Source organism: Cryptomeria japonica, chromosome 8, assembly GCF_030272615.1.
Source record: "Cryptomeria japonica chromosome 8, Sugi_1.0, whole genome shotgun sequence".
NCBI lineage: Eukaryota > Viridiplantae > Streptophyta > Pinopsida > Cupressales > Cupressaceae > Cryptomeria > Cryptomeria japonica.
This window is the reverse complement of record NC_081412.1, coordinates 137,018,943-137,091,031: the sequence shown is the minus strand read 5'-3', so window position 1 is coordinate 137,091,031 and position 72,089 is coordinate 137,018,943. Positions and strand designations below refer to the sequence as shown.

At 34.7% G+C, this 72,089-nt stretch overlaps 2 protein-coding genes across 2 annotated transcripts; one reads left to right on the top strand and one right to left on the bottom strand.

Moving 5' to 3' along the window:
• Positions 1-16,364: 16,364 nt before the first annotated feature.
• Positions 16,365-17,483, bottom strand: LOC131032286 (RING-H2 finger protein ATL32-like). The gene has a single exon (XM_057963219.1). It carries the CDS (start codon positions 17,481-17,483, stop codon positions 16,365-16,367), a length of 1,119 nt encoding a protein of 372 aa, XP_057819202.1.
• Positions 17,484-24,612: 7,129 nt separating this feature from the next.
• On the top strand, positions 24,613-25,800 carry LOC131032314 (RING-H2 finger protein ATL40). The gene has a single exon (XM_057963255.2). It carries the CDS (start codon positions 24,697-24,699, stop codon positions 25,630-25,632), a length of 936 nt encoding a protein of 311 aa, XP_057819238.2. The 5' UTR covers positions 24,613-24,696; the 3' UTR covers positions 25,633-25,800.
• Positions 25,801-72,089: the final 46,289 nt, after the last annotated feature.

Here is a 72,089-nt window from a genome sequence, read left to right as displayed (position 1 = left end):
TCTATCAAATGTGCTTGGTTTTGGACTCCCCCCAAACCTCTCATGGTTTTTACATATTTTTGGCCTTCAAAGCTCAAATGGACGAATTTTGAAAAAACCAATTGCATGATGGTAGTACTCAAAGCAATATTTCTAATGACTATTATTTTAATATATAAAGAGTTTATTATGATTTTGTTTTTTTAGATTAACTAAACATAGGTTTCATATTGAATATCAACTTCTAAGTTCAACGATTTTGGAAAACTAGTAAACAAGTGAAATTTTTTTTTGAAAATTATCTATGCACTAGGCATTGAAGTCCTCTTTCCAACAAAAAAAAAATTGAATTTGGATACATACACAACAAGTTATGATCAACCAAATGAACATATGTCAAAATTACAGTTAACTTGACTTAAAAACTTAATAAAATATGAAATATTGAAGATAATGTTATGAAACCAATTGGAAACATTAGATATGGATGTCACAAAACTAAATTCGAAAGAATCAAATTCATGTCTATTTTAGAAAAGAATTTATGCCATACCAAATGAGTATCACTCTTTAAAAATGTTGTTTTTTGTACAAAACTAGTTTTTGAGGGAGATAGAAAAATGAAAACAATTTGATTCAAAATTTTTTTTTAAAATATATTTAGAATCTATACATAAAATGTCACAAATCACTAGTTCACATCATCTATAAATTCCTTATGGTTTAGTACTAATAAGTGTCCAAATGTGAGGTTTTTTCTGAAAATGAAAATTCATGAAGTGTCAAAATTGGCAAAAAAGTGTAGCCCACTATTGTGGGTTCACCCTCTGAATATGAGAGAGTAGGTATGAAGGAGTGTCTAATCAGATGTAGGCCCAGACCAAAAGATGTGCAAATCTAATTGGAGGATTACAATAAGATCGTGGCTAGATTTCTTGTTCAAGAATGAATTAAGGAGGAGTCGTTTGATAATATGCATGCAAAATTCAAATGGCGATGAGTTGAATTGCACGCATATAAATTTTTTGGAGTTTACAGTTGGCAAAAAGAAATAGGATTTCAAAGCAAAAATCATAAAGAATAGATTGCATGAGAAGCTATTACAAGGATATTTTTAGTAGCCATATTGTCTCTATATAATTAGCAGAGTTGAAATTTGATAGAAAGAGATGATGGAAGTTGTTTTGTAGATGGAATTCATGATTGTGCAAAGAATGGAGCAACAACGTTATGCATTTAATAAGTGTATATTTTGTAATACTGGCTAGATATCATGTTGTTGAGCTATGGTATGGCCAGGGGTTTTTTGAAATGATGCCTAATGGCCACGAGGATTTTGAAAGGCCTTTTTAGTCTGAATGAACCTTTCAAGGGTCATTAGATTTTTTCCTCGCACTACCAAATGGAACAGAGGTAGCGGAAGAGGAGATTAAAAGGACAATAAGGGAAGGTGGATTGTTAAGATGTAGTTTGTATGATGTTGCAAGCCCATGGAAGTTGTGACCCCTTCTCTATTCACAATATTCGTGTGAAAGCTCCTCTTTCCACTTTCATTGCTGCCAGTCCAGGACTATGAGCTTCCCATTTAGGTCATGGGATGCTCCCTTCTATGGTATCAAATGGAGCCAAGTGTGCAATTGCAATGTGATGGTGGCACAACTCAAAGGCGATTAAGCTGCAACTTAATTTTTTGGATGCACCTTATTATTATTTTCTTTGTGGAAGTTTCATTTTTCTGTTATAGGTAGAATGGTGAGTCATGATAAAAATTCCAAGTGTAAACAGTCGGTACCTTGTGCATTCCTTATTTTCTATAAAAGGAATACCATGTCTATTGAAAGTGGTTCCAAAATTTTTCTCCCTCATAGGTAGGATAGTTGCAGGTTAGCCCCTTGTCCTAGGTTTTTGAGTTTTATTTACAGACAGGAAGTGTGTTCTTTATGTTGTAAATTTCAGTTAGTAATGAAAAGAAATTCTTCCATTAATGCATACTCTATCTCCTAACTTGTTTCCTGATTTCATATAAGATAATATATTAAGAATGTATTAGTTTGTTATGGTATGATTATATCATTGTGTAACAACATTCATGGGTTGTTCTCAAGGAGGACATTAAAAATTTTGTGCATGGGTTGTAGTGAATTCAATAAATTTTGAAGGATAAACAAGAATGGATGCATGTAATAAAATAGTAGAATTGTGTTGATGCCAAGCATGAGCATATGAGAATTCACTAATTTGAGTTCTTTTGCATCATGGGGTTTGGTTTTTGTTTTCTGGTTTTTTGACTCTGTCCCAATGGATAAGGCAATGGACTTACTGTCTGATAAAGGGGTTTTTTCTGAATCTCATTTGAAATTATTTTAATTTTTATTTAGTTTTTTTTGTTTTAGGTGGTTGAGGGGTTTTTTTTCCTTGGTGTATGTTTGAGGTTCCCTGATTTCTTTGGGACATCACCATTACTATCTCTTGCCTCAGAATGCTTCAAAATGTTGTGGGATCAAGGAATTGTTTGTGTTAATTGCATATAGTATCCCCTATTTTTTCTGAGAAGAATCTACCAATTGCAACTCGTATATCCATAAGAGTTTTAGGATATTTGGAAATTGCTTATTTCAAATAGGAATATTCTCTTGAGTTTGGGTAGGACATGAAGTGAAGAATGCATGTAAGGGCCTTGTTATTGTTGGTATTTTCCTGTCTTCAATTCGTAGGTCACTTTGAAGACAGATTGAAGGTTAACTTGCTAACCTAAAATATGTTGAGGTCCTTGGGACTATAGGTTATAAGAAAAAACACCAACAAACTCTAAAATGAGACACTGTAGGACTTCTTCCACTCCATGCCTCTTCTGGTGTTATGTTCAAAATTTCCTTAGTAGGTGTTCTATTCAAGATATATACAACAATATGAACTGCTTCAACCCAAATATTAGCTTCTATGTTTCTAGATTGAAGCAAACATCTAGCCATTTCTATTATAGTTCTATTTTTTCTTTTAGCAACCCCATTTTGTTGGGGTGAATAAGAAATTATTGTTTGCTTCTTTATGCCATGTTGTTTACAAAATTCTAAGAATGCTTTATTCATATATTCAGTTCCTCTATCTGTTCTTGTAATCTTTAAACATTTTCCACTTTGGTTTTTAGCCAAAGCTTTAAACTCTTTAAATCTGCTACAATATACAACCTTCCTTCAGCCACACACATCTCACTCTTGACTTTACCAAATCAAATAATAAAGCCACGATCATCATGCCGAAAGTGTTTGGTTTAATACTATGAGGGATCACAAAAATCCTTTAACAATGCATAAATCATCATGCCTTCAAGCTCCACGACATCACTTCGCACACACTTGCCATACTTGACCCACTTTTGACAATGACATAGCCTTCATATTAGAGACACAAATTTTCTCACCACCAATCATGAGTGCATTGTTTCAACTTTCCATCCATTAATTTTGTATCCAACTCTTCTCCATAGTCTTCTAAACTTTTAATATGTATCTTCCTATAAATTCAATGGAAAGGGCCTATGTTCAGCAAAGCTCAAATTTGAATTTCTCACCATGTTTTTAATCAATATCATAGTATGGGCTACTAGCCACAACTAAGGTGAAAGTTACATAGGTTCCAAATCCACTTGATGGCATCACCATTAGACATAATGAAGTGTATGGAATTAGTTTCTCTAGATATTATTGGGTACTCACAACCCTATAAGTATTCAACTTCATTGGGTAGATATGAGTGCTAAAAGATATAGACAATACATAGTGGGGTGACAATACGAGCATCCTTGTTAATTTTTTGACCCAATTCTATTAGTTCTCACATTTACAATTGAATTTAAATAGAGAAATGCAGGCATCAATGGTGAGTGACTATTATTCATGAATACCATATTTAGAGCTTCCCATCAATGATGTTTTAATAAACATCAACTTAGGAATACATCAATAATGATAAAACAGTATTCTAACACGGTATTAATTTGATCACTTTGCTTTTAATATATCAGGTATACTTTGGAATACCATTTAAATTTATAATCTCATAAAATATATTAGGTATACTAATATTTATATATTATAGTGACTATGGTATTCTAATTCATGAACTAAATTATTAGTCTAGTAGAGCTCACCAGAGAATAATCACCAAATCTTCAATGTGATCAAATTCTCTGGTGAGCTCTACTAAACTAATCATGACCATAGTGACTATCACAACCCTTCTAGATCCATCAATTAAAAATCACTAAATATTATTGACCATAGACCAACATACATTGTCAGCACAAACCTTCCATCGACCAAGCTCCGTTCATGAATTTCACATGCAACCATTCAAGAAACTTCTTTCACGTTTCCACCATTATTATTGTTCCTAACTCTAGTCTATAGTCTCCACAACATTTGTTATGTATCTGTGTATATATTGCTATACATTTTATTAATACATCAAGAGCATATTCTATAATATATAAAAATTCTCAATAATATACAATAAGATACTTCAACACATTATATAGCATTCTCATAATAAGAATATTATATATATATATATATATATATATATATATATATATATATATATATATATATATATATATATATATATATATATATATATATATATATATATATATATATATATATATATATATATATATATATATATATATATATATATATATATATATATATATATATATATATATATATATATATATATATATATATACACTTTGCAGCATTAAATATAATACTATTATGAGACATATAGCTCAATAATATTTAGTAAGATACTTTATAATATATAAACACTTATCTTTCTGTATAGTTATAACCGATAAATTTTGTAAGATACTTTATATTTTCTAACGTCTTAAAATTGCACCCCTTACAATTTTCGACAACATTTGGATCTTCGTCTTAGTGTTTGCACCCCTTGGCCTGATCGGAGACCTGAATATGCTCATGCACATCAAAAACATATTGAAATTCAACCTTGTGCTATGCCCACACCTTGATCATGCCCCAAAATAGGGCAGGACCGGGGCGTGGCGCCCTGGGATCATCTATTTGGGACCTCCCTTGATCTTCTCCCCTTGGACCTAACTCAAATTTGAAGTGGGAATTACCTCCTATGTCAGCTCAAGTCAGAAAATCAATCAATTAAACGAACTAGAAAGTATATAAGAGGGATTTCCCCTCTCATTTGATAGAACAACAAGAAATCCTATCGAATCTATCATCAAGTATCAAGCATTCAAGAGAAATTGAGCATTTTTAGTCTTCCTTCAAGCTTTGGAGCAAAAATAGAGACAATATTTCAAGCATTGAAGAGGAGATCAATATTCTACTTCATGAAACCCTAATTCCATGTGGAGGCAAGAAAAACACTTCACAAAGATGTATAAGCATTTCAATTTTATATCCCCTCAAAGAGGAGGATTTCTACTTTTAGTCCTTCCATTTACATTATTTCAACCACTAGGTTAATTCCAAAACCAAGGTTTGATCTAAAGACAAACCCCTATTCCCAACACATTTCTCTTTCTTTCTGTGTGTAGGAAATATGTGCGTAGCTATACTTCTATAATTAAGGTTTATTCACAGAGATGAAAAAATCCTTTTCAATGTGCAGAAAATTTGGAGGACCGATAGGAGGGCGCCCCTGTCCGAACACACGCTCCCTGCAACTTTTTTCGGATTTCACTTAGCAGCTCCCAATCATCTCAAACTTCTCAGATCCAGGTGCACGGCTGAATCCCAAATTTGTAGCTCACTATTTTCACATACTTTGTCTCCATTTTCAGCACTTTTTTCTTAATTCAATTAATCAACTTATAAAAGAGGGTCAATTACATTTTAATCCATACCGATCTACTTAGTATTCAAGCCCTACATCAGCTGAGATTGAATCTAGTTGATTCATCCCCCTCTTTTGAATGTAAAGTCCCTCTCAAGTGAAAATTGGAGCCTAGTGAATTTCCTCTTCTTCCAAGTGGTGAATTGGCTAAGGTTCCCAATTTTCCACTTTACATATTTATACAATAATATTCAGTATAATGAGAATTATATTGATAAATTCTCATAATATGAATATATATATTTTTATATATACACTTTGCAGCATTATATATAATACTATTATGAGACATGTAATATTCATTAAGATACTTTATAATATATAAACACTAATATTTTTTTATTATTTATAACCGAGACAATGCAACAAAGAATTATCTAATTTATCTTGTAACAAAATATGCTCTTGATGTATTAAGGAGATTTAATATGATTGATTGTAAACCATCTAATACACCATATGAAGTAGGATTAAAAGTGAATATACTGGTAAATTCTCATAATAAGAATGTATATTTTTAATATTAACACTTATGGTATGCAACATGAATTAATTCAATAATATATATAAACACTTGACAATTTGGTGTTCAATATATATAATTCATGGTGGATAATTCAGTATACAAGTAATATAAATATGCAAACAAATAATTAATTTATCTTCTAACAAAAGTATTTGCCTTCTAACAAAAGTATGAAATTGATGTTTGTGACATGGTATTAATTCCCAAGTTTATGCACAGAAGAATACTACAACACAACAATAGCTCAATAATAAGGAACAATTTGAATTAATAAGTGAAAGTAGTACATAAAAAATATATTTGGGAAATAACAGTTCTTTGGAAGTTAAAGGGTCTAGAAATATCGAAGTTGATAATGATGTGTTAAAAAATGTGAAGTTAGTTCTTGAATTGAAAACAAATCTTCTTTTTGTATCTCAAATTGCAAATCAAGGGTGTAAAATAGAGTTATACAATGACAAATGTTTAATCAAAGATGTGAATGATAATTATAGAGTGACTGCAATTGGTAAAATGGAGAATGGATTATATAAGTTTAAGGAATTTACTTCTACATGTGGAGATGATCATATGTGTGCTATTGCCCAATATGATGATATAAGAAAGTTATGGTATGAGCGATAGGGACATGTCAACTATCAAAGCCTCAAGCTTATGGAGAAACTACATATGGTGCATGGGCTTCCAAAAAACTCACCAAGACGTAAGGTATGTGAAGGATGTGCAATGGGAAAGAAACATGTCGAAAGTTTCCAACAAGGAAAATCATGGAGGAAAAAAACTCCTTTATATTTGGTTCATAGTGATGTAATGGGTCCTTTTAGAATACCTTCACTTGGAGGATCAAGGCATGTTCTCACATTTATAGATGATTATAGAAAAAAATGGGTATAATTTTAATAAAAGAAGGATGAAGTGTTTCATAAGTTTAAAGAGTTCAAAGCTTTGGTTGAAAAACAAAGTGGAAAATGTTGAAAGATAATAAGAACATATAGAGGGATTGAATATATGAATAAAGCATTCTTAGAATTTTGTAAACAACATGTCATAAAGAAAGAATCAACAGTTTCTTATTCACCCCAACAAAATGGGGTTGCTAAAAGAAAAAATAGAGCTATAATAGAAATGGTTAGATGTTTGCTTCACTCTAGAAACATAGAAGCTAAATTTTAGGCTGAAGTAGTTCATACTACTATATATATCTTGAATAGAACACCTACTAAGGCAGTTTTGAACATAACACCAGAAGAGGCATGGAGTGGAAGAAAGCCTATAGTGTCTCATTTTAGAGTCTTTGGTTGTAATGCATATGCCCACATTCCTAATGAAAGAAGGAACGAACTTGAAAGGAAAAGTGAGAAGTGCATAATGGTAGGGTATAGTGAGGAGTCAAAAGGATATAGGTTATACAGTCCTCAAACAAATGAAATTCATATCAAAATGAATGTATGGTTTGATGAAGATATTGAAAGTAATCATTCTGCTAAATTATCTTACTTTCCAATTTTGATTGAAGAAGATAAATCTACTCATAATTCAAATGAAAGTGTGTCATCTTCTGCAGGAGAGGAAGAAACACAAGCTGATGAATCAAGTGAAAGTGATGGTGAAAACACAAGGAAGTCTAGAAGCATTCAAGAAATTTATCAAAGAGGGTCCCAAAAATATGTTTGCTAACTATGCTCTAATGACTATGGTGATGCAAGTTGATACTTCAAATACATATGAAGAAGCAAAAGGAAAAGATGAATGTGAAACAACTATGCAAGATGAGTACAAATATTTGATGAAAAATGGAACATGGGAATTAACAACACTTCCAAAAGGGAAAAAGGTGATTGGTTGCAAGTGGACCTACAGAGAAAAGTTCACATCAGATGGAGCTATTGAAAAACACAAATTAAGGCTAGTGGCTAAAGGTTTCTCACAAGCAGAAGGTATTAACTATACTGAAACCTTTGCTCCAGTTGCCAAAATGACTTCTATTCGTACAATAGTTGCTTTATCTACAAAGTTTGTTTGGATTTTTTTTCAAATGGATGTAAAAAGTGCATTTCTACATGGTGATTTAAAAGAAGAAATTTATATGCAACAACCACTAGGATTTGTTAAATTTGGTGAAGAACATTTAGTGTGTAGATTTAAAAAATTATTATATGGTCTTAAACAAGCTCCAAGGGCATGATACTCCAAAATAAATGAATACTTTACAGGAGCAGAATTTAAAAGAAGGAAAGCTGATCCAGATGTGTATGTAAAGCATATTGATGGAAAAATTGTTATTATTATATTATACGTAGATGATTTGATCATTACAAGAGATCACACAAAATGTATTGAAAATACCAAGGAACTACTTAAACAATCTTTTGAAATAACTGATCTAGGATTAATCCACTATTTATTGGGCATTCAAGCTGGGCGAGAAGAAGGAAGAATCATTCTTTCTCAAACAAAATAGTATATATAGCATTATACTATATATTATACTGTATATTATTATGTCTCAGTTATAAATAAAAAAAAGATAAGTGTTTATATATTATAAAGTATCTTACTGAATACTATTGAGCTATATGTCTCATAATAGTATTATCTATAATGCTACAAAGTGAATATATAAACAAATATATATTCTTATTATGAGAATTTATTAGTATAATGATAAATTTAATAATATATACTATTAATTTAAATATAACTCAATATATTCAGTAATATATAGAAAAGATAAATATTTATATAAACAAAAATTAAAGATTTCTTCAATATATTTAGTACTATACGTCTTGTACATAGCACTAGAGTCGATTCAGTTCCAAGACAATGATGGTGTTAAAGATGGTGACCGTGTTTTTCTTTTTTGCGGTTTGATTTAATGAGAAATTAATTCAAGGTATATAATATACACTTGATAATTTATATATTTTGAATATATTGAGCTATATATTAATTAATTATCTATCAATGGGTGTATTACTTGACAATTTACATTATCTAAGTATTAATTCAATCGCATTTAACATTGAACACATGCCCTTTCCATTGAATTTATAAGAAGAAACATATTAAATGTTTAGAAGACTCTAGAGAAGAGTTGGATACAAAATTAATGGATGGACAGTTGAAATAGTGCACTCGTGATTCATGTGAAGTGTTGAAGTCTCTATAAGTCAATCATTGCTTGTTTGTGCTGATAGATAATTAATTTATCTTCTAGCATCCCCCATAAAATAATTATCTAATTATTTTTTATATCCCCGCATAAATTAAAATGGATGGGTCCTGACCTAAAGCCTTCTTAGGAACCCATTTACAATCACTTCACAACTCCTGTCTAAGTGGGATTTTGTGTGCTATGGTCTTCCCCTTAAAAATTACTTTCCTCTCATCAAAATTAATTTAGTTTTTCTTTTTTTACGGCTCACCCCTACCTGAGACAAGTGGTTTCAAGATCACCACAAAATTTCACTTAAGTGGTTTAGGCTTACCAGAAACATATTACTCAAAGATCTCAAATGATTATATACAACATGCACAAACTATTTGTCATCACTAAAAGCTTATATATAGATTGATTATTGAGTCCATATAAAAAGAAATCCATCTACTAAGACATATGGGTAACCAGCTGTTGTGCTCGCTAGTTCTATAAGAAATATTTTCAGATACATTGTTCATCAATATATTAAACCAAACACTTTCGAGGTGTCGGGTACCACCGATCATGCACCCCTTACAACAACTTAGGTAGAATCCATACTTTAGATTTGTCTTTTAACAAAGGTGACTCACACACAAACATGTTCCCAAAAAATAAACAAACTCATCAACTATGCCCATTCACAAATAATACTATGGGGGATCAAAACAATGCTTTGACGATGCACAATTCATCACGCCTTCAAGTTCCACTGTTTCACTTTGCACAGACTTGCCACACTTGAACCATCGTTGATAACGACATAGCCTTCAGATTTAGAGACACAAATTTTCTCATCTTCAACCCAAACACTTTGTACTTTAAGCATCTGCAACTATCATAGATAACTTTATATTTAATATTTACAAACAATTAATCCACAAACACAACCTAGATGCCACACCTAAGACAAAACACTTACAAATTTCCTATATTTGAAACATCATCTATGACAATATAGATCTTGAACCAATATTCTGACACTCCATTTGGTAAATAGTTCCAATATACAAAACTTGAGAACTATGGTCATGATTCCTGAGTTTAAGCTTAATAGTCACATTATCTAGAAACATAAAAGATACTCTTTTTCTATCACTACCTGCAACCTCTAATCTCTTCCTTCATAGACTCAAACACATATCTATATGATAGACTTAAGCAACTTTTTCATCCCACCATTGATAACTCCTTCCACGACATTGAAGGTCTCCTCTTTTATATCTCCGCTACCTTATTTTTTCACTTTTGTGATAGTCACAAGCTCCAGAAAAAAAGACAGGGAAAATAAAAAATAGATCCTCCGACAACACACAATCTTGTTGCATATGAATCCACAAGTGTTGGCATAGTCTCAGAACACTCTTTAAATCTGCTACAATATACAACCTTCCTTCAACCATGCACATCTCACTGCATACTTTACCAAATCAAATAAGAAATCCACGATCTGCTGAGAATAGAATTTGGAACATACAAACTCTTCAATTTTCAATCCATGAGAGCCAACATCAGGCAGATATTGCAAAAATTAGAGAATGAGGCAGAGAAGGGCATGATAGGGAGTCCCAAAAAAATTGAAAGGACTGGAAGGACACTTGAGCTTCTTTCTTTTCTGATCCTTCAGATTGTTCTGGTTCTAGGAAGCTCATGAAACATAGGATTGGGTACCATCATTAAAAATATGGTGAGAAACTCAAATTTGACCTCTGCTGAACACAAGACCTTTCCATTGAATTTATAAGAAGATATATATTAAATGTTTAGAAGACTCTGGAGAATAGTTGGATACAAAATTAATGGATGGACGATTGAAATAGGGCACTCATGATTCATGTCAAGTGTTGAAGTCTCTAGAAGTCAATCATTGCTTGTTTGTTCTGAGAGATAATTATTTTATCTTCTAACATGGTATTAGAGCTCTACTGAATCATGAGTGAACTATATCCAACTCTTCATCATGAGCTTATGATCTGAGTTTGATAATTTTATATTATATAATTTTGTTGTAAGAGATAGGATCCATACATCACCTGAATTTTGCTATAGGTTTTTCAAAATATCCCATACTTTGACTCCACTTCTTTCATTGCAAACTTTTGGAAAAACTTCCTTTGAAAGTGTAAGCTTGATTAGTGTTTCTTCCTTTTTATCCCTTTTATCCCAATTTCTTGGTCTTTTCAAGGATTTGTTAGTCTTTGTTCACTGCTAGTAACAATTTCATAATAATTTTGAAGAGTTAGAGTGATTTCATTATGAGATACCCAGTCATAATAATTTTTTTCATTTAATTTAATTATAGGCAAAGAGATACCAAGAGAATCCTTTATTAACTTCCCTCCTTTTTGGATGAGAATGAAGCACACTTCTTGATCTTAAATACCCAAATGAAAATTTCTCATCAATTTTTCTATGTTGATGTTCTTTCCTTTGTTGTAGTTTAGTTCACTTGCCTCTAATAATTACAAGTGCTTCTCATAGTCAACATGCAACCTACAGAATAAAAAAATTCACACTACAAAATTCATATATCACTATTCGAGGTCAAAATACGATCAGATAGCATATTGAAATAAGTAAAACAGAGAAAATTTGCACAATAAAGAAAGAGTATATTTTTTACAGTAGAAATAAAGCAAGAGAAAAGAACACTTGCACATAAAAACAAAGCAACATAATATTAAGTTATATGCATACAATTACAACAGTATGTTGTTTGCACTCACATGTACAGGCTGAAGGTATATTGTTATATTTTTAGATCTCTAGAACTACCATATACAATGAATTGGGAAGTCGGTACAAGAATTTTCTGGAAGAGAAAAGTTTCCAGGAAAATCTGGAGGATAACATGCTAGAGAGTTCTGTAGTTAATAAAATGCCTACTCCATACTGCAGTTAATATAAACATTATTTCCAACACCCCCCATAATGTTTATTTGGAGAGAATAGAAACCTCCTTGAGATGTAACATGTCTCTTAGTTTGATAAATTTTACAATAGGCAATGCTTTTGTAAATATGTCAACAATTTGTTTTTTCATGCCACAAAATTGTAGCTCCACCACTTGACTTTCAATTAGATCTCAAACAAAATTATGATGCTCTTCTATATGCTTAGACCTAGCATGATATACAAGATTTTTTGCTAGGTTAATAGTGCTTTGATTATCATAAATTATTATAGTGGGAGAATCTTGTGGATGATATGTTTCTTGAAGTAGTCTTCTAAGCCACAATGCTTCTAGAGATGCCTTTGATGAACCAATATATTCAGCCTCCATTGATGATAGTGACGTTGTTGATTTCTTTTTGTTGCTCCAAGAAATTGGTCCTGATCCAAGATGAAAGATGTAGCCCGAAGTTGATTTTATATCGTCAATGTCACCTACATAATCAAAATCTGTATATCCAATTAAAGTAGGCTCTCCTCCATATTTGTATTCAATACAAAGCTGATAAGTACCCTTATTGTATTTTATTATTCTTTTAACCGCTTTCCAATGTTCAATGTGTGGATTTGCCATGTACCTGGAAACAATACCAACTGCATATGCAATATCTAGTCTAGTTATAGTAACATACAAAATACTGGCGAAGAATGAGCCAGAGAAGGGCATGGTAGGGAGTCCCAAACAAATTGAAAGGACTGACAGGACATAGGCTCTGATACCATGACTAAAAATATGGTGAGAAACTCAATTTGAGCTTTGCTAATCACAGGCCCTTTCCATTGAATTTATAAGAAGATACATATTAAATGTTTAGAAGACTCTAGAGAATAGTTGGATATAGAATTAATGGATGGATGGTTGAAATAGTGCACTCATGATTCACATGAAGTGTTGAAGTCTCTATAAGTCAATCGTTGCTCATCTGTACAGACAGATAATTAATTTATCTTCTAACATCCCCCCATAAATTAAAATGGATGGGTCCCGACCTAAAGCCTTCTTAGGTACCCATTTACAAACACATCACAACTCATGTCTAAATGGACTTTTGTGTCCTATGGTCTTCCCCTTGAAAATCACCTTCCTCTTTTCAAAATCACTTTGGTTTTTTTTTTATGGCTCACCCCTAACTAAGACAAGTGGTTTCAAGCTCACCACAAAATTTCACTTAAGTGGTTTAGACTTACCACAAACCTATTACTCAAAGTCTCAAATGACCATGAACCATAACGGGGAAACCAATATACAACACACACTATTTGTCATCACTGCAAGCTTATTGAGTCCATATAAAAAGAAATCCATCTACCGAGACACATGGGTAACTAGTCGTTGTGCTCGCTAGTTCTATATGAAATCTTTTCGGATACATGGTTCATCAATAATGATAAAACAAAATACTTTGGGATGTCGGGTACCACCGATCATTCACCCCTTACAACAATATAGGTACAATCCATACTTTAGATTCGCCTTTTAACAAAAGTGACTCACACACAAACATTTTCCCAAAAATGCCCATTAACATCTCAATACTATGGGGGATCACAATAATTCTTTAACGATTTTTGACAGATAAGGAACAGTCCATCATGCTTTCAAGCTCCACGGTTTCACTTTGCACATACTTGCTACACTTGATCAATCTTTGACAATGACATAGCCTTCAAATTTAGAGACATAATTTTTCTCATCTTCAATCCAAACACTTTGCACTCTCTGCATCTGCAACTGCAACTATCATAGCTAAATTTGCATTTAATATTTACACACAATTAATCTACAAACACAACCTATATGCCACACCTAAGACAAAACACTTACAAATTTCCTATGTTTGAAACACCATCTATTACAATATAGATCTTGAACCAATATTTTGACACTCCATTTGTTAAATAGTTCCAGTATACAAAACCTGAGAACTATGGTCATGATTCCTAAGTTTAAGCTCAATAGTCACATTATCTAAAAACATAAAAGATACTCTTTTTCTATCACTGCCCCCAACCTCTAATCTATTTCTTCAGACTCAAACACAGATCTACATGATAGACTTAAGCAACTTTTTTGTCCCACCATTGATAACTCCTTCCACGGCATTGAAGGTCTCCTCTTTGCTATCTCCGCTACCTTCTTTGTTCACTTCTGTGATAGTCACAAGCTCCAGAAAAAAAGAGAACATCAGAAATATATCATCTGCCAACACACAATCTTACTTCATACAAATCCTCAAGTGTTGGCATAGTCTCATAAAACTCTTTAAATCTGCTACAATATACAACCTTCCTTCAACCACACTCATCTCACTTCAGACTTTACCAAATAAAATAAGAAAGCCATGATCTGTTGAGAATAGAACTTGGAACATACAAATCCTTCAATTTTCTATCCATGAGAGCCAACATCAGCAGACGTTGCAGAAATTAGAGAATGAGGCAGAGAAGGGCATATTAGGGAGTCCCAAAAAAATTGAAAGGACTTGCAGGACACTTGAGTTTCTTGTTTTTCTGATCCTTCAGATTGTTCTGGTTCTAGGAAGCTCATGAACCATAGGCTCTGATACCATGATTTAAAACATGGTGAGAAACTCAAATTTGACCTCTGCTGAACACAGGCCCTTTCCATTAAATTTATAAGAAGATACATATTAAATATTTAGAAGACTCTAGAAGACTCTAGAGAAGGGTTGGATACACAATTAATGGATGGACAGTTGAAATAGTGCACTCATGATTCACGTGAAGTGTTGAAGTCTCTAGAAGTCGATCGTTGCTCGTTTGTGCCGACAGATAATTAATTTATCTCCTAACAGATATCCTCATAGAGTCGCGAGTGCATGAAGTCACCTCATCGTGCAGCCAAGTTGGCCATACAACACATAATTCGGCCTATCAAATCGACAATAGAAGCGTTGCTTAAAGACTTAAAAGTAAATAAATGCATTGAGTTATTTTTTCTTGGACAACCAATCATTCAAGTGTGCATCGAGTGCAGAGAGTCATGTATAAAGAATTGCAAGCATTTCAATAAATTGAGTGTTGCAATCTATACTCTCGTCCAAGATTTCTTGCATTGGAAGAGGCAGCATAACATCTAGGGAGACTTCAAGAGGGGAATACAAGAATTCTTGCACAGGGGAATTCTTATTGAGATTTAAAACCAAGGGGAGCAAAGCCTCCTCACACACTGTCTTTGGAGAATCCACCACCTTAGCCTCCTCACTCCTAGACTTTCGAGCCGACTCCATGGCTTAGAGCTAGAACCAAATTACACCCCATCTGTCGAGGACGAAACCAACAAACCCTTGCCTTTCATCTTGTTAGACAAAGCTCTATGTCCACCTTTTGGACAATTATTGCAGAGGAACAGAGCTGGCAGAAAGGAGTCGAGTTCTCAAATTCAATCGGTAGATTTCAATTCTATTGATAGAGGTAAAGATGAACTAGGCACAATACTAGCAGAAAACTGCACAAGCACCAAGCAGGACCTTTGTTTAATGATGGCATCCAGAGAAATGAACTGCCCAAAGGAGTTGGCGATACCTGCAAAGACCCGGGAGCCAGACCCAAGTCAAAATGGCGCCCACGAGACGAACCTTTGGATTAAAGCCCGAAGGCCATTTGCAGAGAAGTTGTTGTTGCTTCCCAAAAAACTAGGTCCTGAAGAAAGAATATGAATGAAGTCTTCTTGAAAAGAGAAAGAGAAATAGATAATACCTTTCAGAAGCGGAGAGATTGATAGGCTACCTTTCACCAGCCACCTAAGTGCCGCCCATTTACAAACCGCATAAATAAACCTAGTACCATGCGGCATAGTTATCCTCACTTTGACCCCCATGGGACACCGATCCGTCCTCCGAACGGTCCGTCCCGTCTCCTCGTATGTCTCTTCCCATCGACCAACTCAACATCCTCTTCAAACGAGCTATCCTGCTGCTCGGACCCGATTTGATCGCTACCCTGAGATAAAAATCGCTCAGAAAAACTTCTTTCCAACGATGGCGGACGCACAGAAACGCTCTCCCATCTTTCCGATGTGGATCTGCGCCCCGTGTCTACCAAAGAGTTGCCCAGTCTAGACCATGTTGGCGGCGCACTAGAACTAGCCGACTCCTGCGAAATTTTACGGTTTGCAACAAAGCTGCAGCTCCAGTGCAACCCGGGCGTGAGGCCCTCACCCGAAGCGATGAACCACTGCGTGCCCTGATCCAATTCCTTACGCACCCTTAATAACGAGTACCCTGTTGAATCGTTGCCAGATGCCTCAATCGTTGCTTGGTTGTTCGCAAAATCCGCAGGATTGCTCGATCGGTGTCCGTTGTCTATAACAACCATATTCTCCTCGGGAGGCGCCAGCCGCGTCTGCGGTTGGAGGATATCGAAGTCCGTTACGGTGGGTTCGGAGTCGTCGGCGGGCAGAAAGCTCGTTCGGCAAACGGGACAAGTTGTGTTGGAGGAGAGCCACAAATCGATGCACTCTGGATGGAACGCGTGGCTGCACTTGGGAAGCAACCGTAGCATCTCATGCTCCTTGAAGTCTGTGAGGCAGACGGCACAGTCAGAGAATTTGGGCTGGGCTTTGAGGCCCTTTAACCTGTTGTAGCTGAAAATGGGAAAACTCTCAATGACGGCTGGATCCAGACCCTGTGTCCCATCCCAGTAATTGGTATTATTACCCGCTTGCCCGAAAGCTCTCCTTGCTCGGCGGCGGGCATAGATGGACAAGATAGAAACGAAACAGAAAATGCAGATGAGAATGATGCCAATGATCATTACGGACCAATTCAAATTCGGGTTGTAAGGGTCTTGGTTATCCCCATCCGAAGCATCTCGGCTTTTGTTATCTGCCAGTCTCGCTACTTTGATAGGCGTAATGGGTCTCAGATTGTTGGGGGAGTAAAAGCTTCCGTCATCTGCTGGGGTCAGTGCAGTGAAATTCATCTTCTCTACAACTATTTGTCTGCTTTTCATTAATTAAAATTCCCCACAAACCAATTGCTTTATAAACACTACAGTCGTGTGCATTCCGTCGTATAATCTCGATGCCCCCTTTGGCTTTCCAGTTCAACTTTTCCTATGATTTTCTCTCTGCTTCTTGTCTTCAACCTATTAGGTAGGCGCATCGTGGAGGGTAGTAGTACAATGCCAATTAGAAAATTCAAATTAGAACAATCCATACAAGCTAAAACAAATTCATACCTGTTTCCATTCCGCCGGCTGAGGAAAATGCTAGCCCCAAGTTTCGATCCCACGACCTTCTGTTTTTATCGCAACGACATTGAATTTTACTGACTTTTTTGTCGATTATTTCGACGGAGTCGAAAACCGGTAACTCAAGTTCGTGTTATTAACGTCGACGAACTTTGGGCATATCTCCAAACATGGTTTACCGGCACCTGCCGTTACCGCGTCTGCTTGACTGCGAATAAACTGGAAAGAAGAGAAAATCTTATCAGATTTAGTTATAATCCACCCTACCAACAGCTTCCACTATTTAAACGTAATAATCAAGTAATTTCACACAAATTGCTACAATTGTTTTTTATTGTTTAGCCTTGTTTTTCACGTTGTCTCGATGTTTGGATATAATTGAACTTTAATGATTATATCGAATTAAACTTATCATTTGATGCACCTTGGAGATAAAATAAATTTTAATGTAATAATTTGTAATACTACTTTGTCAAGAAAATTCTCCTTGTCCTTTTCCTTTGTCTATTTAGTAGGTATTGTTATTCCTCCAATTCTCCCTTGTAAGATTAATTAGTATTAAAAATCTTAAAAAAAACCATATACAAGATGTTTTTGAATTAAAACAATTGGTCAGGGGTTAAAAGCTTGATATATTTGGAGAAATAAACACACTATTTATAATTTAAAAAAAAAGCACATTTTTTATAAAATACATATGATTAAATTAAAGAATCTAAAGTTTAATAAATATGATTGAAATAATGATAATGAATAAATTATTTAATAGAATTAAAAATGTTTAATTAATAAGTAAAAGTATTAGAATTTTTTTTTTTAAATAATTAGATTGGATGTGTTGATATTAACATAGTTATGTAATATATGTAATGATTGGGTTCAAAACTTTGGAATTCAATCTTTCTACTCTATATTTTATTATAGATGTATCTTTGACCTCTAGCTTATGGCTAGATGTTATGACATGTGATTTAGTCTTGGTGTGGTGCAACTTGATGTTTGTACAACTACAAGTTTATCTTTTATTTCTACAAATTTTTCTAATATGTACACCAATGAAGATATATACTTTTGGGACTAATGTGGTGTTAATAGATTCCTTTAGGAGGTTTTTAATAAGAGGGTTATAGCATCAAGTTTTCTTTGATCCAAATCATTACGATCAATTTTACAAATTCAAAGACACAAGATGTTTGAGTAAGTATAGGATATCAACTAATTAATTATCCAATTAGGTCCTTTATTCCCTTTTTCACTTAACTTCAATTTACGAATTATTTTTCTTTTATTAGATTAGGCTAACAATACTTCATGTTGTCTTATTCAATATGATGTGGACACTTGTCATTAGTTGATTTAATCTTTCTCTGGATTTTAGATCTAGGATTTCATTATTTTTTCTATAAGGATTCATCATTCATTGTAATTCATTAATATTTTGTGCATTAATACAATTTTTAGGTTGTTAAGGAAATCTATATTGCTTGATCTCAATTTATGATAGGTCTTTTTTTTATGGCAAGTTCTAGGGTTCAATCCATATGAAAAATACTATCCATGTGATCAACTTAATATTCCATATAGATATCACCACCTCAACAGAGATTCCAACATCAAATTGGAATATTCTAGTAAGTTTGATATTTTTGGATGATCATAATATTTTCATAGAAAAAGGAATATTTTTTAAATTTGATGATGTGAGTATGATATCATGCTAACATCAATTGTACATATTGCAACCTTAGCCCCTTTCTTAGCTCGATGTGGCAATTTTGACCTATTTTAGCAAATTGGTTATAACTTCTGCATATGGTGTCTACTTTTCAAAAACAAAAAATTGCTTAAAAGCTGGTTTTGAGCTTGATTAAGTGATGTTGATATTGTTTTCTTCTGATTATACTCCCAACATTTTTTTTATAGGTTTTCAAAGTCAAAATCTTCTTGTTTTCATTTTTAGGGCCATATCTTTTGCATCTAAAGTTCGCCACAAATGAGTAGGCATTGCAATGACAGTTTAGTGTTGTACCTAGATATGCCACTTATCTTTCTATAGTTCTTACCAACTACATAGGGAACTCATTTAAATATCTTTTTTTCTTTTGTCATTTCTCAATTTTAAAAGTTGCCAAAGGGTTTACTTTTTTTGTTGCTAGGGGGATAAAATTTCATCAGATCTCCATATTGTTAAAGGACATTCTACTACTTTTATTCTTTGACGGTGTTAGTTTTATTTTGGTTAGTTGGAATTAGAGACATTTGTTGGGTTCTTGAAGGATTCACATATCTTAAAATTGTCAAGATAATTTTTGTCATCTTTGTTATTTTCATTTTTAATCTTTTCTATTGCTTTCATATATTTATATTTTTGACTTTTAATTTCTAGGGATTTTATTTCAATTTTCTCCCATTTATTTAGTTATTTTCTCTGTGATATTTTTTCATGTCTTCTTTTTTTCTTCATGAATTTTTATCTTCATAATTGTTTTTGGCTCATTGGAGCCTCTCCTTAGCCTTCTTTTAGTGTTTCTATTTTTGCCTTTTCTTTTATTTCTTCCTTGGATTTTTCTTTAGTGCAATTTCTATTTTTAGAATCCTTTTACTCTTATTTATATGTATATTATGTACATACATACATACATACATACATACATACATACATGTTCATATTCATAAACTTTTATTCTCTCTCTCTCACACACATATAGCTTTATTTTAGTTTTTTCTTTTGTATTTCTGTCTTAATTAAGCTTGTGACTAATTTTATCTTTGTTGTGATCTTTTTTTTAATTATTGTTGTGCTCTTTGTTCTCTTTACCTTGTTGTCTTCTTTCTTTCCTTTTTCTTTTTAAGTGGTCTATTTTATCTGGTTATTTTGGTTTGGTTGTTTTTTTAATTTTTGGTTCTTTTTTAACTCTTTTTATTTTTGTTGAATTTTATTGGTGTTGTGATCTTTGTTCTTTTCACCTTGTTGTTTTCTTTTTTGTTATCAAGAACCTTTTTCACTTATTTTGATCTATTTCATCTCCCTATCTTTAGATGTCACTTGCCCTAACCTGGTATCCTCTCTCTCCACCTCTCTTTTTATGTGTTTGGGTCCGCAAAATTATAATCCATTTTCTCCTTGTGCTTTCTTCAATCATCTTGATAATGGATCACAAATTGTGATCCAAAAAAATTGATGCAAAAAAGTTCACACAATCAAATCCAAAAGCTCATACTCGGATAGACTAATGGATTGTGAAAATCTATCGACATGGATAATTTTTCTAGTTCACTTGTAATTTGTTGTTGCTTGCACACATACCCCAATTTTGTCATGAAAAATTTTGCACTCCCTTTTCTTTTTTATTTTTTCTTAGATTTGATTTTGATGCTCTGCAAAAAGGGAAGATTAGTGAATGATAACAAAACACAAACAAGAAGAAAAGCCAAGTTGTTAGTGTTAGAAATCATAAACAAAATACTTTCCTACACAAGCATATCAAAAGAGATACCAAAAGCATGATAGAATGTCTAACTAGGAAGGTAAATATGATGAGGCATCTCCAAATGCCTCCTAACATGCTCTTGGCTTCTTCTCCCTTGTTCCTCTCCTCTCCAAGTTCCAAAATAGTGTAGCTCTCAGTAGCTTTTTGCACTATGGATGCTTATGGAGGATTGAGATTGTAGTATTGTGCTCCAAATATGTTAATAAAGAAGCAAATATTAAGCTATTGATACTAAAATGATTTATTTTAACCAAAATGACAATATCAGAATTTGCTATGCTAAATGCTCTCTAAAAATGCCTATAGGTTAAATGCATACAAGTTTTTAGGATCTGGATTATGAAGAAATGGGCTCTATTTATAGGAAAAATGGAGCAATGGATGGTTGAGATTGAGTAATCTCAACAAGGGTCAAGATTGAATGATTTCAAATCCATGTGAGGGCTTTCAACCCAATCCTAGGATGACAAGTGTCAATGTGAGATAGGTTGAGAGGGGAGGGAATAAGCATTAAATGCTTGATATGACCTTGGGAGTTAAAGTCAAGGTTGGTTGAATGAATAAACTCTTTATTCAAAGAATAAAGCTTTTATCCAATGGATAAACTCTTGTGCAAATGTGAAATGGATGAATATGGTCAAAACAATAAATGTTTGGGGGGACAAGTTTGAAATAACCATAAATGGTTATTTAAGAGCCATAAATGGTCATGTAAGAGCCATTAGTGGTCTTGGAAAACTTTGGGGGTTAATTTGTTGAACAGACAAAGCATTAAATGCTTTTCAAAGACTTTGGAGTCTTTGAGAAGTGACTCGATTTTGCTTAGGAATGTGACAATAATTAGGAGATGGATTAGGCTAATTAGGAAGGGGTTAGAAGAATCTAGAAGGGGATTAGATTTTTGCAAGTGGATTTGGTGGGTGAGGGAAAATAGGATTTTATTAAAATAAAAATTCATTTATTTCAATAAATGTGTGCAAGTTGCATTTGTAGGAAAATGCAAGTGGGGTGGGGATAATGATTTAAATAAATGTTTTACTTAATTTATTTAAAAGAGGAAAAGGGGATTTTAATTAAATAAATATATTTTATTTATTTAATTGATTTGTATTTGGTATAATGAATTGATTAAAATAAATTGAATATTTTATTTAATTAATAGAAGAATGTTTGGAGATGAATTAATTAAATATTTATTTAATTAACTGATGGCTAGTGGATTTTTAATCAAATAAATAGAGAATATTTATTTAATTAAGCTGGACAGATTTGTGTGACTATAGATTTTGTCCAATTGGATCAACATTTCTCTCTCCTTAGTGTTGGTTAGGGGAAGGTGTACTAGGTTTGTATTCACTAATTATTATGATTGTTAAGAGGTATTCAATGAAATACATTTTTATAAATAACCATTTTAAAAATTGAATAACAATTGCATATTGAACACTTAACCTCTTATAGCCCTTATTTGTCTCATAGAAGTTATTTTATATGATTGAGATTTTATTTCTTTAGAATGTAATTTCATATAATTTTACTATAGAAATAGCTACTAGATATAGAACAATTTGAATATCCTTATATCTATGAACTATTCCTACATCATTTTCCCACAAATGAGTAAAAAGGTCAACATGTTCATAAAATTAAGCTTGTGAGAACCTTGCCTACTATTAAACATGATTTGCACTACCCATTTTATGTACAACCATCCTCATACTTTTTTTTTTGCAAACCCTTTTAGATGGTTAAAATGTTCTTTTCCTTAGAGGGACTCTTTTAGTGTTTTCATGTGAAAAAGGATATTAGATGTGAATAAGACCAATAAATCCAAAATAATGTTTAATTCCGCTCCCTTTTCTTACAAATTGGTAAATGTATTAAAATGGCGAATTTCTAGTGATAAGTTTAGTAAAATTGTAGAGATATGAATGACTAGATCAATTTCCACTTCCCCATCAGATTCTCATAAAGAAAGTTTATGCATTTATTACTATTTACCAACTTTACTACAATACTAATGCTAAACGTATTAGGATAATGAATCGTTATAAGAAAAAGTTTTATTGATTAGTTGAGTACTTTTCTTATTCACAATGTCAAGAATAAGAAATCGGTAGTGACTTTAAAACATGAGAAAGAAAAAATCCAATACCACTACAACATACAAAATAATTATAATGACCATTTGAATGAGTTATGTAGTGCATCTTTGGAGCTAATGAATTTGAAGAATTAAAGGATTTACATTCCAAAAAATCTAGTTTCCTTGAGTTCTTATGGAACTAATAACTAGAAATTTCTCCCAAATCTAGTCATTAAACTGATAAGTTTGGAACATTTCGAATTCCTCTACAATTTTGAATTCCACTAGATATTAATTGAGGCTATCTATTTGATAAAAAATACTTAGGCATAAGCTTTTATTACCAAACTAAACCTTAGTTTACAAGTAAATTAATATGAATTTATGATTAAGATAATGTTATCAAAGCCTATAGAAGTAATTGATGATTAGACAAAATATTAATGTTAGTTTAAAAAAATGGTAACATAAAATTTTACGAAGTTGATGGGAAACAACAAAGTCCATATCCAATTCACATCCACATAAATGAAAATTATTGAGAAATAAATGTTAAATTGATTAATTTGTAAGATTTATTTATTTATTGATTAGTTAAGGTAGAATAATGATAACCATTTGAGTTACACTTTTTTGAATTTTTTATATTTGCGTATTTTAAAATTTGGTTCAAAGAGCGAGGCCTTACTAGACATAGATCCAAATTTTCTTTTATTGGAATAGTATTTTCTTCAAAGATCCTTGCAAGACATACTTAATATGGGTATCATTTTTTTTAAGTTCACCTTTGAAAGCCTAAACTTGGAACATTTTTTTAAAGTATGATATTGCTATCAGGATTCAAGTGTGTAGTTTTTTGAGTCAAACTCATTGACCCATGATTCGTGAGTAGTGGTTCACAAGAACCCATTTCTCATGAGAATGAATGGTACACTTAGCACTCATTGCATCTAGATGATGCTCACAAAAAGAAATCACCAATCCTAATAATACTCCAATTTTTTTAAATTCACCTTCGAAAGTCTAAACGTAGAACAATCAACATTTGGGTGATGGTGAGGGTGACCGGGGCGGTGTAAGCTAATAATATTAGCTATAAAAGCTATACACAAAATTCCGCTAAGCTCTGTTCTGACTTGAACACGTCAGACGAAATTAATTTCTACAGTTCCTTAGCCATCTGTCGTCTACGAGAAGTGGGTGTTGTATAACTCGTCAGCATGATTGATTTGCCCGGCTATCTGGCATTGAAGACGGCGTATTGATCATGAAAACCATGCAATCCGTCGGGTTCATAGGACTCGCTTGCAGTGATTCTTTCATATCATGCATAGAATTCAATTGTGCTTCACGGTAGCCTTCGGCTATGAAGAGCAGAAGACTGGTTACGGGGAAGATGGACAATATTACCGCATGTCAGGGAAGCAATGCCAGCTCCATTACCCTGTTGAAAGGAGCGAGATTGGCAGATAATAACAGTAGCAACAATTCAACGGAGGATAACAACGAAACCTTTGATTTCATCTTGAACATCGATTCCCCCCAAACGATCGTGACCCTAGTGCTACTCAGCTGCTTCTTGTGCATTGTTTTCTTCTACACATGCCGCAGACGCCGAAGACATAGGGTTTCCAGACCAACGGGCATCGTTGGTTTGTGGCAGCCCATCAGTTGGGAGACGGCCCAGGGTCTGGAGCCAAAGGTCATTGAGAGCTTTCCCATTTTCAGCTACAGTGTGGTGAAGGGCCTCAAAGCACAGACGACATGCACGGCGTGTGCAATATGCCTCGCCCACTTCAAAAATTACGAGATGCTGCGGTTGCTTCCTAATTGCAGCCACGCTTTCCATCGAAAGTGCATCGACAGGTGGCTCAGCATGCACACAACGTGTCCTCTCTGCCGAGAAATACTTGTGTTCACGGGTCACTCCATTCCCACAGACACCGATTTTGATTTAGTCGAATCGCAGGCTCCTCCGCCGGCGGACACCATTGTTATTGACAACGGATCTGGAGTTATCCTCCGCAAAGATATTTCAAATGATGATTCTACGAAGGAGATGGAGCAGCCGATGGAGTGGTACATGGCCACGGGTGAAGATGTTATGATCAGATCGCAGAGGAGCTGCAGCTCTGTAGATCTCCATCATTCAGAGCAGCCGTCTTGTTCCAATGTCCCACCCGCGTGCTTTGCGTCGGGTGATGCAGAACACAGGTCGAAATCGGAAAAATGTGGGCGCATTTCTGTGAATTCGGCCTCTGTGATGAGGACTTGTTCTGAGCGTTTTTCTCCTCGATCTTGAGGTCAAGTGGGGATTGCGTAGCAGGATTGCACGGTTTTCTTTAACGGGACGAGTGTTCGCAGAGCAGATCGGTGAGATAAAAGCGCTCAATAGTCGTGATAAAAGGAAAAGTTTAGAGCTTTATTGAAAATTATGTATGCAATTTTAATCAAGATTTATTATTATACTTTATGGTGATCTGAGCAATATTCTTTATATTCTATAAATTATTTTTTGGTTAATAGGCTATTTTTAGTATGCTTTTTAAATATTTTGGATTGTCATAGATAGATGGTCATCATCAGAGGCAGAAATATATTTTTATTTATTTATATGCCTTGGAACTATAGTAGAGGAGGGCAGTTTTAAATAGTCATTAATTTTTAACCGTATCAATCAATTAATAATAGATCTGATTTCTATTAGTTTTTTATTAACATTATGTTGGAGCAGAGAAAGGTGCATGTTTAGAGATCATTATTCTCATTCAGATATTTTTTGGTTATTTGGAAGCAATATGAATAGTATCATCTTGATGTAAAAATATGTTAAAATGATGTTTAAGTTATTTAAAAGTTGTTACTTATGCCTTCTTACAATCTTCATATTTTATCCTAATTTTTGTCTTCCAGTAAGAAATTAAGTTACACTTCTTTATTCATCTCAGCCCTATCTAATTTGTATCAAGGGTTTCTCGTGCATTTTCCTACAAAAAACAAAAACAAAACCATCCTTGCACTCTTTGGTAGGAACTTCGCTACGTTGCAGCCCTTGTTTTCTAATGGAGTCAACTTGTTTTTATTTTTGTTGACATGTAATTTTTCAATTCAATAACTTAATCAGTAGCGATTGTAATTATAAAAATGTCATGCAAACGTAATCTAAAATTTAAATTAGAAAATGAACTGTGTGAAAAAGAAAAAAATTATAGTCAATTTCATAAAAAGATTAATCATAGGTTAGATGCAAACAATAATTTGTGTGATATATTTTTATTGTTAACGATTTATACAATATTTATGTAATGTATTTAATTGGTCTTACATTATTGAGTAAGTTTTTATTAACATCTTGTTGATTAAAATGATAAATATGATTCTTTTTTTTCAAATATACATTCTTTGTTGGAACATGTTTGTTGTTACGCTAAAATATCAACCTTTTAAGACTTGATACAAACCCCTTAGATAAATGGATTCAAGGGAGGTGGTTAGTCCATGTCCCGAATCCAAAGGGGGATGTTGGGAATTAGCCCAACAATGCCCTCTTTAGCATCAATCGAAGGGGATATGAACCCATGACTCAACTCTGATACCATTTGTTGGAACATGTTTTCTATTACAACAAAAGATTGACCTTTTAATGTTTGATAAAAACACTAATGATAAATGAATCTAGGGGAGGCAATTAGTCTATGTCTTGAATCCAAAGGGAGATGTGGAAAATAGTCCAACATTCTTATCTCTATTTTCTTTAGATATCAAATATTTTAAGTGATATTAGAGCCCTAACCTAGATTTTGTAGAGTAATCAAGCTAGACTTTCTTACACATCACCTACTAATAAGCAATAGATAGTCAACTATTGAAAAATAAATATTTGATATGTGTTCTTTCTAGATGTTTTCACGTTGATACCACATTCCTTCTTTTTGTTATACAATTGCTATTGCATAGGAAATTCATTTTTTTTCAAGATAATGAATCCAACTATTTTCTCCTATTTATCCTATCAATTTAACTTGGATTTAACTTTAATTTTTATGCAATGTATCTCTTCAAGTCTCATGTAGGATGAGGCTAGCATAGCTTCCCTTATTCTAAAAGAGCCTAGTTTTTTTTATTATGAAGCCAAATGAAAATAATATTCATAAAGTCTAAGATTTCATTAAGAGTTGATAATTTTGAAAGGGATTTATATTTCTCATAAGTTCATTTATTTGAGTTATATTATCTAAATTTATTTTCTAGTATTTATTAAGGTTAATAAGCATTTGATTTTAGTGTAAGATGTATTTAAAATATGGAAGCATGCACAAAATAATTGAACTATTTGACAATATTCATCAAAGAGATGTGGTTTCAAAGACTACAATGTTAGTAGGATATGAATAAAATGGGTGTATTGAAGAGGAAATGGAAATTTTTGAATAATAGCAAGTGACAAGTGTAAATTCGAATTCCATAATATTTACTAATGTCATCCAATCTTGAGAAAAAATGAGACCTAAGTTAGAACAAGGTATGTAGAAGTTCATAAAATTCATTTGGTAATTTTATCCTTATTTCATTCCATCGTTAACCTCAATATTAGTTAAATAATAATTTATAGCTATTTGCACCATCATCATAATATATGTCTTCTATCCTCACTAAGTAATAACCTAAGGTACATAATTAATGTAAATATTTAATCTTATGCCTTATCTCCTTTCCTCTTATGAACTTTTTTATAATTTGTTAAGTTCTCCTCACATGTCACATACACCATATTTTTCTATCAACCCTTAATCTTCACTTAATATTTTGATATGCATTTGCACACACATAATCCTTGATTAATTAAGTGGGTTCAAACCCTCACATCTAATCATCTATGTACCAAATTATGTATAAATGTGTGAAGCCTTATATATATGTGGCATGACCTTGATACTCTGTCAAATGCATCTTGTCTCTTCAAAAGTACATAAAAGGAATTTTTAATTCCTTTATTTTTCTCATTCTCATTCCTTTGGAATTTGAAGACAAGTCTTTCTTTTATGACAAGATTTCCTCCCACATCCATTCTATTCTAGGCTAGCAATCTCATTTATTTTATAGAAATAGAGATGGAACACAACCATTTCTTAATGGTAGGATGACCACCCTCATCTTTGGCCATTAAACTTGCATGCAAATTTATGCACCTAAGATGGACATTGATTTTTTAGGTGAGATACATCTTAATATGGAATAGTTGTAAGGTAAAAAATAGTTATTGATGGTATTATAGGAGGATTTAGATAGTAGTTAAAGTTAATAGTTAAAATTCATACATTTGATGGAGGATGAGAGATGATAATGGAGATGTGAGGTTTAATTATACAATGAAAATCCAAGAGTAGATATTGTAATGGAAGTTTGGTATTCTATGAATTTTTATAAATTAGTGAAGAGAGTAAAGGATGTAATATAAAGAAATGTGAGAGAAAGAGAAGTAGAACTTGAGTTCAAGATGGGATATCTAGGTGGAAAACTACAACTTTAGAGGTTACCTTAAACTACACATAAGACTTGAAATAAATTACAAATACACCAGGAACCTTTAAGGGAGTTCAATATTGAGATAGACACCAAGATAGGAAATTGGAATCAAACTCTTAAAATGTAAGTGTGAAATCTATGCACAAGATTTTTTTTAAAGGAGTGCTAGAAAATGTAGTTGATTAAGAGGTGCATTTTTTGTTCTATGACTAGAGGTAATAGAATTAGAACCCATTTCCTTGAACTCAAGAAATATAAGAAACATATTTTTTTATACAATTTATTAATCATTTCCAATTTTTTTAGTGCTTGGGGAAGAAATTACTCTATGCAACATTGCACTACATGGTAAGGAGAAAATAAATCTGATATCTGTTTACAACAAATTGAGAAGTTAGGTGTTATATATTCCAAGAGGGTCCTATATGAAAGCAGTTCTACAAAGAAAACTAAACCATGATTGCAGAACAAAAAACTTGATCATTTCATAGGATATAATTTGATATTTTGATATTCATTCAGGATGCCTTTAAATAGGCAATACCAAACTAAAATTGTTACATAATTGCATCATAGAAACCAATTGGGTATGTGCAGGATCATGGTGTTGCAAAAACAAGCCCTTAAGTGGCAATGAAATTTCAGAAAATCGGAGTTATGCAACTTGACATGAAAATTTGAATAAGTTGTGAACATTATTTTTAAAACATATAAGAAGAGAATCTATAGAAAATTGAATGTAGTTTCTAAGCTACTAGTTGGTTTTTGAAAAAAAAAATCCTATTTGATGAAAATTTCAAATTTCAATGCAGTGATACTAAAATTTCAGGAAAAAGATAAGAAGAAGACGTATGTCTGACCACCCTAATCACAATCAAATAATAATAACTTTTTTGATAATATTTATAATATAAGTATTAGACTCATGTCCGGATGTGACACATATTTTTTTATAATTTTTAATAAAGGAAATCATTATTTGTGATTTTTTTACTACTACTTTTTAGAAATTCAGAAACTCCTGCATCTAACCACCTTAACTTGGCCAAAACCTTATGATTTTTTTTTTTTTTAATTTTTCCCTATAGTAGATGAAGAATAGGATGTGATGCGTGTTTCAGATTCAAAAAATGTTATACCGTATGAAATTTATGAGTGTTTTTCAACCAGTCTATCAATTAGGGCGTTTATCAGAATTCAATTAGAAAATAAATAATAATTATTTATTAAAGTCGAAATAAGACAAGCCTTATATTGTTGGAAAGTTGAGAACGTCCTTAAAAAACTCTTTTCGTTTTATCAATTTTGGCTATTAAACAAGTCATCAGCCACCAGTATAAAGTTTGGAAAATCAAGGAATACTAAAAAACACATTTTTTCAGTTGAGTTTCTAGGCTTGTCACTTTCAAGCCAAATCCCAAAGCATTCTTGAGCCAAAATTTCAAATTTGAAATTTGCACAACAAAAATCGGATATCCGGTACAATTGGATATCCAATTTTAATAGGTAAATTGACTAACTAAATTTGCACATAATTAATCTATTGTTTATTAATATATTCATATATAATATATGAATATACAATATATTAATATATAATATATGAATATACAATATATTAATTTATAAATAAATTAGTATATGATATTAGAGAGAGAGAGAGAGATGGGGAGGGGGAAGAGAGAGAGATAGAGAGATTAGGGGATATATATATATATATATATATATATAGAGAGAGAGAGAGAGAGAGAGATGGGGAGGGGGAAGAGAGAGAGATAGAGAGATTAGGGGATATATATATAATAGGTCCTATGGTGTCCTAAGGGGTCATGGGACACCATATGACCCCTAAGGACAACACAGGACCCCTTATGACACCATATTGGGTTGTTATGGGTCCTATGGTGTCCTAAGGGATCATATTGTGTCCTACAACCCCTTAGGACACCATATGACTGCTTAAGACACCAAATTGGGTCGTCATGGGTCATATTGTGTCCTAAGGGAGCATGAGACACCATATGACCTCTAAGGACAACATATGACCTCTTATGACACCATATTGGGTCGTTATGGGTCATATGGTGTCCTAAGGGGTCATATTGTGGCTTACGACCCCTTAGGACACCATATGACCCCTTAAGACACCAAATTGTGTCGTTATGGGCCTTATTGTGTCCTAAGGGTTCATATTGTTTCATATGACCCCTTTAAGACACCATATGACCCCTTAGGACACAAGATGACCCTTTACGACTCTATACGATGTTGTTATGGGTCATGTGACCTCTTATGACACCATATGGTGTCGTTAGGGGTGATATGGTGTCCTAAGGGATCATGGAACACCATATGACCCCTAAAGACAATATATGACCCCTCATGACACCATATTGGGTCATTATGGGTCTTATCTTGTTCTAAAGGGTCATATTGGGTCCTACAACACCTTAGGACATGATATGACCCCTTAAGACACCAAATTGAGTCATTATGGGTCATCTTATGTCCTAAGGGGTCATATTATGTCATATGACCCCTTTAAGACACCATATGACCCCTTAAGACATAATATGACCCTTTATGGCTCTATACGGTGTCGTTATGGGACATATGACCTCTTATGACACCATATGGTGTCCCTATGGGTCGTTATGGGTCATATGACCCCTTATGACACCATATGGTGTCGCTAGGGGTAATATAGTGTCCTATGGGATCATGGAACACCATATGACCCCTAAGCACAACATAGGACCCCTTATGACACCATATTAGGTTGTTATGGGTCCTATGGTCTCCTAAGGGATCATGATGTGTACTACGAACCCTTAGGACACCATATGACCCCTTAAAACACCAAATTGTGGTTTTATGGGTCATATTGTGTCTTAAGGGGTCATATTGTGTCATATGACCCCTTTAAGAGACCATATGACCACTTAGGATACAATATGACCGTTGGTGTAAATAATTATTCATCATGGATATTATTACACTTTACTTAAGTTTACTTAGGAAATGTATTTCTAGTAGTTTGGGTATGAGACACTTGGGTGTTTGTGCCATATTGGGATAGTGTGTGTAGGAGAATTTCCACCTTTTATGGTGTTGATCTTGTTGTTACACTCCACATTCAGTGGGTGATCCACCTCATGTGGACTATTATATTGTTTCTCCTACCTACCCACACCTATTTCCTACCTACCCTTGTTCCTTATTGAGCCACATGTCATGTTTGTGTGCTCACATATCCCTAGCCTTGCCTATATAAGCAGGCTCATCTACATTGTATGTAATGGAAGGATTGATCATTTATCTATTGATGAGAATACAGTTTATTCTTATCTTATATTTTGTCTCTCTATTGTACTTTTCATTGAGCTCTTGATCTTGGCAAAATCTCACAATGACCCTTTACGACTCTATATGGTGTTGTTATAGCTCATATGACCCCTTATGATACAATATGGTGTTGTTAGGGGTAATATGGTGTCTTAAGTGGTCATGGGACACCATATGACCCCTTATGACACCACATTAGGTTGTTATGGGTCCTATGGTGTTCTAACGGGTCATGTGGTGTCCTACGACCCCTTAGGACACCATACGACCCCTTAAGACACCAAATTGTGTTGTTATGAGTCATATTGTGTCCTAAGGGGTTATGGGACACCATATTACCCCTTATAACACCATATTGGGTTGTTATGGGTCCTATGGTGTCCTAAGGGGTCATATTGTCTCCTACGACCCCTTAGGACACCATATGACCCCTTACGACACCAAATTATGTTGTTATGGATCATATTATCTCCTAAGGGGTCATATTGTGTCATATAACCCCTTTAAGACATCATATGACCCCTTAGGACACAATATGACCCTTTACAACTCTATACGGTATCGTTATGGGTCATATGACCCCTTATGACACCAAATAGTATTGTTAGGGGTCATATGGTGTCCTATGGTGTCCTAAGGGGTCATATTGTGTCCTACGACCCCTTATGACACCATATGACCCCTTAAGACACCAAATTGTGTCCTAAGGGGTCATGGGACACCGTAGACCCCTAAAGACAACATATGACCTGTTATGACACCATATTGGGTCGTTATGGGTCCTATGGTGTCCTAAGGGGTCATATTGTGTCCTACAACCCCTTAGGACACCATATGACCCCTTAAGACACTAAATTGTGTCGTTATGGATCATATTGTGTCCTAAGGGGTCATGGTACACCATATGACCCCTAAGTACAACATAGGACCCCTTATGACACCATATTGGGTCAGTATGGCTCCTATGGTGTCCTAAGGGGTCATATTATGTCCTATGACCCCTTAGGACACCATATGACCCCTTAAGATACCAAATTTTGTCATTATGGGTCATATTGTGTCCTACGGGGTCATGGGACATCATATGACCCCTAAGAAAAACATAGGACCCCTTATGACACCATATTGGGTTGTTATGGGTCCTATGGTAAAATTAGGGGTCATATTGTGTCCTACGACCCCTTAGGACACCATATGACCCCTTAAGACACCAAATTGTTTCTTTATGGGTTATATTATGTCCTAAGGGGTCATGGGACACCATATAACCCCTAAGGACAACTTATGACCCCTTGTGAAAAATTATTAAGTCATTATGGGTCATATGGTGTCCTAAGGGGTTATGGGACACCATAGTACCCCTAATGACAACATAGAACCCCTTGTGACACCATATTGGTTCGTTATGGGTCCTATCATGTCCTAAAGGTTCATATTGTATCCTATGACCCCTTAGGAAACCATATGACCCCTTAAGACACCAAATTGTGTTGTTATGGGTCATATTGTGTCCTAAGGGGTCATGAGACACCAAATGACCCATAAGGACAACATATGGCCCATTATGACACCATATTAGGTTTTTATGGGTACTATGGTGTCCTAAGGGGTCATATTATGTCCTACAATCCCTTAGGATACCATATGACCCCTTAAGACACCAAATTGTGTCGTTATGGGTCATATTGTGTCCTAAGGGGTCATATTGTTTCATATGACCCTTGTAAGACACCATATGACCCCTTAGGACACAATATTACCCTTCACAACTCTATACGATGTCGTTATGGGTCATATGACCCCTTATGACACCATATGGTGTCATTGGGGGTTATTGTAATGCCACTTATCAACCAAACATAATTAATTGTTTGCAATGGAATTAATAGATTAAATTTTAATGTGAAGTTCATTAATTAAAGGTAAATATCATTAAATTATATGTAAATGATAATAATTACAAAGTAAATTAATAAAACAATAAATGGAAAAACATAGCCACTTAATTCAACCATATTATTGGCAATCATATATAAAGAATTATCAATATCTTATACAATCGAGGTTTTCCAATACATATCTTAATCTTGAGCACTTGGAATAGTCATTCTCACTCCAAGAAGATTCAGTGGCCTTGGGTCCTTTATGGCTATGGCACCCCATGGAGGAAACCAGTTCTTACACAGAACCAACCATATTATCTAGAATTCAAAGGAATAGTCACAGGTCTATGATGTTTTACAGCAAGTAAGCACTCCAGGAGGACAGTTTCTTACACAGAACCCCACATGCCTTCACGACATGAAATAAACATGGTTCTTACATAGAACCACACATGCCTTCATGAAATAAAATAAACAAGGTTCTTACATAGAACCCCACATGCCTTCACGACATGAAATAAACACAGCCCTGGCCAAGACACTCCCGAGTGTACACGGTACCCCGAGTTGGACACACGTTGTGTGCCCCTTCTCTAATGCCCATGCCAACCAATGACCTTAACCTTCATTCCTTTGTGCCCTCTACATTCCTATATTTCCTCCCATTCCCATAGCCCACAAAGCCACCTTCTTCTTCTTCTTCTTCTTCCTTGATTGATCTCCATGTCCCCTCCCAAGTCTCACATAAATGACTTATATAACCTTTTCAAGGGTAGTTTCCAAACCATCACACCCTTTTGAAAAGGTCACTTTAGTTGTCCTTTAAGAATTATAATTATTCCTCTCTCTTAAGAGAGTTTGTCATAAACATTATTTATTAATATTTATTTAAACCAAAGGATTATAATATCCTTTATTTTTATCTCTCTTTTTAATTCTAAAAGGGTTATTACTTTATCTTCTCTTGGAGAAATAGTCACATAACAATTATCCCCTTGTAATTTAGTTGTTGTCCTCAGTAGCATGAAATATATCTACATCACAACTCAAACAAATACATAATCAATAATTAAAAATACCAACATTGAGTATTTATACTTCATAATATTTCTATTTTATTTTAGTTCATCTACATTCTTTTCTTATTTTAATTCATAAATCTATTTACCATTTATTTATTTATTTTATATTAACGAATAATTTCAAGAGAAACATTTTGCCAATCAAAATTATGATGAGAACTCTATATACACATATTTATTATAATTATATCCCATACAATGTAATCACTCAAATTATCTATTCAACATATATTCCAAGATGATAATCATGCATTCCGGACTACATGAGTATCCTCTTTTAGTATAAAATAAAGCACATGTACAAGGTTATTAGGTTGATCAAGTCCAATAACAAAGTACAGTAGATAAAGGTATTACTAAAAAGTTACTAGCGTCTTAAAAGAAAACAATAATGCATCATGATCACCCCACAAAGTGCTTCATAGAAAATAGTTTTATCCTTTCTTTTGTTTAAGTAACTATGGTATTTGAATTTTGAACGGTAATTCAATGATACTAATTTTAAACATTAAAATAAAAGAAAAACAAATAAATTTCAAGTTCATTTCTCCCCTTGTAAAGTCCAACATGTCCACATGTTTCCTCCTAAAATATTTTAACTCATTTAGATATCTAATTTTCTAGTTATGAAAATGATTTTGGGATATGTGGGTTATGGGCCCACAAAATAAATTGTATTGAACAAATTTATAAAAATACTTTTTTCTATAAAGTAATAAAAATTGACATACATACACAAAATTAATCATTATAAAGACCAACTTACTAACTCAATATTCTAAGACACCTTTTATTTTCATTTTTATTTTTTTAATTTTTTTAATTTTTAAGAAGAGAGTACTAGAAAAGTATAGACAAGACTTAAACTTAACATCCCTAAAGTTGTCATCTTCTAAAGACCAAATAGTTCTACATCTAGTCAAGCCTCTCAATAGAAAACATCCAAGGAAGTGAGATATAGAATCTATTCCACACTACTATTTGTGGTGAATAAAAACGTTTGAGATTGAGATAAAGGTTTCAAAATATGCATTTGGAGAAATCTTTATTCATAATAGTTATGTACTTTACCAAAGTGAGAAATTTCTTGCCTCAATAAGAATATATCATGAATAAAAGATTTATGTCACAGTCTTGGTCTAGAAGAGTGGCATTAATATCCCATCTCTAACACATTTTATGCCTTAATATTATCTTCATATTTAGACATACAATATATCTAATGTATATTAAAGCTCTCAACTTAATTACTTTCTAAAAAATAACATATTATAATAAAAAAACTAATCTCATTCATATATCTTTACTATTAAAAATATTAACTATATATTCTATTATAAATGGACATAATTATTTTCTCACGAAATTAATACCACACTCTCATAGAAGAGATACCATTTATAGCATAGAGACTAGATGCTTTCAATGTGAAAGTCTTAAACAAGGCTTCTCAAAGATGTTTTAGTATGAATATTAAAATGGGGAACAAAATTAAATGCAATGGAATGACTAGCAATCCCTATGTGGTGTTTTTTCCTTATGTCATTCAAATGCATCTTATTCCATTTGTGGAGTACATTAAAATTTTGGCCTTCTAAGCTCACAATTTCTTAAATAAGGACAGTGGGAAATGTTGCAGGTTTGTAGCTTGAGTAGAGCATTTAATTGCTCCAAACAAAATATTTTCCCTTGAACAAGCACATTATAATGATTAACAAATATATATATATATATATAGAGAGAGAGATAGAAAACTATGACCAAGTTTTGTATTTCTTTATACAATGTATAAAGCACTAGCATTCTTCAGATGGTGCAAAAGGAGAGGATAATTGTAAGCTTGCATAGCTGGAAAAAAGGATTAAGTTTGGAAATAAATCTTACTCATGCCTGTGGTCTCAGATGAACAACACCATAAAGATATGTTATTCATTCAAGCAATTATCTTTAAGATTCCCTCAAAAAAGTATAAAGTAAAAGAAGATATTTAATAAGAAAGACATTGTTTTCTGTTAGAGCATATTAGAGGCTACTAGTGGAAGACACACATCACAATTTTTCTCTCATATCCTAAGTCAATCCTAATAGAGTATCATTCGATTCTTCTTTTCTCAACATTATTTGTATCCTGACTAACCTTTCTTCTTCTTAGTATTGATATTTGTTATTGTAACTGATGTATGTTTTTACACCATGTGCTTTTGTTAATTTGATATATAGTTCAAATATTTTTGAGGCATCTTCTCACCTGTTATAGTGCTTATTGAGAATTCTATCATATTGACATTTATTTTTCAATATTTTTACACTCATTATTACCATAGGGAATGTCATGGTATTAATAGGAATTTGCAACTCTGTAAGTATTCCCTAAGTGGGTTTTTGAACAACATGCTTGGAATGATTGGTGGCATCTTGAGATAGAGTGATTGTTGTTATATTATATTGGAGAAAATTTTCAGAACTTATTAGTTATTACTATTAACTACATTTCAATGAAGGCGATGATCAAAGCTTAAAGGGCTAAGAATATTTTTAGTTGGAGAATTTTCTGATCTATGCTCATATGAGAAGTCTTGTCGAGAATATGTTGATAAGAGCATAGGGTAGTAGACTAGAAACATACATCAGTATAGGTAATGTGCATGACTCGGTTAGATATACATAAATAGATGTCCCCATTTAGAGACATGATGTCTAATGGAAGAGGTCTCGACCTTTCGAAACGATGTGTGTGTTCCTTTGGTGAATGAGCTTGTAGATGGTATACAATTGCTCAAATATTGGAACCTTAAGCACTAACAACTTGAAGGTAAAGTTCAGAGTGGTCTAGGACATGTCATCCAAATCATTAAATTCCAAGTGTATATGGTTGTGGTTATCAAGTTTGAAGAAGTTAAAGCACATAACATCGTTTTAACAATTTAGTGTAGATTATTTACTTAGCAATTTTCAACAATATTTATCTAACAACGATTCAACACTCGGCCTTAATTGTGTACCCTATAAATCATAGAAAATGTATATTATATGTAAAGAGTATATAATTACTTTTAGAAATGTAGAAATTCAAATTTTGATTATTTCAAGTATAAATTAAGTTATTTTTTTTATAAAGAATAATTAGATATGGAATGTAACTTTTTTCAATATTTTGATCATAAATGTGATCTACATATTAGGTGGAAATGAATGACTATACTCATGTAAACCACAAAATCCACATTATCTAGAGAGATTAGAAAATGATACTAAGTAGTTAAAAGAACATGTATAATGTAAAGAGTGTATAAGCTACACTACAATGAATAATAGGATTAAAGCTTTATAATTGGGGTATAGTTAAATATATGTATATATATGATATAAGATATTCAAAAATACCTATAGTTAATGTTAATGGATAATTAAAAATAAATAAAAAAGATAAAACAATAATTAGTATATGGGAAAAGGTCTTATAGAATCAGGTATCATGACACAAAGGTTATAAATAATGCATAATGTTAGACATATAAAAGGAAGGTTTCTAAGACTAGTTTTGATTAAGTAAAAGCGGGTATTTGAAAGGTACCCAAACCTTGTACAAACTAGGAGAACAGATCTACTAGAAAAAAGTGCCTGATCACTTCAAAAAGGCAAAATGAACCCACCGAAAGGGATCAGCTAACATAACATAACATTAAAAACCCGGAACAGACAATGAAAGGAAAGCACAAAGACAACAAAAAGATAGGACCTAGGAAACCAACAAAAAACTAAATACTATTCATAATTTTTTCAACGTGAACAACCATTTGTTTCATGTTGTTCATTGAGGTCTTTAGTTCCTCCAGCTCACGACCTTTGATGTTGCCCTTAATCTTTGTGTTAGCTCTGGTCCTCCTTTCATGACCCTTCTTGTCCAGCTGCTCTTTATCACCATCCTTCTCGGCATTGTTCTCGAACTCGTTGATAAGGATGTTCATGTTGTCCACCGCCGATTTGAGGATTTGGAAATTTTGGTCAGCAATCTTCTTGACGTTGAGTTCCAAGACTAGTTAATTTTCAAAACGTAAATGAAATTTCTTGATCATTAGGCTCTAATACCAAATGTAATGCCACTTTTAAATCAAACATAATTAATTGTTTGCAGTGGAATTAATAGATTAAATTTTAATGTGAAGTTCATTAATTAAAGGTAAATATCATTAAATTATATGTAAATGATAATAATTACAAAGTAAATTAATAACACAATAAATGGAATAACATAGCCACTTAATTCAACCATATTATTGGCAATCATATATAAATAATTCTCAATATCTTATACAATCAAAGTTTTCCAATACTTATCTTAATCTTGAGCACTTGGAATAGTCATTCTCCCTTGAAGAAGATTCAGTGGCCTTGGGTCCTTTATGACTATGGCACCCCATCGAGGAAACTGGTTCTTACACAGAACCAACCATATTATCTAGAACTCAAGGGAATAGTCACAGGTCTAGGATCTTTTATGGCAAGTAAGCACTCCAGGAGGACAGGTTCTTACATAGAACCCCACGTGCCTTCACGACATGAAATAAACACGGTTCTTACATAGAACCCCACATGCCTTCACGACATGAAATAAACATGGTTCTTACCTAGAACCCCACATGCCTTCACGACATGAAATAAACACAGCCCTGGCCAGGACACTCCCGAGTGTACACTATACCCCGAGTTGGACACACGTTGTGTGCCCCTTCTCCAATGCCCATGCCAACCAATGACCTTAACCTTCATTCATTTGTGCCCTCTACATTCCTATATTTCCTCCCATGCCCATAGCCCACCAAGCCACCTTCTTCTTCTTCTTCTTCCTTGATTGATCTCCATGTCCCCTCCCAAGTCTCACATAAATGACTTATATAACCTTTTCAAGGGTAGTTTCCAAACCATCACACCCTTTCGAAAAGGTCACTTTAGTTGTCCTTTAATAATTATAATTATTCCTCTCTCAAGAAAGCTTGTCATAAACATTATTTATTAATATTTATTTAAACCAAAGGATTATAATATCCTTTATTTTTATCTCTCCTTTTAATTCTAAAAGGGTTATTACTTTATCTTCTCTTGGAGAAATAGTCACATAATAGTAATATGGTGTCCTAAGGGGTCACGGGACACCATATGACCCGTAAGGGCAACATATGACCCCTTATGACACCATATTGGGTCGTTATGGGTCCTATGGTGTCCTAAAGGGTCATATTGTGTCCTACGACCCCTTGGGACACCATATGACCCCTTAAGACACCTAATTATGTTGCGATAGGTCATATGACCTCTTATGACACCATATGGGGTTGTTAGGGATAATATTGTGTCCTAAGGGGTCATGGGACACCATATGACCCCTAAGGACAACATAGGACCCCTTACGACACCATATTGGGTCGTTATGGCTCCTATGGTGTCCTAAGGGGTCATATTGTGTCCTACACCCCCTTAGGACATAATATGACATAATATGACCCCTTAAGACACCAAATTGTGTCATTATGGGTCATATTGTGTCCTAAGGGGTAATATTGTATCATATGACCCCTTTAAGACACCATATGACCCCTTAGGACATAATATGACCCTTTACGACTCTATGCAGTGTTGTTATGGGTCATATTACCCCTTATGACACCATATGGTGTCGTTAGGGGTCACATGGTGTCCTAAGGGGTCATGGGACACCATATTACCCCTAAGGACAACATATGACCCCTTATGACACCATACTGGGTCGTTATGGGTCGTATGGTGTCCTAAGGGGTTATATTGTGTCCTACGACCACTTATGACACCATATGACCCCTTAAGACACCAAATTGTGTTGTTATGGGTCATATTGTGTCCTAAGGGATCGTGGGACACCATATGATCCCTAAGGACAACATATTGTTGGCATTACAATAAGTAGGGAAGATTGTTGGCATTACAATAAGTTTGTTGGTTGATGATATTGAGAAGGTTGTTGGAGATGTATGATATAATTGATAAAGGATGATTACTGTCTTAATATTATTATTTTGTCATTGATGTCAAGCAATTGATTTTCTGATTCAGTATGATGTTGCCATATCTTAAAGATTATGTTTTGATGAGTATAAAGATGTTGGTAAGTGACATAGAAAGAATGTGAAAATGAAGGGGAGTAATAAGTTATTCAATGGGCACTATTACCAAGTTAGACAGTGATGAGATTATGATGTTTTGATTGTTTTGATATCCTATATATGTGTATTCGAAGACTGAACAAGAAGGAGAAAAGATTCCATGCAAAGGTTTGATATTACTCTATTTTACCGATCAAGGAGCTAGTCGGTAAACTTCAAGTTTATCAGTCACCGAGCAGAAACAACTGAGACGAGAATGTCTACCAAGTAAAGTTCAGTATTAACCGAGCAGTAACAAAATGCATTAAATGAATGAATACAATATTAAATGAAGGATGCCAATGAGTTGGAGATTTATAGAAGATTGGAATGTCGTGCAAGAAGTTTGTTAAGGATCAATGATAATGGAAATTTAAGAGTTAGATCTATAGCACAGATTGAATGGTCCTAACCGAGCACAAGTACCTAGGAAGGAATACAAGTTTCAAGGCAAGATAAAATGGAGGGTTCAATGAGCCTAGTAAAGTTTGAAGAACTGATGGTTAAGATTAATCATGGGAAATGTGATTAAGGAGATTAAGCAGTAAGGAATTGCTTATAAATAATGTAAAGATGAAGAACAGTTATGCTGGCAAATTAGAAGCACAATGATGTTGCTGAAGTAATTACTGAGTATAGAAGATTGAAAATCTGTTTGAAGAATAGAGTGAGAAGCCCAATAAGGAGAAAGATAAGTCTTATGACAAGATTATCTTGAGCACATAGAATCTTCTTTAGCATTTCAGATGTGAAGTTGCAGATATATATTTTATTAGTGTTATTTATTTTTGTAAGTGACAGGAAATCTCTTAACCGTGTGGACCTAACAGTCTTATTTGTATAACCTCTAGGAAGGTAACATTCTGAATGAGTGTTTGAAATCCTTTGACAAGGTCACTTCTAACAAAGTGAAGATTCTAATAGATCTGAGGGAAATCCCTTAACCGGGTCACATCTAGCAATGTGTTTGTAATCTTTAACAGTATTTGCTTTTAACCGAGCATACTTTAGAAGAGTATATTTTCTTGTGGGTCCGAAATCCCATAGTGGTTTTTCCCTATTTGGGTTTCCACGTTAAATCTGGTGTCAAATGTGTTTTAATGTTTTATGTTTATTTGTTTATGAGTTTGAATGATTTATAGCCATAGTTGCATATCAAGAACAATGCTATCGAGGTTGAATCTGATTAGAATACTACATTGCGAGTTTATCTGACTCACCTCCCCCCTCTCATCTAACTAACAATTGGTATCGGAGCTTGGAATCCGAAAGAAATGTTTAAAGGAACTTGAGGCAAGATCCGAAGATGTATAAAAGGGATGCACCAAAGTTGAATAAGTCAAGTTTCTCCACATGGCAGAAAAGGATGAAGCTGCACTTATCAGAAATTGGAGAATATACAACATATTATCTGGAGAATGATTATATTGCACCTAGCACCTACCCTATGACGATGGAAGAAATAAAGGCAAAAGAAATAACATATTCAAGCAATGATTGAGATAACATCAGCTTTAACTGACTCAGAGTTTAATGATCTAGAAGGTTGTAATGATGCCAAAGCAATGTGGAATAAGCTTATATCTATGTATGGAGGAGATGAACATGTTCAAAGAGCAAAAGTAGATAGTTTGAGAGGACAACTTGAATCCATGAGAATGAATGAAGGTGAGAACATAATCCAATACAGTACAAGGTTAAAGGAAACTGTCAATCAAATCAAAGGAGCAGGAGGAACTATTGAAGAAAAGGATGTAACAAGTAAGTTGCCGACAACACTTCTACCTACTTATGCCATTAGAGTCTCTGTAATTAATGAATTTAGGTCTGTACCAAACATGCCAGTCTCTTTGGATGCTACTATCGGTAAGCTACATGCTTTTGAGTTAAGTAATTTTGATAACAGTGGGTCTTTGGTAAACAAAGTTGAATCTTCATTCAGTTCTTTTCATCTCAGTGAATCTGATGATTACAATGATAGAATGTATAAGTATGCTAAAGGAAATCACAGTGGAGCAAGTGAGAGATTTCACAAAAACATGGAATAAGTACACAAAATATATGAGGAAATCAGAAAGCAAGAAGAGTTTGAAGCATTATTGGCCAGAAGGTTACCGAGAGGCAAAGGTAAGTATAAAGTTACCTTTAAAATGTTTTAACTATGATAAAATTGGGCATATGGCTTCTAACTGTCGTGACAAAGATGATGAAAAGAAAGAATATCGAGATGACAGACAAAAAGACAACTATTATAGAGGACACCAAGACTTCAGAAGCAGAGATAGAAAGACATGCCTAGTAGCTGATGAGGAATCCAATGATGATAAATTTGATGGGACTGACACAGGGGAAGTTGTATATGTGGCTATCAAAGATGGATCAGATGAAGAAAGGTATGAAGAAAAAGCCTTAATATCACACATAAATAATAATGATTCTTGGATCATAGATAGTGGATGCTCACATCACATGACAGGTGATAAACACAAGTTTGTTAAATTAGAAGATTATGATGGAGGTTATGTAAGATTTGGTAATGATGCACCATGTCCTGTGAAAGGTAAAGGATCTATCACACTTCTTGACAATGCAAAATGTGATGATGTATATTGGGTTGAAGGTCTAAAATACAATTTGTTGAGTGTAGCGTAGCTAAACAATACAGGATACCAAATAGAATTTCAGAAAGGAATTGTCAAAGTTCATGACAAACATGGAAAGTTGGCTGCTACCGGTACTCAAACAAGAGGTAATACATTTCACGTTGACTCAACTCAGAACAATTGTCTATATGCAAAAATAGAAGATACCTGGTTATGGCATAAAAGGTTTTGTCATGTAAATTTTGATAACCTGATCAAAATAAGCAAGAAGCATCGTGTAAGAGGTTTACCGAGCTTGGAAAAACCTGAGAATGCTATATACCGAGGATGCCAGATGGGTAAGATGACAAAATCAAGCTTTACAAGTAAGTCTTACACTTCTAAAGGAATTTTAGATCTTGTGCACACTGATCTTTGTGGTCCTATGAAAGTTCAAAGTTATTATGGTGATAAATACTTCATATTATTTGTGGATGATTACTCAAGGATGATGTCAGTTATGTTTCTAAAAGAGAAATCAGAAGCTTTTCAAATGTTCAAATGGTATAAGGAAAGAGTTGAAAAAGAAACATGAAGACAGTTGAAATGTCTTAGATCTGATAGAGGAGGAGAATTCATTTATGATGAATTTAACTTATTCTACAATGATCATGGTATAAAGAGACAAGTGTTTGCACCAAGGACACCACAACAAAATCAGATAGCTGAAAGAAGGAACAGATCAATCATAGATTGTGCCAAAACTTTGATGATAGAAAAGAGAGTACCTCAGATATTTTGGAGAGAAGCAATAAGCACTGCAGTTTACACCCTGAACCGAGAACAACTAAATAAAGGAACTATGAAGACACCTTATGAAATTTGGTATGACAAGAAACCAAATTTAAGTTATTTTAAAATATTTGGAAGTAGATGTTATGTTCACAAAGATGACATAAATGGAAAATTTGATCAGAAAAGCGAGGAAGGAACATTTCTTGGTTATTCCTCTAGGAGTAAAGCATTTAAATGTCTGATCAAATCATCTAACAAAATTGTAGAAAGTGAAAATGTGAAAATTGATGAATTTGTAGAAAGGAATGATGAAGGAAACTCCAAAGAACCAAAAGATTATGAAAAGTTTGTATATGTTCAACCGAGAATTCTTACCGAGAAAGCCAATGAAGAAATTACTTAGTTACCGAGTGATGAAGAAGATCATACAGAGCCTACCGAGCCTATATTAGCAAAATATGTCAGGAGAAATCATACATCAAGTCATATTATAGGAGATAAGGATGCTCCAGTGATGGTAAGGAACAAACTAAGACATAACACATGTCTGATATCCAAATTTGAACCGAGGATAGTAAAAGAGGCATTAAACAATGAAGATTGGGTGAATGCTATGACAGAAGAGATTGAACAAATCAAGAAAAATGAAACATGGACACTGGTCCCAAGACCAATAGAGAAAAATGTAATCGGTACAAAGTGGATTTTCAGAACAAGCTAATTGAAAAAGGTGAGGTCATTAGGAATAAAGCAAGGCTAGTTTGCAAAGGTTATGCTCAAGAAGAAGGAATAGACTATGGGGAGAGTTTTGCACTTGTAGCAAGACTTGAAGGAGTAAGAACATTGTTGGCATATGCTGCTTACAAAAATTTCAAGGTATATCAAATGGATGTTAAGTTTGCATTTTTTAATGGTATACTAGAAGAAGAAGTTTATATTGAACAACCTGAAGGATTTATTGAAGAGAAGAATTAAGATCGAGTATGTAAGTTGAACAAAGCTTTATATGGTCTAAAGCAAGCACCTAGAGCATGGTATGAAAGATTGCACTCTTACTTAATCAGGATTGGATTTATGAGGACTAGTGAAAACAACAACATGTATATGAAGAATGATGAGGATAATGGAATACTAATGTCAGCCATATTTGTTGATGATATTATTTTTTGTGGAAATGATTCTTTATGCAAGAACTTTGGAAATGAAATGTGCAAATAATTTGAGATGTCATTAATCGGTGAGATAAAGTATTTTATAGGTTTACAGATACTGCAAATGAAAAATGAGATTTTCATTACTCAATCCAAGTACATAAAGGAAATCTTGAAGAAATTTGGAATGAAGGATTCAAAACCAGTAAGTACTCCTATGACTACCAACTGTAAATTATCAAAGAATGATGAATCTGCATCTGTTGATGAGACACTTTACCGATCCATGATTGGAAAACTACAATATGTTGTTCATAGCAGACCAGACATAGCACATACAGTAGGTATAGTTGCAAGATTCTTTGCAGATTCTAAGGAAACACACATGACAACAATCAAAAGAATTTTTAGATACTTGAAAGATTGTATTGAACAAATAGGAATCTACTTTATCATTTCAGATGTGAAGTTGCAGATATATATTTTATTACTGTTATTTATTTTTGTAAGTGACAGGAAATCTCTTAACCGAGTGGACCTAACATTCTTATTTGTAAATCCTCTAGGAAGGTAACATTCTGAATGAGTGTTTGAAATCCTTTGACAAGGTCACTTCTAACAAAGTGAAGATTCTAATAGATCTGAGGGAAATCCCTTAACCAGGTCACATCTAGCAATGTGTTTGTAATCTTTAACAGTATTTGCTTTTAACCGAGCATACTCTAGAAGAGTATATTTTCTTGTGGGTCTGAAATCCCACATTAGTTTTTCCCTATTTGTGTTTCCACGTTAAATCTAGTGTCAAATGTGTTTTAATGTTTTATGTTTATTTGTTTATGAGTTTGAATGATTTACAGTCATAATTGCATATCAAGAACAATGCTACCGAGGTTGAATCTGATTAGAATACTGCATTGTGATTTTATTTGATTCACCCCTCCCCTCTCATCTAACTAACACATATGGCCCCTTATGACACTATATTGGGTCATTATGGGTCCTATGGTGTCCTAAGGGTTCATATTGTGTCCTATGACCCCTTAGAACACCATATGATCCCTTAAGACACCAAATTATGTTGTTATGGGTCATATTGTGTCCTAAGGGGTCATATTGTTTTATATGACCCCTTGAAGACACCATATGACCCCTTAGGACACAATATGACCCTTTATGACTCTATACAATATCGTTATGGGTCATATGACACCTTATGACACCATATGGTGTCATTAGGGGTCATATAGTGTCCTAAGGGGTCATGGGATACCATATGAGCCCTAAGGACAACATATGATCCCTTATGACACCATATTGGGTCATTATGGGTCCTATGGTTTCCTAAGGGGTTAGATTGTGTCCTACAATCCCTTAAGACACCATATGACCCCTTATGACACCAAATTGTGTCATTATGGGTCATATGATATCTTAAGGGGTCATGGGACACCATATAACCCCTAAGGACAACATATGACCCCTTATGATGCCATATTGGGTTGTTATTGGTCCTATGGTGTCCTAAGGGGTCATATTGTGTCCTATGACCCCTTAGGACACCATATTACCCCTTAAGACACCTAATTGTGTTGTTATGGGTCATATTATGTCCTAAGGGGTCATATTATGTCCTATGACCCCTTTAAGGCACCATATCTCCCCTAATCTCTCTCCCCTCTTCCCTAATCTTTCTCTCTCCCCCCACCCCCTCCCCCCTCTGCCCCTCCCCTGATCTCTCTCTCTTGCTCTCTCTCTCTCTCTCTCTCTCTCTCTCTCTCTCTCTCTCTCTCTCTCTCTCTCCCCTAATCTTTCTCTCTCCCCCTACCCCATCCCCCCTCTCCCCTAATCTCTCTCTCTCCCCTCCCCTGATCTCTCTCTCTCTCCCTCTCGCCCCTCCCCCATCTCTCCCCTAATATATCTCTCTCTCACCTCTTCCCTAATCTTTCTCTCTCTCCCCCTACCCCCTTGCCCCCTCCCGTGAATCTCTCTCTCCCCCTCCCCTGATCTCTCTCTCTCTCTCTCTCTCTCTCTCTCTAAAATATGAGTAATAAAATTGGATATTGGATTTTATTGGATATTTGATTTCTGCCACTGCCATTAATGTGGCAATAGGAAAAAAATTTGGGACAACAAATTTATACATTAAAATCAGATATCCGATATAATTCGATATCCGGTTTTATCAGATATCCGATTTTTGTAAATAAAAAAGAGCCTTGTGGGCCATTTTGTGGATTCAACAACCCACATTTTTCACATTCTATTTTCTGTCGACAATCATAGGTTTTCATATGGGTCGAGACAAATTTGTGCTTTTAAGAGATTCTTAAAGTCAAATCTTATATTGTCAATCACTTAGGAGCATCTTTGTGGACGTAAATGGGGAGTATTAGTCATCAGATGTCTAAATGCAAAATAAAAATTTCAAATGACCAAATTGAAGTGTATAGAGAAAGAGATAGAGAAGGTCATAGGAGGAGAAGACAAGGTATGTTAAATATTACTAATGTTACTTCAAGTGAAGAGGAAATTGAATTTGAAAATGTTGAACAAGTTATTGAAAATGAAAATTTAGAATATGTTGAAAATGTTGAAAGTGATAATAAAAATGCTCACCATGACGTGAGAATGGAAAGTGAAAATTTTGGAGTTGACAATAAAGGTGTCCATAATTTTGGTATAAATATGAATTTTTTGGACATTGGAGATGAAAATGTAGAAAATTTTGATATAGGAAGTGAACATGTGGAAAATTTTGACATTGGAGGTGAAAATGTGGAAAAAATTGACATTGAAGGTGGAATTGCTCAACCAAGTGAACAGTATGTAACACCTAATTACATTAGAAATGAAGACCCTCTCATGGATGAAAGACAAATTCCAAATCCAATACCTTCAAGAACCCCAAAATGGTTACTTGAAATTGATGAGAACATTATTGCGAATCTTGAAGGCAAGAGGTCAACAAGAACCGTTCGGTTGTGGGCTACACAACTTTTTGACCAAAATTTTAGCAATAAGACATTGACCAAGCAATGCCAAATTTTTGTTCAATTGCTAAAGATGATAAAGATGAGACCATTGCTAAACAAATTGAAGATTCATATGAACAAGAAGATGGAGAGAAATTCTATTATTGCCAAAAATCTATTTGATGCTCTCAATTCTATTGGAAAGAATACCAAACAAAGAGATAAGAGAGTCGCTCGAAGAGTGACGACAACCTGCTTAGTAAGCCATCAATTGAGGAAGGCTCGTCAAATAAGACAAACTTGTGTTGATTTGAACATAAAACGTAAAACTTTGGATAAAGCACTTGCACGAAGACAAAGACTTGACGATCCACTTCAACATGATACATGGGCTTTTGGCGGGAGGCTTCCACGTGTTGATAGAAAGTTGACTGACAATGTGAAGGAGGAGATTCAACAATTTTGACACTCTAATTCTAGAGTATCACCCAATGTAAAAGATGTTTTAAAATTAAGAATCGGTAACCGAGACCGCACATCGCATCCCAAACATTTCTTGGAATCTAGCCAAACAATGTTGTACAAATTTTTTTTTGAAGTACATCCAACTTTGCAAATATCACAAAGGGCCTTTGAATCTTTGAAGCCATTTTATTGTGTTCCTCTTAAGATTCATAATACTTGTTACAAGTGCCATGTGGAGTTTTCAATGTGTCATGAACTTTTATTCCATATTCGTTCTATGATGCATACTAATGAGATGTTGCAGGAGTGTGGTGCAATGCTATTTTCGAGATCATCAAGAGACTTGCAAGATCTATTTTTATGCCCTAGAGATGATGGCTGCTATTTCTATAGAAATGATTGTTTGAATGAAAAGTGGTCACAATGTGGTGAGTTGTCAAAGTTTGTTTCATGTTTTCATGAGGGAAGCGAACACGAGTTTGGAAAGAATTATGTTGAGAAAAAAAGATACGAGACAGTGAAATATACTTTGAAGAGTGGAGGTGAAGGTTCTAGATCCGAATTAGTCTCAAGAGAGGTGAGTGTTGCTGATTTTATTTTGGATTTTAAGGAAAATTGTTTCTACAAATATGCAAGGCACACCCATAGGTCTCAGTGGTTGGATCAATAGTTCAGGATGTGTAAGAACTCTTTCTCGATTGGCACTATTGTGTTGGTGGTTGATTTTGTACAGAACTATACATTGCAACCACAGAATGCGGTACAGTCTCAGTACTACAATTCAATCCAAATTGTTATTTTTGTTCACATTACATATAGACATGCTCCTGATAGTACATAAGAGTATAGGAAGATAATCAAGGAGTATCATTTTTATATGAGTGATGATAGATCACACTCCTCCGAGTATGTTCAACATTCTTTTGAGAATTTTTTTGAGTTCTTGCATGAGAAAGATATTTCAATTGATCGATATATCATATGGTCAGATAGCTATATGGCTCAATTCAATAATGCTTGAATATTTTATTGGTTGAGTAGAATGCATGTAGAGAGGTGTATACCTCATATTTGGTTTTTTTTTAGGCAGGGCATGGGAAGGGGGAGCATGATGGAGCAGGTGCATGTTTGAGGAGAGCTCTAGCTAGGGAGAAATTGAGTATTTCAGGTGCAAATTTATCTGATGCATGTTCTATTGTTGATTGGTGTAGTTCAGTATTGTCACATGGATGTACTCTTGATTTAGCAGTGACTAGATTCTTTTGGCTAGTTGAGGAGAGGACAATGTGATACAAATTGGATTGTCAAACAAATAAAGATTCTTAAAAGATGCATTCATTTCTTAGCTTAGATGCAAGTACATGGACCATTTGGACATGAGCATTGTCTTTTTTTTGTCAAAGTTGTGTTCAGTGTGATTGGGATCAGTGCGAGTCGAGTGGGTTGATACATGGGTTCCCCAATATCTAAATCCTTTATCTCAAATAATGACATGAAAAGTTCACTTGAGTATTATCGTCTATCAGATCTTGTACAACTAGGACATGTTTTTGCAGTTGTTGCACTGCAAGGGAATGAAGACAGATCAAAATATTAGTTGGCACGATATGTACAGGGAAAATAGAAGCTAACACAACTAGTAACAGATGATGATGGGTTCACATAGGTTTAGTTGTTGCTATGGGAACTTGGTTGCGAACATACATGATTATAAAGAATGGCATACGTGCATTTGAAGACTATGAGAGACACAAAACCATTCTAATGTATTCACACCTTATTATAGCTACAAATGTCAAGTTGTTGAAGCATCAAGCAAAACCAAAGACCAAAGACCTAAGGACAGTGAATACTGTTGATCATGAAGCAATACTAGATACTCTTAAGCAAAGAGATGACCCTTCAAGTATACTTGAGTAGTAGGTCTTTAATGGTGCCTTATTTTTTTATCATGCATTTCATTTCAAACAATGATCATTAAACCTTAATGTTCAAGTTTGTTACATGTATATTAAGGATGTGTTCAAAATGTAGGTCTATTGATGAACGTTTTTTCTTGGAAACATGGTTTTTGCATGCACATAGAAAGTACACTCGATATAATTGGAAGGGACGTATTTTTGCAACACATCTTATTATCATGCATTTGATGAGCTTTACAATTTTTGTTATTAGACAACATTATTTGACAATTTTTGATGATATAATTATCAAAAAATCTTTATGCTCATGCAGGTCTTTTTTCATCATACACAATAGTATCACAATATGATTTTTGAGTCAACATAGTGGGTTCTCTTGATATAATTCGAAGGGATGTATTTTTATGGTATACAATCCCACCTTTTCATTTATTAACATGCATTTCAGTTGAAGTGATTATCATAAAGCCTTTATGTTCATCCATGCATTTTATGTGTAGACTAACAATTCTTAAAAATACAAGTTCATGCTAGATCATTCATCGTTGACTAGTTTACTCTTGGTGATGGTACATATTCCTTTGTGCATTAATGAGATTAAATTTTGTGCATAAACACTAAGTCAAGTGAATGTATTTCTATTTAGAAATGACAATATCTACCATCATCTTCAACCATGCAGAGAAATGCAATGAAAAGGGCTTTAATTAACACAAGTCTTTCTTCAAAGTTATGCTTGTAGACTTTGCAGAGAAACTGGTAAGTCTCGTAATTATACAATCTTGTACATCTTAAAAATGTTCCAAATGATCTATTTATAATTTGACAAAATATTATGTATTAAGTGTTATAATTTTTTTCTTGTAGCACATTCATTCCACATAAAAAGGTTGCTTATTTTGGTCTTCATTTATATGCATGCATTGTTGTATGTAAGCTTTTCTCTTAGGACATGAGGATGTCTGATGTAGACGAAGTGGGATGTTGTATTTGTATATGGATGTGAACTGATGTAACTTTGTTATGATGATATACAATGTCCATGAGTAAATTGATTTAGTTATATTGATGATATACAATGTATCTGTACATGAGTACATTGGTGTAGCTACATTTGTTGGCTTGATGATGATTGCAATGTATTCATCACTGTTGTCATTGATGAAACACTCTCACACACACATATGATTATATTGACTACTGGTGCAACTTCAATTGTTTACACTATCAACCGGTATACCTTGTGGTTAATCTCTAACCGGTACTCTGTGTCAACTGGTATGTGCATAAGAGACAACCTGTGGTTATACTAAGTCGACATCAAGATGAAGATCAAGATGGAGATCAAGTGGAGATTAAAGGACAATGGTTCATATGTTTTATTCAAACCAGTATTGATTGTTCCTATAGTTATTTGGTTATTTTTGTGATGAGTTACCAACACTGACTACTTGGTGGTAATTTTTGTGATGAGTTATGTTCACTTGTCCAGATACACTGCACCTAGGAAATTGTGTCATGGTTTCCTTAGGCCGATATGAAATCTCAATGTCTATATATTGACATCTCAATAAATCTTTTAGATGATAGTATGCATGAAGAGTGAAAGTTTTTGTTGAAGACAGATAAGTGTTAAGATGAAGAGTGTGTTGAAGAGAAGTGTTGAATATGCTTAGAAGGATCTAATCAAGCAAGTATTGTGCTACTCAAAATAGATCAAACCATTCTTGTTGTTTTCTAATCATTACAATAGAATCAAATCCCTTAATCAGGTAAGCTCTAACTAGATTCAATGTATAAATCATCTAACAAGGTGATCCATTAGTTTGGATTCTGAAATCCTCCACCGAGGTTACTCCTAACAGGGTACTACTCTTAACAGGGTATAAGCTTCTAATCAAGCTTTGGGATCTCTAACAAGATTCGCTCCTACTAGAACACTTTGTAGGTCTTAACCAGTCAGTTATCTATTACTGCAGATAGTTAACTTGTGAGTTCCATCTCACCGTGGTTTTTACCTATTTGGGTTTTCTATGTAGAAACACTTGTGTTATGGTAGATGCTTTACTTTTTGTGGATGTTGTTATATCATTCTGGATTGCATGCATTGTGTTTAAAAGTTTTGTTAAATTCATCTACCAGTTAGTGTATGAAGTAGTTTTAAATTTGGTGTCACTGATTCACCCCCCCCCTCTCAGTGCTTTTAAATTTCATCAATTGGTATCAGAGCCTAACTTCTTTGAAGCATAATCACTTAGAAGGGAGCCTTGAAACCACCATGGGGGACATGAGCTACTTCGAGATGGCTAGAGAACTAGAAGCCAACATAAATGAGCTTGAAAACCTAAGGGTCAAACTGAAAGCTTCTCAAGTCACAAGGAGAGAGCTAACTGAACAACTATTAGAGATATCTAATAATAGTTCTTCAGATAAAGCCAATATTGATGCTTTAGCAGAGGAAGTTGAAAAGTTAAATGGTGAGAAACTGAATCTAAGGAGAGATCTAGAAGGTCTCACTATCCACATGAGTCGGGAACTGTAAGCCAGGAGAGCTGTTGAAGATCTTATGAAGGAAAGAGATCAAGAGATTACAAAGATCAAATGAGAAAATGCCACTATGCATGAGCCTTTGATTGTTGAAAGAGAAGAAAAGGAGAACCTATAGCTAGATCTTGAACTTGCATCATCTCTGAAAGAGAACTTGTCTAAGCATAATGAAGATCTCATCAAACAACTTATTGAAGCTAACGCGGAATTGGAGAAGTTCATCAAAATTTATACCATGTTGGAAGAATAAATTCAATAACAAATAATGAAGGGTGATGTCTCTGGACTTGGTTTTCACACAACTGAAAAAGGTGAATCCTTCAGTACAAAGAGCAACAATCTTAAGAACAAATCTGCTCCTAAGATCAATAAGTTTACCGGTAAGAAGATCTTTAAACCTGTTTGTTTTGTTTGCCATAAACCTAGTCACACTGTAAATGTTTATAGAGACAAACCTAACATAAATGCAAGTTACAATACTAATGCTAGGTATGTGTCCAAGAAATTTGAAGGTCATTGCTTCACATGTGGAATGTATGGACATATATTTGTTGAGTGCAAATATGGAGCAAACAATATTTTACCACACATGCATCCAAGAGAAAATGGTGACCGGATGAGGAACTTTAACAGCCAGGTAAACTTGAACTGACAAAAACCCTACAGCAATCGGTTTAGTCCATTCGAGATGGAAAAGGTAAAAAATGTTATTTGCACCATCTGTAATAACTTTGGTCATGTGGCTATGAACTGCATAAGAAGAATAGGAAGAAGAAATGCAGGACCTTGGAGATCATCTAGTATGTCTTGTTATCACTATAACAAACCGGGGCACTTAGCAAAATTCTGTAGATCCAGAAACAACAAACCGGTCAACTCTTCTAAAGATCTGAAGGGAAAGCAGGGAAAGCAATAAGTTAATGTTGAAGAAACTAGGGAGGAAATGAATCGAATTTGGAAGAAGAAAAGTGATGAGTCACTTGAAGAAGAAACTGTTCCTTCACCCAGTGAAGAGAACCCTTAACCAGTGACTTAAGCCTTTTAATATGGCTAAGGGGAGCTTAATGATTAAAATACCTCTGGACCCCTTGAGAAAAATGAGCAGGAAAAGAATTTTTGGTAAATTTTTGTCAACATGTTATCAACCGATTTTCCACTTGAGTGGTAAAATTAGGGCTTATAACCCTAAATGAGTGAGCATTTAATGTCATGGTAAAAAGGATAAAAGTGAGTTTTACTTTGTCATTTTTACCCTAACGCATTCAAGAAAGAAATTTGAAGCACTTTCAGAGACGAGAAAGATTGTTTTGCTATAAATTACCGAATTGTTTTGTGATTTGTGAAATTTAGGTGAATTGAAGGTTGCAGAAGGTCGAATTGGTGTGCACTTAGGCATTTCAACCAGTAAACAAGGCAACGTGCATGAAACAAGGTATTTCTTTAAATATACCACTTTGAATCTTATTCATCTAGAATGGCATCAACTTCAAAGTCTGTAGAGAGGTTAATGATTACTTCTGAGCCTATGGAAGTTCTAAAGGCATATCAGATTGTGTCATATAATGCATTGTCGCAAGTTCCGAGCGGTGTTTTGGTCAAAGGTGATTTGTCTAGTTATATTGACTATAAGCTAGAAGACTTAGGGTCTCTATACATTTACACACAGTTGAAATCACTTTGCGATAAGGATGGCAAAATTAAGACACAATATGCTAGGGTTTTCGAAAAGGGTTTTCATAATGCCTCTTATTTTCTTGAAGATTTCGAAGAAGCACATATCAAAATAATTTTGAGTAGAGTTCTTGGAGAAAACATGTATTTAGAAAGAACTCACACAATTACAAAGGAAGACATTCAGGCTGTGATTGGCTATTACTCAACTGGTGAAGTACCCGAGCTAAGAAAAATTTCAAAGGATACTGTCTTCAATTTAATCGGTTCTACATCTAATGGGCGTGCTTTTTTCATTAACAACATTAAAGACCCTGTAGTAAAACTAGCAGCAATGGTGATAGGCTTCTGAGTATTGTACTCCAGTAGACTTATCAATGTTCCATCTACAACAGTTCACACAGCTCATAGAATGATTATTGATAATGCAGACTATGATCTTTGTGAAGCTATTAGGAGACAATTGTTTTTGAATTTGCAATCTATCAAGAAGGATAACAGTCTGAAATTCAAGTATGGTCAGCTATTAGTCAATCTATTCTTTTACTTTCAGAACTTTCTACCAAGGATTAGAGACATTGAGTGGTCAAAGGACTCACTGGTCTCGGCTCAAATCAAGAACAACATCAAGGATGTAAAGAAAACTTTCCATGCTTCCCTAAATAGGTATTTCAATGCGTTCCAAAAGAAGATGATTATGAGAATGAGGCTACCGGAAGAAGTGGTAAAACACTTTGAGAAGAACATAATCTTCACCCTTACCATTGACTTTTCCTTATTGCAAGAAATTGAGCCAAGAGAAGAAGAAATGGAAGACATGGGTTATGAGGTTAACCATGATCTACTGGTTGGTTATGCTAATACCCTATTAGCATCACCTATAGACAAAAAGTAGGCAAAATTGGACATTGTGGCAGTCCAAGAGGCATCTTTACAAACCATTACAACACTTGTTAAAAGTACAAGAGGAAAGAATAAAAAGTCTGATGAAGCATCTCTAGCAACAAAGAGTACTAGGGTTACCAGGAGTGTCCTCACCAAAAAGGAACCAGAACCCAAACTATATACTAAGAAGGAGACAAAGAAGAGAGGCAGGAAATTAATTTTGCAACCAGAATCTGAGGGAACAGATTCTGATGGAGAACCAAAAAGGGTAAAAGCAACTAGCAAAATATCCAAGAAGGTAAAGGTAGTGCCAAAGGCAACTACACCTATTGATATAGCTGCTTACAAATCGGATACCCATTTTGAAAGAACAATGAAGACACACTAAGGAGGAATAGGTTTGACAATGTCAAAGAATATTTTGATAACTTCACTGAAGATGAGAAAGAGCAAGTGATTCAATAGATAATCATGCATTTGTGTGATTACAGTAGATTTCCACATGATCTGGAAAAGTTTATTTCAATCTCTTTGTATAATATTCTTTTAGATAAATGGGAGGATGCTATAAAATTGGAAAAAGAAATTATTGATGAAATATGTGTACAATATTTTCCCAATTTATCTACGGATGGAATTAGTGCTTTAGCTGATTAGTACAAAGAATATTTTGCTTTTAAAGCAAGAAGATTGAAGCTTATTAATGGTAAAAGGGAAATTATTGAAACTGAGACACATCAGATAGCCTGTGGAATCAAAAAGATGGAAGAACTCATCCATTCTTCTAAGAATAAGGATAAAGAAGAGACATCTGATGATGCTAATAGATAGGAAATTTGTGAAGAGGAGATTATTCAACCCGATGAGGTCTATCCCCTCCAGAAGAAGGATGATTTCATTATTCTTGTTGATGATGATGTCCAAAAAAGTGTGGACCTATCTAGAGACAACATTGCACCAAATATGGAGCCCCCAACAATCACTAATGTACAGGTTACACTAGTTGAGCAACTGGCTACTCAACTAAAAGTGGACAATCCACCGACAATAGAACAACTGGAGAAATCCCAATTTCCACCAATCATTCAAGAAATTTAGAAGGAGCCTACTGAAAATATTGCCACATAGTCACCTGAAAAGCCAACAGAGAAGAATACTGAGAGATCAATTATTAAGGTCGTATCCTTTGAACTGGCAAAACAAAAGAAAATTGATGAGGATGATGTTGACTCTTTGAGTATTTCAAGAACCATTGATGTGGACAGTATGAGTGCCTCTGAAATAATGAAGATTTCTAATGTTATGCAATATAGGGCGCATAAGAAGAGACTGAAAGAGCAAAGGGTTGAAGCAGAGACAATGTAGACTATAGTAGAAATCTTGTCTGGTCTACTATTGGAAACATCTATAGCACATCTTTCTACACCCATTAGCAAACTTGGTCAGTTAGTTGTAGATTCATTTGATCAAATCAAGTCACTAGAAGATGCTGCTCAACTGTATGCTGAGAAGATCCACAAGAAGAAATATGGAGATAAAATGGCAAATGATATTGATAGTGGAAAAATGTCTCTATCTCACAATAAAACTTTGTTGAGTAAAGTTATTCAAACAGGAGGAAAGTATCTTTCTTCTACCTCCAATGTTACTTTCTTTTATTCTGACATTTCAAAAAGTCAAGTTGAAATAGAGCAAGAAATGGAAAGGATATGCAAGGCATATGTCCCACTCCATGACTCCATACATGCCTTTAACAAGTTTGTAGATGATTTGCATAACAGACTGGATAGCTATGATAATGAGAAGGAAAAGAGACTCTGATCTCTTAAAGAACTCAAAAGTTTGCTCACATCACAAGTAGACATTCTTCAGAGAGCCTACTCCAATGCAAAATCTATTCTTGCAACCCCTGAAACCTGTACACTGGACTCAATGGAAGAATTCCATTCACAACTGATGTCTACATTTGAGTATACTGCAAACATACTAAAATCATTGGAAAATGCTTTGTCATAGATGAAGTAGAGCTTCAATGCTATTTTTATAAGATTAGCTACTGCACGATTTTTTTTTAGTTATTGTTATATATGTTGAATACTTTGATACAAATTTTCTATATATATATATATGTATATATTTTACCTTTTCAATTTGTCATTGTTGTCAAAGGTGGAGTAGAAATATGTGTGTGTTTTTGAAAATTTTGTATTTATGCATGCATTAAGGGGGAGTATGAGTATATGTTTAAATTTGTTGTGTATGCACACCTAGCGGTATTACTGTAAAATTTTCCAAGTGTTGCCATCAATTCCAAAGGGAGAGATTGATGGCTTGATGATGATTGTAATGTATTCATCACTTGTTGTTATTGATGAAACACTCTCACACACATATATGATTATATTGACTACTGTTGTAACTTCAATTATTTAAACTGTCAATTGGTATACCTTGTGGTTAATCTCTAACTGGTACTTTGTATCAACTGGTATGTGCATAAGAGACAACCTGTGGTTATACTAAGTCGGCATCAAGATGAAGATCAAGATGGAGATCAAGTAGAGATTCAAGGACAACGGTTCATATGTTTTATTCAAACCAACATTGATTGTTCCAACCAGTATTTGGTTATTTTTGTGATGAGTTACCAATGCCGACTACTTGGCGGTAATTTTTGTGATGAGTTATGTTCACTTGTCTAGATACAATGCACTTAGGAAATTGTGTCATGGTTTCCTTAGGCCGACATGAAATCTGAATGTCTATATATTGACATCTCAGTAAATCTTTTAGATTATGGTATGCATGAAGAGTGAAAGTTTTTGTTGAAGAGAGATAAGTGTTAAGATGAAGAGTGTGTTGAAGAGCAGTGTTGAATGTGCTTAGAAGGATTTGATCATGCAAGTATTGTGCTACTCAAAACGGATCAAACCACTCTTGTTGTTTTCTAACCATTACAACGAAATCAAATCCCTTAATCGGGTAAGCTCTAACAAGATTCAATGTATAACTCCTCTAACAAGGTGATCCATTAGTTTGGATTCTGAAATCCTAAACCGAGGTTACTCCTAACATGGTACTACTCTTAACGGGGTATAAGCTTCTAATCAAGCTTTGGGATCTCTAACAAGATTCACTCCTAGTAGAGAACTTTGTAGACCTTAATCAGTCAGTTAACTATTACCACAGACAGTTAACTTGTGAGTTCCATCTCACCGTGGTTTTTACCTATTTGGGTTTTCCAAGTACAAACACTTGTGTTATGGTGGATGCTTTACTTTTTGTGGATGTTGTTATATCATTTTGGATTGCATGCATTGTGTTTAAAAGCTTTTTTAAATTCATCTACCGGTTAGGGTCTGAAGTAGTTTTAAATTTGGTGTCACTGATTCACCCCCCCTCTCAATGATTTTCAAGTTCACTAGTATTGATAATGATGAAAAATCATGTTTGCATATTCTTTGATGGATGTCACATTCAAGTGTGATGGTAATTATGTGTATACAATACATGTAAATATTGATGATCATTATCTATAATGTAATGCTTGTTTATCTATATTTTTTCATTGAATGAGACTGACGAGTTTTTCACCAACCAAAAACTGCTGCCCAAATAAAACTATAGGAAAACATGAAAAAACAAGATAAAATTTTGTAGGGACCCCTCTTATGGCCCCATAGGTTCAAACAAATCTTTCGTAGGAGCCACGAAGCCCAAGTTAGAGCCCGTCAAAGTTTGACAATTTTTAGCACTTAGGGTGCTCAAGGGTCGATGCAGGTAGGGTATGACCCCGAGCATTCGACTGAGTGGGGGGGGTGGGGTGGAATAGGAGCATGCATAGGGTAATAATACCTAACTGGACATGTTGGAGCTGATGGTTCCTTATCACGATGAGAAAAACGAGAAATTGGCCATGTGACAAAATTCGATTGAATGAGACTGACAATTTTTTTCCAACCGAAAAATGCTTCCCTAATAAAACCATAGGGAAAAGTGAAAAACTGAGATAGGATTTTGTAGGGAACCATCTTGTGGCCCCATAGGTTCAAACAGAACATTTGTAGGTACCATGGATTCTGAGTTAGGGGCCGTCAAAGTTTGATGATTTTTAGCACTTAGGGTGCTCAAGAGGCGATGCTGGTAGGGTATGACCCTGAGCGTTCAACTGAGTGGGAGGGGAATAGGAGCATGCATAGGGTAATAATGCCTAACTGGACATGTCGGAGCCGACAGTTCATTATCAGGACGATAAGAATGAGAAATTGGCCATGCGACAACATTCGATTGAATGAGACTGACGATTTTTTTGCCAACCAGAAAAATGCTGCCCTAATAAAACCGTAGGGAAACTTGAAAAAAAGAGATAAGATTTTGTAGGGACCCCTCTCGTGGCTCCATAGATTCAAACTGATCTTCATAGGTGCCAAAGATTTCGAGTTAGGGCTCGTCAAAGTTTGACAATTTTTAGCACTTAGGATGCTCAAGGGACAATGTCAGTAGGGTATGACCTCGAGTGTTCTACCAAGTGTGGGGGGGAATAGGAGAATGAATAGGGTAATAATACCTAAATGGACATGTCAAAGCCGACAGTTCATTATCACGATGAGCAAAATGAGAAATTGGCCACGTGACAACATATGATTGAATGAGACTGATGATTTTTTCGCCGACCGAAAAAATGCTCCCCTAATAAAACCGTAGGGAAACTTGAAAAACTTAGATAGAATTTTATAGGGGCCCCTCTCATGGCCCTGTAAGTTCAAATGGATCATTCATAGGTGCCATGAATTCAGAGTTAGGGCCCATCAAAGTTTGACAATTTTTAGGACTTAGGGTGCTCAAGGGACGACGCCAATAGGGTATGACCTTAAGAGTTTGATCGAGTGGGGGGGAAAAATAGGAGTATGCATAGGGTAATAATTCCTAAATATACATTTTAGAGCCAACAACTCGTTATGACAATGATCACAACAAGAAATTGGCCATGCGACAACATTCGATTGAATGAGCTTGACGATTTTTTCGCCAATCAAAAAAAATGCTGCCCTAATGAAACCGTAGGGAAAATTAAAAAAATGAGATAGGATTTTGCAAGTACCCCTATCATGGCACTGTAGGTTCAAACTGATCATTCGCAAGTGCCACAGATTTCAAGTTAGGGCCCGTCAAAGTTTAACAATTTTTAGCCCCCATGCGTTTGACTGAGTTGGGGGGGGGGGGTAAAATAGGAGCATGCATAGGGTAATAATTCCTAACTGGACATGTCAGAGCTGATGTTTCATTATCACAATGAGCAAAACAAGAAATTGGCCACACGATAACATTTGATTGAATGAGACTGACGATTTTTTTGCCAACCAAAAAAATGCTGCCCTAATAAAACCATAAGGAAACTTGAAAAAACAAGATAGGATTTTGTAGGGACCCCTCTCATGGCCCCTACGGTTCAAATGGATCATTCTCAGGTGTCATGGATTTTGAGTTAGGGCCTGTCAAAGTTTGACAATTTTTTAGCACTTAGGGTGCTCAAGGGACGACGTCGGTAAGGTATGACCCCGAGCGTTCGATCGAGTGGGAGGGAGTAAGTAGGAGCATGAATAGGGTAATAATTTCTAAATTGACATGTCAGAGCCCATTTCTCATTATTACGATGAGAATAACAATAAATTGGCCACACGACAACATTTGATTGAATGAGACTAATGATTTTTTCGCCAACCGAAAAAATGTTGCCCTAATAAAAATGTAGGGAAAGTTAAAAAACTAAGATAGGCTTTTGTAGGGACCCCTCATGTGGCCCCGTAGGTTTAAATGGATCATTCACAAGTGCCATAGATTCCAAATTAGGGCCCATCAAAGTTTGACAATTTTTAGCACTTAGGGTGCTCAAGGGACGACACCGGTAGGGTATGACCCCAAGCGTTCGACCGAGTGGGGGTGGAAAAATAGGAGCATTCATAAAGTAATAATGTTGGCATTTGATGAACCGGTATGATTATATGATGATAATTTATGTTGTCATTGATTTCAATAAGTTCAAGTGAATCGGTACGAAGATTGGAAGAAATTGGTGAGCCGGTATGAAGAGATGTAGTGAGTCAGTGCTAGGGTTTCACTAAGTGTGACTATCGATTGGTAGTCTCAGCTCTAGGGTTTCCGGTTTGGCAATCTATCTTGTGCGATGCAACCAATGATATTCTGTGATGAGTTAGCTAAGAGATGAGGATGAGATTGAGATGCCACGTCAGTTTTGTGCACATGAAGGATTTTCTTGAGGATATTGCATGTGAAGAAGGACAAAATTTAATGCCTACCTCAGGAATGAACATTCTTCTTAGCGATATGTAAAGAAAGCGTGATGGGTTACTTATTTCTATGTGTGGTGAAAAATTGATGATGCAGAATGACTGGTGATCTGTGTGATATTATTTCATTCTATATAATGTGTTTGGACGGTTTGGATTGGACCGCTTGTAATAGTATACCTAAGATGCTTAGGGTTTAGGGTTTATGTTACCAAGCTAATTCTTGTCTATAAGTTCGATGATGTTTGTTATTGTAAGTTGTTGGAAAAAGTTGTGTATGTATCCGAGTGATGAGATACTTGCCAGACCAGTGAGTGAAAATTGCAGAGTGTGATTGCAGAGTAGAGGAACTGAAAAGGATCTTTCTTAGCATATAGTGTTGTTATCAGATCAGAGTTTTACCTGTTGTATTCTAACCATTTTAACAGAAGGAATATCCCTTTGCCGGGTAGCTTTAACAGGCTTATTGCGAAACCTCTAACTAGGTGACTAAAGTTCATTGAGTTATTTAAATCCTCTAGCAAGGTAACCTTTAACAGGGTATATAGCCATCCCTTAACCGGGTGATCTTTAACAGGATCGGTTCCTAGCAAAACCTTATTGTAAAGTATTTAACCGGACTAGGCTCCTAACAGAGCGAGCTTCAAAAGAGTTCAAAACAAGCTTGTGGGTATTCATCCCAACCGTGGTTTTTCCCATTTGGGTTTCCACGTGAAAAATCTGTGTGTCATGAGTTATCATTTTTCATGTGATGATTAAGTATTCTTTGTTTGAGTGATTATGCATGCAGAGCTACTGGTTATGGTATTGTTGATATACCACATGCATATGTTTATGGGTGAAGTAGTTATCAAGTATTGAATGTATTTGAAGTATTCAGTTTTACTGGTTTATGTTGTCTGAAGTCTTACTGTGTTTAACTGGCATTGCCATGGTTAAGTTCAGTAATGAAGACAACCGGTTAACATTGTCTTAACTTTATAAGTTTTAGAGAAGTTTTTGTATGTACTGATTCACCCCCCTTCTCAGTACCAGCTAGTGTATTTATTGTTCATCATTATTCATCAATTGGTATCAGAGCAACTCCAGGTCCTCGGTGATATAATCTTAACCACAAAAGATCTTGCCTTAATGATGAAGAGGGAAGGTCTTAAGTTCAATAGAGATAACTTCAAAATATGGAAGGATAGGATGAAGATCTATATCAAGAGCTTGGGTGCTCAACACTGGAGTTATGTTGAGAATGTATATGTAATCCCAACTAGCACTTTAACCAATGATTAGAAAAGAGAGATTCAAGAAAATAGGCAAGTCATGGAAGCCCTTATTAGCAGTTTGTCCGATATTGAGTTCATTGATGTACAAGATAAGGACACTCCTAAGGATGTATGGGACACATTGGAAACTATTTATGGCGGTGATGAGCATGTCAAGAAAGATAAGGAAGAGAGACTTAGAGGAAAATTTGAAGACATGAGGATGGTTGAAGGTGAGACCATTCAACAATATGGCATAAGGATCAAGACTATTGGACATATCAAGAGCACTGGTGGAACAATCGATGATGCCACCATTGTCAGTAAAGTTTTGAGATCATTGTTACCAGTCTATGCAATCAGAGTTGCTGCTATTCAGGAACTAAGGTCTATTGACAAAACCAAGGTATCCTTAGACTCTATCATTGCAAAATTGACTGCATATGAGTTGAATAGCTATGATGGCAATGTTCAGAAGACCGAGTCAGCTTTTAGAGCATCTATTGTAGCAACCAGAAAAGAAAAAGAAGTACCAGTTGTGAATCCATGCAAAGTAGAGGTATGGATGGTGAAGAGATTCTGATGGAGTTTGAAGCTCTTCTTGCTAAGAGACTTCCAAAAGGTACTGGAAAGTATAGAGGTAAGCTTCATTTAAAATATTTTTCCTGCAATAAGATAGGACATATAGCTATTAACTGTCTTAACATTGACAATAAGGATAAATCGGAGAGGTTTATAAAGTATAAAGGAGGAAATAGAAGAAATTGTCTTGTTGTAGTGGATAAAGGTGTTACTAATGAATAATTTGAGGATGAAGAGAATGACGACATAGTGTTTGTAACTATAAAGGAAGAAGTGTCTAACAAGAAATCACTTGTCTCTCTCATTGACAACTCTAATGATTGGATTATTGATAGTGGTTGTTCTCACAATATGACTGGTGATCAGAAAAAGTTTCTATCTCTAGAAGAATACGATGGAGGTGTTGTTAGATTTGGCAACAATGCACCTTGCTTGGTAAAAGGAAAAGGATCCATCTTAATGAACGGAAAGAGTAGTGCAAATGATGTCTATTGGGTAGAAGGTTTTAAGCATAACTTGTTGAGTGTTGCTCAGCTAAATGAGAAAGGACTCATTCTGGAGTTCAAAGGTGGAGTCTGTAGTATAATTGGAAAGAGTGGTGAACTTATTGCCACCAGTAAGAAGACCAGAGGTAGCTTGTTCCAATTGAATGCCAATATTAGGTGGTGTCTGATGGTGAAGTTTTATGATAGTTGGATATGGCATAAGAGACTTTGTTATATGAACTTTGATAATTTTGTAAAGGCTAGTAAGATCAAGGCAGTAAGAGGATTGCCTTTGCTGAACAAACCAGAGAATTCTTTGTGCAGAGAATGTCAACTTGGGAAGATGTCTTCCTCATCTTTCAAAGGTAAGTTTTTTTCAGAAGAAAACTTACTTGATCTTGTGCATACCGTTTGTGTGGTCCTATGAAAACTAGAAGTATTCAGGGAGATAGGTATTTTATGATTCTTACTGATGACTGCTCAAGAATGATGTGGGTCACATTCTAGAAAGACAAGTCTGAGGCATTTGGAAAGTTCAAAGCCTTTAGAGCATTAGTAGAGAAGGAAAGTGGTCAAAAGATAAAATGGCTAAGAATTGATCAAGGAGGTGAATTCACTTCTGATGAATTCAACAAGTACTATGAAGATAGCAGTATCAAGAGGTAGTTGTCTGCCCCAAGGACACCACAATAGAATGGCATAGCAAAAAGGAATAACAGGACTCTAGTTGAAGTGGCCAGAATAATGTTGATCCAAGGAAAGGTTGCTCACACTTTTTGGAGAGAAGTGGTGAGCATTGCAGTCTATACTATGAACCGAGTACTCATCAAGAAAGGTAGAGTTAAAACCTCTTATGAGTATTGGACCGGGAAGACTCCCACTGTGAGCTATTTTAAAGTATTTGGTAGTAAGTGTTACATCAAGAGAGGTGAGCATCTGAGCAAGTTTTATGTTAAATGTGATGAAGGAATATTTTTGGGTTATTCCACTAAGAGTAAAGCTCTCAAGTGATACAACAATAGAACACATAAAATTGTTGAGAGTATCAATGTCAGGGTTGATGAATCCCTTGAGGAGCCCGAGAAAACCTATAGCAAGGAAGTGGAAGATGAACCGGGTATAGCCTTCTAGGAAACAGTTAAGAAAGAAACAAGTAAAGATCTCAATGTTCCTGTACCGGTAGAAGTTGTAGTAGGTGAAGAAGAAGAAGTAAGTGAAGAAGAAGAGGAAAAGCTAGCAGAACTAGCTAGAGTCATTCCTAGATATGTGAAATTACATCATGATCTAAAGCAGATCATAGGAGATAAAGATGCTAGGATACTCGCAAGAAGAAAGGTGAAAGAAAACTATTGCATGATTTCTGAATTGGAGCCCAAGACTTCTAGAGAAGCACTTACAGATGAAGACTGGATTAAGGCAATGGAAGAAGAGCTAGACCAAATAGAAATGAATGCAACATGATCCTTGGTACCCAGACCAAAACATATGAATGTCATAGGTACCAAATGGGTCTTCAGGAATAAGCTAAATGAAGAAGGCACAATTGTGAGGAACAAGGAAAGACTTGTATGCAAGGGACATGCTCAGGAAGAGGGAGAAGACTATGGAGAAACCTTTTCTCATGTGGCTAGACTGGAAGGTGTCCGAATGCTACTTGCATTTATAGTATTTAAGCGATTTAAGGTTTATCAGATGGATGTGAAGTCTGTGTTCTTGAATGGAATCCTAGAAGACGAAGGGTATGCCTTATCAGAAGATAGTAACATGGTGTGTAGATTACACAAATCCTTGTATGGATTGAAACAAGAACCTAGGGCATGGTATGAACGTTTACACTCTCATCTTGTAAAAATAGGATTTCAAAGAACAAGTGAGGATAGCAACATCTACCTGAAATCTGAAGGTGAACAGATTTTGTTCTGTGAAGTATTTTTAGATGACATAATCTTTGGAGGAGATGATGAAATGAGTCATGCATTTGTAGATGAAATGAAGAAAGTGTTTGAGATGTCTCTCATTGGAGAGATAAAGTTCTTCATTGGTTTATAGATTCAACAAATGAAAGAGGGTATATTTATTACCCAGTCCAAGTATGTCAAAGAGGTATTGAAGACCTTTGGCATGGAGGAGAGAAAACCGGTTGGTACACCAATGGTGACCGGATGCAAACTGACTAAGGAAAATGATTCATCATTAGTGAATGAGAAGGAGTGCTGGTCAATGATCGGTAAGCTGCACTATGTGGTGAAAAACATACTAGATATTGCTCATGCAGTGGGCATAGTAGCTCATTTTCAGAAAAGTCCAAGAGAATCCCACTTGGTATCACTCAAGAGGATTCTTAGATACCTGAAATGGACTATTGACTATGGATTGTGGTATCCATAGAATGGTGATTTTAATCTCAAGGTATTTACCAATGCAAATTGGACAGGTAATGTGGATGACCAAAAGAGCACAACCAGTGGAGCGTTATTTCTTGGTGGAAGACTAGTCTCCTGGACAAGCAAGAAGTAGAGCTGTATTTCTCAGTCTACAACTGAAGTGGAGTATGTGGTAGCATTTATGAACTGCATTTAGGCAATCTAGATGAAATATGTATTGGATGGTTTCAAAGTACCTGTATCTGAACCGGTGAGTATATTTTGTGACAATACTAGTGTAATCAATATTTCCAAGAATCCGGTATTGCATGCTAGAACTAAGAACATTGAGCTCAAGTATCATTTCTTGAGAGAGAAGGTTCAAAACAAAGAGGTTGTATTACAACATGTTTCCAGTAAGGAGCAGCTAGCAGACATATTCACTAAGCCCTTACCGAAGACTACACATACCTATTTGAGAGGTGAATTAGGGGTTTTGCCCCTTCATGAAGTAAACTAAAGTTGTGTGCTCCACATTAGTGAGGTATTGTAGTTTAAATCTTTCAGGATTGATGTGTTGAAGGATGCTACTACATAGGGGGAGCAGCATAGTGGAGTATGGGAGCTTGTCCCTCCACTTTAGCATTATTGTCAAAGGGGGAGAAGATGTGTGATAGGGGAGAAGATATCTGATGAATATATTTAAGATATCTGATGAAGATATTTAAGATGCACTGGTCTATGATTTTTTTCATTGTAATGCTACGCTAAGTAAGTATTGCCATCAATGCCAAAGGGGGAGATTGTTGGAATTTGATGAATCGATATGATGATATGATGATAATGTATGTTTTCATTGATGTTAATAAGTGCAAGTGAACCGGTATGAAGATTGGAAGAAATTGGTGAACTGGTATGAAGAGATGCAGTGAACTGGTGTCAAGGTTTCACTGAGTGTGACTACCGGTTGGTAGTCTCAGCTCTAGGGTTTCCGGTTTGGCAATCTAGCTTGTGCGATGCAACCGATGATATTCTGTGATGAGTTAGCTAAGAGATGAGGATGAGATCGAGATTCCACGTTAGTCTTGTGCATGTGAAGAATTTCCTTGAGGATCTTGCATGTGAAGAATGACAACATTTAATGTCTACATTGGGAATGAACATTCTTCTTAGTGGTATGTGAAGAAAGCGTGATGGGTTACTGATTTCTATGTGCGGTGGAAAATGGATGATGTAGAATGACTTGTGATCTATGTGAGATTATTTCATTCTATATAATGTGTTTGGATAGTCAAGATTGGACCACTTGTAATAGTAAACCTAAGATGCTTAGGGTTTAGGGTTTATTTTACCGACCTTATTCTTGTCTATAAGGTCAATGATGTTTTTTATTATAGCTAGTTGGAAAAAGTTGTGTATGTATCCAAGTGATGAGATACTTGCCAGACCAATGAGTGAAAACTGCAGAGTGTGATTGCAGAGTAGAAGAACTGAAAAGGATCTGCCTTAGCATATAGTGCTATTATTAGATCAGAGTTTTACCTATTGTCTTCTAGCCATTTAAACAGAAGGAAAATCCCTTTGCCAGGTAGCTTTAACATGCTTATTGTAAAACCTCTAACTAGGTGACTCAAGTTCATTGAGTTCTTTAAATCCTCTAGCAAGGTAACCTTTAATAGGGTTTCAACCTTTAACAGGGTATATAGCCATCCCTTAACTGGGTGATCTTTAATAGGATCAGTTCCTAGCAGAACCTTATTGTAAAGTCTTTAACCAGAATAGGCTCCTAATAGATTGAGCTTCAAAAGAGTTCAAAACAAGCTTGTGGGTATTCATCCCCACTGTGGTTTTTCCCATTTGATCTTGCACAAGAAAAAACAAACCACGATTAAGATTAGTTATATTATATAACTCACATTCAAAAGGTTAACATAAAAATGAACTATAATTGAACTATTCTTGTTTACCTCATCTCCACGTTTTCCCTTCGGCTTTGCAGGACTCTTGATGTATGTCTTCGGTAGAGGAGGTATGTTTTCAATATTTTCATACACAACCTAGATATGTTCACAAACATGACATTGATACAAGTTAGCATATAATTGTCACTGATAATAATGAATTATATCTACTAGACACAAAATAAAATAAACACACATGTACTCGAGGCATCTCTTCTTCTTCTTCATCTTCAGGTATAGTGGGTGTAGTCAACAAGGATGCGAAGCCAAGAATTCTCTGTACATATACACAACAAGTATATGGAACTATCAATCTATGTCTAGATGTGTATAATCATTATAAGTTATTTAAACTATTCATTCAATCATATTTGCCTTCAATTACCTTTCCCTTGTCTCCAACTGCACTACCACATTATAAATCATACAACCCTGCAGTCGTGATGCTTGTTCCCTACAAGAGTAAAATAAGATATAAATGCAAGCTACTACATAATCTAATTAATACCAATATAAATGATGAATATGTATGTATAATAAAAAACAAATGACTAGGTGCAATAATATATGTACCGTAAATGAAATGGCCATCAAGGTGCCCTCCTGGATCTATGTCAACTTCTCCTCGGTCATCAAGTGTTAAATAGACCATATAAATAAAAATTAATACTTAATATTATCTAGATTATAAATATTCATTTAAAATATAGAATGAACTGTGAAAATATAAATCTTACCACTACATCATCAATGTATGACAAAGGTGCCTCCTCACCTCTAGCATGTGAGGACTCTCTAGGGTATCCTCCAGTCTGTGTCATAACATCTGGTGCATCGTGCATCTCACGCACCTCATAATCTGCATTGAGCGCAGGAGGATCAAAAGGTTGTCCAACTGGACCCAAGCATATGTTCCCACACATGATACAACTATGGGGCACGCAAATGTGTGGAGCCGAGGAGGATGTGTCAGCACCACCGGATCCACCGCTACCATAAAAATTAGGTTGAGCTACTGACCCAACTTGAGAAACCAAAAGGCTACTCAAAGAGTGAATAACCGATATGGTCCGTGATGCCGCCTCATAGATGATATCTGGATGCTGCATTGGAGGTGGGGGATCAATGGGAGGAGGGGGGACATATGGGCCCTGAACTACTTTGACTTCCCTAGATCTATTTTGGGGCATACCTAAACCCACACCTTGGAAAGGTTGGATGTCAAAGTAGTTAACATATTTTCCTAAAAAAATCTCAGCATACCAATTTTTGATGAAGTAGAAGGGGACATCAAGATTGTTGTTGGGTGGTTTGTCGAAAACCATCCACCAATGATTCCAAAAGTTTTTCACAATACCACCATTTAATAGATTTTTTTCTGGGGGGGTCTATGGGTTGACCAGTGTGGGGGTTCACAAACAATGTAGCGATAACGACTTTGGATATCTTGAGATCCTTGATCTCCTTATAGGACAAGTCATTTGCATATTGTTCCCTCATAGAATCTCGCCACAAAAGAGCAGCATTTTGCTCCTCAGTGATAGTTTCTATACTCTTTATGATCGACGTGAGGGGATCATACATTGGGTTCAGGCAAGGGATCCTATGATAGACATCTACAATCCCCCTCAATTGGTTCAAATTTTGTGCAATTAAATCCTGAATTGAGGGGGGTTTGGCAAAGGAGGGTTTTGTGCGGGAGGGTTTGGTTGTTGCGGTTGTGGTTGATCAATGTTTTCACTATTATCCCCCATTTTTAACTAATTGAATGTAAACAATTGAATTTAGTTAACAAATTTGAACAATTTTGTATTTGATTTAAAAAAACCTAGTTTTCATGAAAAAACCATATTTTCAATTAAAAAACAAATAAACATTAAAAAAATACAAAAAATTGAATGAAAATGATGAAAAACAATAAAAATCCTACCTTTTAATGTATTTTTTAGCAAATTTGGGTCAAACAACCTGATATCGGATTCTAAAAAATCGTGCAGCCCGTGGGTTAAAAATAACTCACGAGCTATCACAGTCCATTTATATTATCTCAGAAAATCGGATATCCAATTTTTATACTTCAATTATTTTAAAATAACATTATATTATATAATATGATAATATAATATAATAATATATTATATATTATATAATATGTAATATATAATATATTATTATATTACATTATATATTAAATAATTTATTTTTTAATTTAAAATTACCTATAAAAATTGGATATTCGATATTATCGGATATCCAATTTTATCCAACATCTGATTTTCTTAGGTGTTTGCCATGCCAAGGTGTACTGAAACCCAAGCCAAGCAAAAAGTCAACACCGATTTTTGCATTTTTAGGTGAGTGGAAAAGGCTATTTTTTCACACTGCCACTTTTAGGCCCCCCATGATCCTGCACTAACCCAACTAAGAAATTTTTTATTGGTTTAACCTAATACTAAACCTACTAACTAATGTAATACATTAACATTCCCCCTCTTATTAAGTTAATTTGAACAAGAGTGAAATATTGTGAGAGTTTTGAACCCAACCCTTTTGGAGACTTTGATGAAGTACCTTCACCAATCCTCCTCACTCACCTAAGAAACAACGAACTAACTGCATTAGTGGATCTCCTAACTTTAGAACCTATAACCATTTGCACAACATTAGAGAACATAATAGTGTTCCCACCCTCCATGCACAATGAGACACATTTCCTATGAAATTCCATCTCCTCCAAGTGTGTCTAATGCCTCCTCTAGTGTTGCACATGAGATGCCTTTCCTTCGAAAGTCAACATCTCCT

Coding starts and splice junctions, on each gene's coding strand:
- LOC131032314 (XM_057963255.2), top strand. CDS start 24,697: ATGAAGAGCAGAAGACTGGTTACGGGGAAGATGGACAATATTACCGCA.
- LOC131032286 (XM_057963219.1), bottom strand. CDS start 17,483: ATGAATTTCACTGCACTGACCCCAGCAGATGACGGAAGCTTTTACTCC.